We start from the raw sequence: 72,089 nt of genomic DNA on the forward strand, positions 1-72,089 counted from the left end.
AGTCATTAACAGACCGCCGACTCAAAGTCCAAAAAACTCCATAGATCATGAAGTTTTAGATGATAAAGATGAGGCTGAATTAAATCATCATCTGTCTCTTATTACTCAACAATTCAAGAAATTGTTGAGGCATGGGAAGAGAAATCTCCATGTATCAAGAAGAAATCATATTTCTATCCCAAAGACTAAAAATACATGGGATGATGATGATAATATTCCTCAATGTTACGAATGTTAAACGTATTTCCCTAAAGTCAAGGGAAACTAGATATTTTTATTAGGTATATTATTACATATTTATAAACTTAATTAACACAAACAGAATTATAATGCTTTAAAAAAATATTATTCATTTGATGTAACTCACACTTCCTGTGGATATTTATATAAAAAAAATAGAGAATATATTATATAAAAATAATAAATAAATAAAACATATATGTGATCTTCATTTGGTAGCGAAGATAAGTTGCATGCAACCTATCTTTTCTTCCCAATTTGTAGACTTGGCCAAGCTCAGGTAACATTTGAATCGTGACAGGCACAATTGTAAGAGTGAGACTTGTCAGGTGGGGGTCATAAGTCGGCCTCCATATAGATTAGTGATATGGATATATCACTACACCATTTTTCTTGAGTAGTAACTAGATTTCACAACAACTTTGTCCCTGTTGCGAATTTTCAGTTGCGAATTTCAGTTGCGAATAATTCGTAACAGTTTCGCCTCGTTACAAAACTCGCAACTGTTTGATTTTGTTACGATTCGCAACAGATTGGAGTTGTACGCGTACGACTCGTGAGAGTGGCTTCCTACACTTTAAGCTGACACGGTTTCAGCTTATTCAGATGATCAGTCAGCTTCAAAACTGACTCATATTTAGACTAAAAGTCGAAAAGAAATCTCATTTTCTTTTCTTCATTGTCTTCTCTCTCGTTCTCTTCTCTTAGGGTTAACTTTTTTTCTTTTTTTTTTGAGGTTCCATTATCATCGATCATTATACACACACAGTGATGATGATGTCGATAATGATAATCGGATCCCTTTCTCTTATTTTATCTTTCTTCTCTGATTCTATCTCTTGTTCTCTTCTCTATTTTTAGGGTTCATCTGATTTCAGAGAACTTATGAAGGCTCAAATCAGTAATTTTATTAAGGTCTAATGGTTTGTTGATTTCAGAGATCTCAAATCCCAAATCTCTGACCAACATGAATATATTAGGGTAAGTTTTTTCATTCCGAGAAAATAACTTATTAGGGATTAGACTAACAAATCTCAGATTCTCCTTTCTTTTCTAAAATTAGGGTTTTGTCATCTCATAAATTTTAGATTTGTAGAGTTGTAATGGGTTTTTGGTAAAGTTTATTATTGTTCTATTTTTTGTTTTTAAATTAGGGTTTATTGAAATTCAAATTGATTTTGATTTTATTGCAGGAAGAGCTGGGGTTACTATGGAAGTCATGGGATTGGTGCTTGGGGAGTTTGTAGTTGAATGTACTGTTCCTATGTTTGCTGTTTATGCTATGCCTCAGACCCAATTTTTTAAACGTTATAAATCACGTCTTTTAGATTATTTTTATTTGATTGTCTAAAGTTGCTAGATTCAGACATTACTTTAATCAGCATTTTTTTTCTCTCTGGAGTTTGATTTTAGTAGTTTGAATATGGGAGTATTAAAGTTTGAAACTGTACTGCCGAGTAAAAACTTCTCCGCATTGGAGTTTGATTTTGTATCGAGTAAGAATTTGAGCATGTTAGAATTTGAAAGTGTTAGTTGTATATGGTTGCATCTCTGTAAACAGAGATGGTTGTTAACCCTTGTGTTATGTTCAATGCGTTGTGATAGCTGCAATATTGAAGCATCCTGGAACGTCACCAACTGATAACCATTCTAAAGATTACCTGGCAGGTGATTCTGATCATGAGTCAAAACGAACCAGGACCTTGGATTTTTGATGAGGTATTGACATTTTTTCAGTTCCATGTCTTCAATTGAGATTATTCACATCCATCACCGTTACTTTTGTTTTAATTCATGAATTGTAATTCTTTGGTCTGTTAAAATTGATGTTGACATAAAATTATTGAGTTAGTGCAGGATAACAATGTGGGCTTTCACTGTCTTGCACCAATGAGTATTCTTGTTCTTGACCTAGTGTTTGTTTATATCTTTGAATAAGTACTTGGTTGAAGACAAAATTTGATGATAATGCATGCTCGGAAATATGATTAAGGAGGAAAAAATTCAAGCGACTGAAGAAAGCTGGGAGGGATAATGATCTGGACGATCATACCGGTTTATCTGACAATGATGAAGCAGATAGAAGTGGTCATAAGGAAAGAAGTGCCGAGGAAAAGCTCAAGAACAGTTTATTTGATTACAAGGAAGGTAATGTTATCTTATTTGTTTTGGAGAGATGTATTTTTTCCTTGCATTTTTATTTCTTTTTTTGTTTTCAGCTTGATATCGATTAATCTAAAATGTTATTCAATTTTTTTTTGAGCTCAACATCTCGAGAATGTTGTTCACGAAGAAGAAGAAGTAGTTAACTTAGAGGAGGACGAGATGGATGATTTTATTGTGAGCGAAGAGGAATATGATGAGCATGGAATCTCTTCCAAGGTATCACCATTGTTCATGGTGTAAAAGATGTTAGCGAGCTTTTAATGCTTCGGAAGAAGGGCTTGTTGAAATACCTAGATCAAAATGAAAGTACTGTTGGTGAAGATAAAGGAACACATAATCTGAAGTGGCATAAGGTATGTATTCGGTCTAGTTTTTCAATATGGTGGTATAAGTTCTATATGCATACATATTGGGTAACTCTGGACATATATTTGAGATCTCAACTGTTGATGTTAGATGAAATATGGTCTATAGTATGTTTCCACTTCCAATTGATGTTGACATAAAATTTTGTAGGGTAACTAGCCTGTCAATATGTTTCACAGATTGTAATGTAGATGCATTGTATTCAGAGCTATGGCATGCTTGTGCCGATCCGTTAGTTACTCTTCCTCGTAAAGGTGACCTAGTTTTCTATTTTCCTCAAGGTCATATTGAACAGGTTATTACATTGTACTTCAATATTTTTAGTTAAATTTTTCTTCAAAATTCATTTGATTTATAATTTGTTGATAAGAAATTAGTGGAAGATCTGATTTATTATGAAATTCAGGTTGAAGCGTCTACGAATCCAGTAGCTGATCAGCAGATGCCGGTTTATGATCTTCCAGCGAAGATCCTTTTTCACGTAATCAATGTAAAATTGAAGGTAAAATCTCAATTCATGATGTGTAATTAGGGTTTTACGGGGTTTTCTTTAATGGTGTTGATGATTTTCTATTTTTGACTTTTGTGTGTCTTTAGGCTGAGGCAGATACTGATGAGGTATTTGCACAAGTGACTTTGTTGCCAGAGGGAAATTTAAGTTTTCTCTCTTTTATTATTAGGTTTTGGTTGAAAGAATGTTCTGAATTAGGAAATTAATTTTATGTGATGTGTTTCTCTTCACTACCAGCAAGATGAAAATTTGATGGAGAAGGAAAATGTTCCGCAGTCCTCTCCTCATCCTCTTGTGCATTCATTTTGTAAGACTTTGACTGCTTCTGATACAAGCACACATGGGGTTTTTTATGTTTTGAGACGGCATGCAGATTAATGTCTACCTCCACTGGTAAGGATATTATAGTAATTGTGTTGCCGCTTCTTATGAGTATTTGTGGTTTGAGAGGCCTTTTGATTTCTTTTCTTTTTCGATTTTTTAAAGGATATGAGCCGGAAACCTCCTACTCAAGAATTGATTTCCAAGGATTTGTATTGAAATCAATGGAGGTTTCGCCACATCTTTAGGGGTAAAAAGTGCTCTACTTGTTTGTATGGCTAGAATCAGCTATATATAAATGCTGCATAATTCCATTAGCCATTAGTGGATTTATGTTTGTGCTAGGTTTCAATACAGTTGGATATATTTGATCTTAAGATTATTGATAGCTGTTATTTTGGTCCGAGTATTGATGAAAATGGTCTCTCTACTTATCAACATGGTTCCTTTTCCATAGTTAATCATCATCATGAAATGGCCAGGTCAACCTAGAAGGCATCTGCTCCAAAGTGGTTGGAGTGTCTTTGTTAGCTCCAAAAGGCTTGTTGCTGGGGATGCATTTATATTTCCAAAGTATCGTATCTTTTTGATGACCTCAATTTCCATGATGATTGATTTTCCATCGGAGTGGATAATTTGTTCCTCTTAAGTTTTTTTTTTTTCCTTGGATACGAAGTACTTGGTTGTTGATGATGGATCTGCCATTAGAGATATGTGTGGAGATAAAAATAATTTATTTATTTTTGGTTTGAGGTAACTAGTCCAATGGGTCACACAATTACAATAAATAGATGAGGATCCAACGGCTCTTTCTTGGACATTGTGTAGCCGGCATAGTGGTTTCTATGCCGGAACTGAGAATGTGACCGTTATACTGTCAGAGAAAAATCCATTTTTCAAATTTTTTTATGCCGGCATAGAATGAAAATTCAACGAAATGCCGAAAGTTTACAGCCGGCATGTTTTAGTATAAGCTTTCTATGCCGGTTTTCTGTTGTTTGTACACAGGAACATAAAGTTATGGAGAAATTTCAAAGATGTTGTGATGGAATTTTAAATGTATTCCTTGTCGACGGAAAAACGGATGCACTTAGCACGTGAGATTTACATAGAGGTATGCCCACAAAACCTAACCAAAAACTAAGAAACCTATTGATCTTGTTACGAAGAATCCGTTTTCGATTCACCCAGCTAGTGGTACTCTCCAACTTTGGTCACCATGTGGTTCACGCAGTCATCAAACATGAATTCTTCCCCCTTTTCCTGTAAGTAACGCGCTTTCACGGCTTCATGCTACAAAACCAATAAACAAACTTAGTTTGTTACATAAAAATTTAAAAGAGTTGATTGTGTCGAATTAATCATAAAAATACTTACGACTTGTTGAGGGGAAAATCTATTGTTCCTAGCGTGCGATGAGTTCCATTGGTTTTCTCTATATGATACAGAGCTAATGTGTTGTTTCCAGAGGTGAAAATGGGGAACTTAGTGTCGGCGTATACCGTGCAATGCGACAACAGGGTAACATTCCGTCTTCAGTCATATCTAGCCACAGCATGCACCTTGGTGTTCTTGCAACCGCATGGCATGCTATCTTGACAGGAACCATGTTCATTGTCTATTACAAACCTAGGTGTGTAGTTTGGATAACAAATTTATCCTAAATTATATTTGAGTTAGGGAAATAACAAATAAGTACATTCTACATTTCTTTTTGTGTTTACATACTTAATGTACATTCTACATTTCTTTTTGTGTTTACATACTTAATATAAGATATTCCTCCAATCTCTATTACAGGAAAAGCCCGAAAGAGTTTATTATTCCATATGGTCAATATATGAAGTCCGTGAAGAACATCCACTCGATTGGAATGAGGTTCAAAATGAGATTTGAAGGAGAAGAATCTCCAGAGCAAAGGTACATTTTTTTGTCTATATAATTACTTATCTCCAGCATGACAGCATACTTCTACCAATCTTCTGTATTTCTAATGCTCATCTATTTTTCATTCACAACAGGTTTACCGTTTACCTGCACTATTGTTGGAACTGGTGATGCTGATCCAAACAGGTGGAATGGATCAAATTGGAGATGCCTCAAGGTAGTATTTAATTTAAATATTCTTTTGGTATTTTGCCTTATTGTTCTGATTGTAACAAGATTTAGCACTGAAGATACTCATTTTGTTTCATATTTTAGGTTGGATGGGATGAAACTTCTTCCGTTCCTCGTCTTGAACGAGTGTCTCCATGGAAAGTTGAACCTTCCTTGTCTCCCCCTGCATTGAATCCCCTTCCAGTACCCAGGTCAAAGAGGCCGCGCACAAACATGGTGCCCTCATCTCCCGACTCCTCTGTTCTAACAAGAGAAGGTAATGATCAACACAACATCTCTTGATTGTGCATTCATTCTCTAATAGCATTTGAGGGAATAAATCACTCTGAATACATGTTCCTTAGGGTTTGTCCGAAGTCCCTAGACCTTTCACTAATAAATGGGTTGTCAAGGGTCTTGCGAGGTATGGGATATTTTCAACCTTAAGTGGCACTTTTGGTGAACTTCTGGAGTCAGATATTGATGTTAATTGCTAAGCCTCTTGTGTGTATGTGTGTGTGTGACTAAGCAAATTTTTTCAGTCTCTAAATAATCTGTTGAGCATGCGAGAATTTAACTAATAAAGTCACTAGATGGACATTTGTTGATTAGTATTCGGAAACAAAGTGACTACTGAATCTTACTTTATCAAGTAACGGTTCCCTATTTTTGCATATCTGTGTTGGTCACTTTATAGATGGGGTGCAATCATAACACTTTTTCGGAACTTGTGTGAATCATTCTCAAAAAATTGGTTTCGTTGTTGTTGACAAAAACATAGTTGATGCATCTTTTTAGATGTAATGAGGTTTGGTTATTTGGAATCGACTATCTTTTTGAATTGTTTTCCATGAATTGGAAAAGGAACATACTACGAAAGGTGTACAAGAAGCTGAAAGCTTTGTGGTCCTCGAAGGCTACAAGTAGTTGGGAGGGAATCTCATATTGATAAAGTATGGATGATTCTTTTGTATAATTGGGAGTTAGGAGGGAATCTCAGCTGGAAAATGGACTATAACACTCCCTCCCTGCTCACCCGTATGTTTCTCTAATGAGATTTCTTTATTTGGCTGTTACTTGTCATTATTTGAAAGCAAAAAAATTTAGGAGATAACTCTATGTTTGCTATTAGCTACATCCTTTCTCATTCCTTACAAACTGAAGAGAAAACCCATGTATTCCTTCTCTTTTAGAATTGAAAGATTTTCTTGTTCAACAATAAACAATTATGTGGTGCAGAAATTTATGCATGTTTGTTTTGACTCTAAAAGCTGAAGCATTTCAGTGAATTTCCACAGTAATACTTGCTGAAAAAGTTGCAGGGAAACTATGCTTTAAGCTGATTTTCTTACAGGGAACACTAAATTTGACCTGGTTTTGACCGGTCAAAACCACTATTTTTTTTTATGTTGTAAAAAATTCGCAACTACAACATGCTGTTGCGACCTCCGGATTTCGTAACTGTTTGAAACTGTTGCGACCTCCTAATTTCGCAACTGTTGCGTCAATTTTACGTTGCAACAGTTGGATATTGTTGCAACCGAAAATTCGCAACGACTTATAAGCAGTTGCGAAAATTTGCAACATCGACTTTCGTAACAGATTAGAACTGTTGCAACTAGGGGTGCACATACCCTACCCATACCCGCCAACCCTACCCTACCCGCCAGTTTTTTAATCGTATCCTATACTATCCACTATTTGGCGGGTAGGGTGGCGGGTAAAGATTTTCTTAACCGCCAGTAAACGGGTAGGGTGGCGGGTAAAGCTCGAAATTATCCTACCCTACCAGCATACCCGCCTATTTATACTATTGATCTCTGTCGTTGGTCGTTTAATCTCTGCCGTTGATCTTTATACTATTGATGTTTATACTATTGATCTTTGCCGTTGGTTTTCGTTTAATATCTGCCGTTGGTTTTCGTTTTCCTCAACCTAAAAAGTAAAAACTAAAAACTGAATTCATTTCTCAAACCAGAAGACTCTCTACGCAGAGAAACTCCCAGAACGCAGAAGCAAAATCAAATCAAAATCAAATCTGTTAACAGATCTCGTTTAGGACCCTTTAATCGGTTGATTCAAGGTAAGATCTAACTTCAAAGTTGATTTTGTTTCATTTTTTTGTGTGTTAAATTGATTGAAAAATCATAGGGTTTCATGCATGTTGCAGGATACGAGGAATCTGAGTTTGCAAAGCTAATGAAGGGTTTAGTGAGTGGTTATTCCTCCTAATTTAAAATCCAAACTAATTTTCAAAGGTATGAGTAAAACCCAGATTCCTTTTTTTACTTTCTTTCCCAGTTTACCTCTTATATCACAGATTTTTAATGTTTATTTGAATCTTTTGATGCAGAGGGGTCAAATTGGAAACCTTCCACAGATAGAGCAAGAAGATAGAGAGAATGTGTATGCTTCTAACAATCCAATCCCAGTATCAGGTTTAGGGAGTAGTACGAATTCTCAAACAACCAAAAGAACAACAACAACTACTAATAAGAAGCTTAAAAAAGAAACCCCACCTTCAGTTGGAGCACCTGTCAAGGTAAAAAATTTCATCTTTGCATGTCATCAAACTCTTTGTAATTAGTCTCATTAAGGATTTAGATTTCATAAACAGATATTTTATTAGTGATTTTGATAATGAATCGACAGGTGAAGAAAGAAAAAATCGGAGAAAGAATTGCAGCATTGCACAACTAGTCTCACCATTTGGAAAGGTATAATCAATTTTTATTTTTTTCAATTTCAGTAAAAGATAATAGGAATTTTGTTTCATTTTTTATTTTTTTCAATTTCAGTAAAAGATAATACGAGGAATCTGAGTTTGCAAAGCTAATGAAGGGTTTAGTGAGTGGTTCTTCCTCCTAATTTGAAATCCAAACTAATTTTCAGGTGAAAATTCACTAAACCCAGATTTCTATTTCTGATCCTTGCAATTATTGATTTCTTTAAAACAGTGAGTTTTGTGTAGCATTTATAAACCCTAATTCACCTTCTACTTTTCTGATCTTTTTCACAGCAGTTAAGATCTAGGATACCAACACTGCTGCTCAATTTCAGGTGATTCAATGTCCCCAGTTGTTAAAAAAGTTAGAGCACATCTTGTGGAAATTACTTTTCATTTGGAAATTACTTGTCATTTGGAAATTACTTCAAAACTCAATCTATCTGATTGTCGAATTTAATCTTTCTCAGAGTACATCTTTGATGGAAAATTACGAGTTTTTATTTCCTTTTTGTGGCTAGTCTATTGCAAAATATAGTGTTGGTGGCAAATTTACTCACCAAAAAAAGACAACAAAAATGGTTCGAAGTTTGATATACTGACTTGGTGGAAAAGCAATGCTGCAAGATTTGATATTCTATCACTTATAGCAAGAGATATACTTGTTATTCCCGTCTGTCATTATTCCTGTGTATGCTTGCACATGGTTTTGTTTGGCCATAATATGTTAAGGTTATAAGATAATGTCCTGCTTATTCAACACTTTTAGATTTAGGATAACATTATTTCTGAAATATAAAGCAACGTAAAGCACATGGTTACCAAGTCGTGTAGCATGTACCACTATGATCATGTCTGGGTTTCTGCCTTTTCTAGCTCTCCATACTGATACCAGCACATGTAACGGTGTCATTGTTACAATGTGGAATACAGTGCTCTGAGTTGCATGTTAGTTCTAAACCTATCAAAGGAGCAGTTTCTTCTTCTTCTTGTTCTGTACTTTTTTTTTGAAGTATAGTTGCTATCTCGAACTCATAGAATTTAGCAATTTCCTAGCCTCTTATTTTGTCTTTCAAACATTAATAGATACAAAAATTGTTGTGATATTATTACTTGATGTTGGTATTATGACTGAACTTTGCATCAAATCATTCACTATTATGACTGAATCTAACAAGAGATAACTTGTATGCAGATTTATTTGGTGATCTTAGTACTTATTCCATCATCATAGATGATGATTGAAGAAGAAGAAGGTCAATATGAAGAGATTTTGGTGATGATATTGTTATATGAAGAACAAGGCCACGTGAAGAACATGGAATTGGGCTAGGATTCATCGTCTATTTCAAAAAGAATAAAACTATTTTCTTGAGAATACTTTTGTTTGTACATTTTTTATGGTTATACTTTTGTTTCTTGAGAATAGAACTTGTTCAGAGTCTGAACTTCAGACTTCAGAAAGTCATGGAAAAAAAACGGTTATACCCGCCACCCTACCCTACCCGACCCGCCAGAGAATGGGTTGGGTAGGATCTTACTCGTTTAATGGCGGGTAGGGTGGCGGGTAAATTTTTTCTTAACCGCCAGTAAACGGGTAGGGTAGCGGGTATAGGCCATATCCTACCCACCCTACCCGTTGTGCAGCCCTAGTTGCAACCCCACTTTGCAACTGAAACCTGTTGTTGCTAATCACGAAAAATGGTGTAGTGTATGGTTATCATTCACCCATATCTCATGGTGCTGCACAAAATCCCTAGGTGGTTGGCTAAGATCCACAATGTCATCTAATTCTCTGAAAATATCATCTTCATGGTCAGGCATGTTATGTTAACCCTGAAACAACATACAAAAATATTACAAATGAGACCCACAAAGGGGAAAAAAGTTTAAGAAAAAAAAAAAAAAATTCAAAAATTAGAATAAGAAGATGAATGGCACATGAAACTAAGAAGTAAAACTCTAACTGAAAAAATAAAACAAGATCTAAAACTAAGAAATTTTTATATTTATAACTGAAAAAATAGAAAATCCTAAAATTGTGTGTGATTGAATCTTCTGGTGATGAAGAGGTAAGATATGACCACCTGACAGATTATCTGGAGAGAAAGCCCCACTGGGTCTACCAATTAAATAGAATATAAAATATTAAAGAACGAGGGTAACCCTGTTTAAAAGTTAAGATTGAGTTTGTTAAGGCGTACGTAATTCCAATAGGTTGTGTTATTGATAATGTAGTTAATCATATGCACAAGGGTAAGTAGATATTTATATAGGGTTTGGAATTGGGTTGTTATTTACGAAAAATAAAATAAATCAGTATGGTTTTTAGGTTTTGGGAGTTAATTGTTAGATTTAATGAGTAATATATATATATATATATATCAAAAAAATACAAATTAGTAAGATAAGAAAGTTACTTTTCAATGTTAAGTTTTTATTTTTATAACGTTAGAACCCCTCTGCTATTGAGGAATTTCTAGCTTTAATCTACGCGTAATTACTCAACAAACTGATTTCCTCATATGATTTGAAATAAGTAACATAGAGAGTCCTAGCTCTAACAAAAACATTCCAAACATATTCAACTACATGATGATACAGATCTGATATTATACAGATTCTATTTCAATTTTTCGTATTATAAATTATAAAAAGAAATTGCGTAACTATAATTGAAACAGAAGCAAATTAACATAATACTAAAAAATACTCATTTTTATTAAACTTTCATATATGTCGTTTTAGTTATATTAACACTATAATCAACAATTAAAACGGTTTTTCTTTTCGTTAACAAAATAAAACTTAAACCTGAACTTTATATCGAGTTACCCTACCTCAGAGCAAAAAAAACACTAATGAATTTTCCATTATACATGGTATTTCCCTTATTTAGAAAAGAAACCGTTACTATTTATTCGTAATCATGTATGACCCAACAAGAGTAGTTACATTTTTTCCCCAGATTTGGAACCAAGAAAATGATGAATTTTCAAATAACAATGCATTGAAATTCATGAAGTTGTTGAAAATATAAAGAGCCTCAACTTAATAATATCCTTATCATTTTCTTCCTGCTTTGAAGTTTTATTCCGCTTCTTTTCAGACTGGGGTATGTTCTCATTCAATTCAGAGTGGGGAATCATCAATTACAAGTGTTCAGGTATAAAATCATCATCAAATATAATTCCAAAAGGCTTTTGAATCTCCTTCAGGAATGAAAAGGTAGTAAAAAGTGCACGACATGAACCAACTTAATTCAAGTTATTGTTTTAAAATTGTTATCTTTTTTTCCCATTAAAAAAAACTAAATCCAAACTCTAAATCCAACAAAAACCCTAGAATAAAAATTAACCAAACCACGAACCCAAACACAGAAACTGTGATCAATAAACTCGCATAAACTCAAAAAATATGGAATAAAAGGTAATAATAATTCTCCAATTGATTCCATAACATAAAGAACTACCCCAAATGCAAAACAAATCACGAAAAACTCAAATGAAGTGTCACCTCTATGGCTCTATCCATTGCGTCAAGACGCTTTTATATTATATCAATACATTTATCTATCTGTAACGGATTAACCAAACCTTCATAAATAAATTTTATAGGTATTTGGAAACTTCATACAATTTGCAAAGCTTTTAAACAAATTCTCATACTCTACCTCGGAGTCTTCAAATTTCTTCTCAAGATCGTTTAATTTATAATTGACTCGAGACTTTGAGAAGTCTCATATGATAGGAAATTTAACCTAACCATTTTCTTACGAGAGGAAACCCTCGATTTAATATGCAAAAGACGGAAAAAAAAGAAAAGTGTTTGAAAAACCGAGGAAATGATATTGTTTATAGAGTTGGGACAAGGCTGTAGAATATGCTAGGCCAGTATAATCAGTCTAATACATTAACCAATACATATTTAGGTTAATATTGTCATATACTGGTATTCGTGCTTTCTTCCCAGGACAGCCTATCACTAAAGAAATCTCACATAAATGTTCTAAATATTTGAATGAATGTACTTCGCACGATTATGGTTTGGGTGTGCTAACTTTTAGCACCTTATAGGAACTTAGTGAGGATATTATATGTATTTTTAAGTGTCTGAAGAATTGTTTAGTTAGTCATGACGCTGGTAGTGGTTTTGATAGTTTTTTTTCACAGATTGGGTGTTGCTATTCAGAAAGGGGTTGGTTATCAGCTTGTTACTCGGCTACCAACTAAAACCTCTTTTGTAAATAAATAGAAACAATGTTTATTCTTTTTTTTTTTGATACGCGAAAGCCGGAACCAGACCCCTACCCGAACCCAGCCAGTTGGACTGGCCCCATTGCCAGACCCAGCACCGCTAATACCACTACACAACTATTCTATTATAAACCTTTACGACAGCGGGGATTGAACCCCTAACTTCCTCCTTACTGGAGTTGATGGGATATCCATTACAAACTAATCTATACAACTAATGTTTATTCGATATGTTTGACATTTTTTTCTTCTTTTCTTTATTATATTTTCGTTCAATAAAATTTAACTCATTTACTAGATTTATTACATCCTCTAAGAGAACCTTTGAAACTAGAGAATAAAATAGCTAGAGGATGTGCTAGTAACTAACTCAACAACATTATCTTCGCATTGTACTTCACATTTCCTCCAGAGATTTTTTTTCCCAAGGATTTTGAGTTTGCACCCTAAATTGTTAATACTAGTAACTCACCCCTAAACTTAATTTCTTCCATCTTTAATATCCAACACTAAGCGTGAAGACCATCCTATTTGGAGGTTTAAATAACGCTTATTCCTTGTGGGTCATTCGCATAGCAAGGGATATGATAATTTGACTCTTTTTGGATTTAAATCATCTTTAATATCCTAACTGTAGATGTACCACTTTACTTGGGGATGTAACAAACCGATGGTGGGGTTGTTTTGTCTTATATGAACTTTAGTACGTATATTTGGTACCTGTATTAGCGTGGTGCGTCCATGCTCTCCACTAATATCTAGGGATAGTTTTTTGATTATGGAGACATAAATTCTAAATATTTTCATGATAGAGAAAAATTTGCCATAGACGACACCATATTGCATATCTTCATAATTTTTTAGGTTTATGGTGTAAGCAAAGGGAGGAAATTGTGGAGATATTAAATAATCACTTCAAACATATTACCACCTCTTTTAGTCCAGGTAAAGATTATGATATATTGAGTTTAATTACTCCTTGTATATCTGATGAGGATAATGAAAATATTTTGAAAATGCCTTTTGTCGATGAGATTAGTAATGTGATAGCACAAATGCTATCTTGGAAAGCCCGGGAGTCGGATAAATTTCAATAGGTTTCTATAAGTTTAGTTAGGACATTGTGGAGGAGTATATAGTGAAATTAGTTCAATATTTTTTTTAGAACACAAACTTTTAATTGTAATCTGAATTTCACATTACATACTCTCATTCAAAAAGTAGAATGTCTTTCTTTACCTAGTGATTTTGACCAATTACTCAAATATAAAATGCTACATATAAAATAATTCCTCAATCTAGTCACTAGGATGAAATGTATCAAGACAAAAATTATATTTCCTTATCAAGCAGCGTTTGTGCCGGGAAGATGCATGTAGGATAGTATCATAATATCTCATGAGTTACTAGACACCATGAAAAATATGTAAGAGATATTGCTATAAAGTTTGATACGAAAAAGAGAGGGTACCAGTTACACCACCAAATTTTTGTTCGGCTAACTATATGGAAAAAACTTACACAATTGCAAGTAGGTCTAAGTTAAAGATCCGTGAACAATATGTATATAGATTTTTCTCTTATCTCTTCCACAATAAATATGTCTAGACAACAAAGTACATAAACCTAATTGTGTAGAAGAGTCTTAGACGATCTTACAAATTAATATCCAAGATCAATCTAGTAGTATCCAGATCAAGAGGATCTGAATTATGCCAAGCATGAAACTTGTTATTTATCTTTCAAGATACGCATTCTACAAGAACAAGTCTCATAATTGATCAGAAATAATAAGGACTTAAGATACCTAGATTGAGTATGTACAACTTGTGTTATTATTATTATAAAGATAAAACAATATAATGCGGAAATGGGAAAACACAAGAAACCATAAGTTTTGTTAACGAGAAAAACTGCATTCGCAGAAAACCCCAGAACCTCGTCTAACTTTGAACACCAAATTGTATTAAGCTATATAACTAGCCTATTATCATAATTTTTACTGGACTTAGTTAAGACCGAGTCAACCACCAAATAATTCATCAGCAATTGTGCTCCTTACATCTTTTAAACCTTGTAACATTACACACAATTGATTCCCTCAGTTGACGTCTTTTACATCCTAAGAGTTGCTTCAACCTAAGTAAATACTTTAGATACCAATATGCTTCAAACAGATAAACCTATTTGATTCCCATTTAGATCGTTTAGATCAAAGCTTGGAAATCTGTTTGCAATAAACAAATATAACAAACTTATGAATCCAGAACACTTATACTTAGTTAGCTGATAATCCTGGATTACTAACCACCCCTCAAGAATAATATTAAACTGATCAACAAACAAAGAGTTTTAAATATCTATCTTGAGGAATCAATCTATCTCGTTCTTGTTTGAGACGAAGAGAATTGTTTGATATCAATCTATCTCGTTCTTGTTCTGAGATAACAAGAACCTTGAAGATCAATAAAAATAAGATAAGGATACACGGACTATCAAGGCAAAGATAGTCGGACTTAGATTCACGAATCCTTAAGTAAATTCTTTTAGTCGTAAACCTAATTATGTTTCTCAAAGTAAACCTAGGTTAGTAGAGGACGACTCTAGCATACAACTAGGACAAATAAGTACCAGGGATTGGAATTGCTAGTTGTTTGAGTCTATTTATTCATAGGTATCCAAAAAAAACTTCTCACATAATTCATGCATAATCTATATAGAGAAGTTTCGCCTACTTGGCAGTTCTATACAAGGTAGTAGTTCATTCATTAACTTAGATTTGTTTGTAATCTACCAAGGTTGTTCATCAATATAAATAGAAGACTCCTTGCAAAATAGAAACTCAATCTGGGAACTTATGTGTCCTAGTTGCAAACTAGTGTGATCCTCTAAACCTAGGTTTCCTCTGAGAAACATAATTAGTTTACAACTTTGAAAGACTTTACTAAGGAATTTGTGAAGCCCGGTTATACAATATTTTACGTAATACTAGTTCTTGTTATCCGGATCTTGTTCTTATTGATTTTCTGAGTTCTTGAAAGTATTGATCAGGAACTTGAATGATACAAATCACAAAGTATTATTCGTCTCAGACTTGTTATTCACAAGATATATATCTCAGTCACTTCTGGTTTGATTTGTATAGATTACTCTTGTGAGGTAGAATTGATTAGGCAATCTCTATAACTTTTAAAGAGAATAAGTTCAACGTAATCTTGAGTTTGCTTGCATATCTTCTTTTCTTGAAGATCCTGCATAAGCATATAAATTTACATACGTTGATTGAATGTCTTTCTGAAGGAAATCAAGTAGACTTTCTGCTAGAGGCGGAATAATCATAAAAGTATTTATTTAGGTTGAAGCAACTCCTAGTCCGGCAAAGGACGTCATCTAGGGGAATCTTGTTGCATAGGGTCATGCGAGTTCCAAGAGACGTAAATGAACACGACTGAAGCTGAATTGCTTGTAGGTCGATTCGGTGTCAACCACATTCTAGTCCGAAGAATCTTTTGATACAGAAGACATTATTAACTGAGAGATTGAATTTTGTCTCTTCACTGTCTCCCTCTCGCGAAAATCACAAAGCTATCGATGAAAGAAGTACATGATTAACCCATTTCTCTAACCTAACTTTAACTCCATTTATTAACTCGTCCAAGGAGGTAAATTGGTAAATAATGATATATCTCATCTGGTCCAACTGATTCTATAACACACACATGATTGATAGTTTATAAAGATTCAAACTATTTTTGATACTTTACACAGAATAAGTAATATTCCAATTTCAAACTTGTTCTTTTTTTTTTTTTTTTTTTTAATCTCTAAATATTTGTCCGTGCACCACGTCCAAATGACTTCTAAGAGCATGGCTATGGGTAGTCTCCAAATGGAGACTAACTCGTTCATAAACGGAAAGAATGAAACGGCAAAATGAAATATGACACTACATAGGTAACTATCTCCCATTTGTAAACTTTTTTTCCAAATTTTATAATATTTAGAAAACTAGACTTAAACATACACAAAGGTCAGTCATCCGTGAGATAATAAAGCATAATATAGATGGGGGACCGTCCCCCGTCCAACTCAATATTTTTTGCTATACAGGGGACTGTCCCTCGTGTAGTTTTATTTTCTCAAACGAGGGACAATCCTCCGTCTAGTGTTGCACTACCAACCATTCGAACGAAATGGGGGTGGAAGTTGGGTAAAAATTAACCAGGGCCGAATTACAGCCAGACTAGGGCTGGCTTAAAAGCCCAATAAACCTTTTTTCCACTACCTAATTTAGTTGAGATGATAAAAACAAGCCCAAATAATAGGCTTAAATTTCCAGTTCCACCACTGAAATTAACCATAATAACCTCTAATCTAATTAGAATAAATTGGTAGTTTGCTCCTTGGTTTGAATGTGATCGAGTCAGATTCAGATCGACATTCATATCCGAAATATTTCCCGAGTCCATCCAAAAGATCCCACCTGTTTAACAACAATAACTAACTCAACCACTAGCACTTAAGTGCAGTGTCTAGTCGCAAGCCACAGTGACTCCCAACATTAGTTACATTAAAATAAACAAAATTATTGGATCCATGGGTCCCACCCTTTAGTAATTGGCTACTAAAACAGAAGTTACAGGACAAAAGAAAAATAAAAGTCTTCGATCCATATTCCACTTTGATCCATAGATCCAATTTTAGTTTCTCAGATCAAAAATTAAGAAGAGAGATTGAAATTTTTTGATCTGAGAAAATGCATGTCACTAATCTCTTACTCGAAGAACCAATCAGGATGGCTTCAATTCTTGAGCCACCAAAAAACGTAAGCAATTCTTTACTGCTATTACTCATCAGTTCTTTACTTGAATTTCTGGAAATTTGATTTTGTTTTTGCATTTTCATCGATTAATTGGTGAATTATTGTTTGTATGATAGAATTTATCTGCAATGACTAAGATCGTGGGGACACTCGGGCCGAAATCGAGGTCTGTTGATGTGATTTCCGGCTGTCTGAAAGCTGGAATGTCCGGTAACTTCTTGAACTAAAATGATGATTCCGATCTTTAACATGAGATTGACTAATTAAGATTTGAAGTAGAACTGATCGGTTCCAATAAAATTGGAATCTTGTGGTGCAAAATTTGGTAATCAATTTATGATTTCTACCCTTGGATTTTGTTTGTAGTTGCACGGTTTGATTTTTCATGGGGTGATGCTGAATATCATCAGGAGACTTTGGAGAATTTGAAGACGTCTGTTAAGAGTACTAAGAAGCTATGTGCTGTAAGTTTTGTTGATTTGAATTGGATTGTTTTCGGAACTGTCGTGATCGGCGTTGTTGTTGCGATTCTTATATCGCTTTTTTGGAATTGCAATTATGGATTGCAGAGTGAAGTTGATTGATAATAAATGTCATCGCATATTTGGCGGTTCACTTGTTTCAGGTTATGTTGGATACAGTAGGCCCAGAATTGCAAGTTGTTAATAAAAGCGAAAAATCGATTGCACTAAAGGCTGAATCATTGGTTGTTTTGACTCCGGATCAAGGTCAAGAAGCAACTTCAGATCTATTGCCAATCAATTATGATGGATTAGCAAAAGTGAGTTGAGAAACTTTTTTTTTGAAATTATAGTGTTGAAGTGTTGTATCTCAGTTTGGGATTAGGATTTGTTTTCACATAATTTGATTATGTTGCGTTCTGTTGATGTATATCTATATCGTAAACTCTGAAGACAATGATTAGGAAGAAGGATGACAATTTAGATGTTCCCTTGTACCCTTCAACTGTTGTCTTTGTCGTACCTATGTGGCTATGTTGTCCTAAGCTACATGATTCTGTGCAGGCAGTAAAGAAAGGAGACACCATCTTTCTGGGTCAATACCTGTTCACAGGAAGCGAAACTACCTCAGTTTGGCTTGAGGTAAGGCACTGAACTATGACATTTGGAGGAGTTCTTTCGGTATTCCCCTTTGATGTCTTATATGAATCTTGATGTTTGACTTCAGGTATCTGAGGTGAAAGAGGTAGATGTGGTTTGCACAGTGAAGAATGCCGCAGTACTATCTGGATCATTGTTCACTTTGCACGTCTCTCAAATTCATATCGATCTCCCTACCCTAACTGACAAAGATAAAGAAGTAAGTATCTGTTTATTTGCAAGTGGCTGATTTTCTCTCCTTTTCATATGCTTCATCGTGTGATAATTTCTAAATAATTGCAAAAGTAGCTGTTAGCATCTTTTTCGTTGTGAAGTGGTTGTTAAAGTTAATGTCCTGTGTCATTGTTCGCATTGAATAAATGGATTATACACTTCCCACTATTCACAAAAGACTACATGTTCTTATACGTTTTTGTGCTCTTTTGCTTGTGTACAATTTTTTCTTCTATTAGGTTATAAGCACCTGGGGTGTTCGAAACGACATTGACTTTCTTTCCCTATCATATACCCGGCATGCAGAGGATGTTCGCCAAGTAAGAACTTTAACTAATTGATTTCTCTTGTTACTGATAACGTACAACATGGTTCATCTGTCTCTAGTTGTGGTTGACACTTGAAGTTTTAACCCAATTCAAGCACAATTTGATCTACTGTGTGTATCTAACGTGTTTATCTTCTTTTACCGTAGGCTCGTGAGTTCCTGTCTACCCTGGGTCAACTTAGTCAGACTCAGATTTTCGCTAAGATTGAGAACATAGAAGTGAGTTGCTTAGGAGATTAATTTTCTTAAAAATCCATTTCTACTTGGTTTGGTAGCCATGATTTTCAGTGTCAAGGATTCATATTGGATTGATATTTACCATTGTTTGTTTATGGAAAATACTTTCAGGGTTTAACTCATTTCGACGAGATCCTAGAAGAAGCGGATGGCATTATCCTTTCTCGTGGAAATCTAGGCATAGATCTTCCTCCAGAAAAGGTGAGGGTCTTAAACTAAAGGGTATTAAATGTTATCTGAATAAGCTCTGCATGACCTAAGCTATCCTAAGCATACAGGACAATATTGTAGCTTATACGTAGGTTGAGGGACAAGATTTTCTGTTCACTTTATATAATATTTTTTTATGGCATGACCATACTATTCTTGGTTTTGCAGGTGTTTTTATTTCAAAAGGCAGCCCTTTACAAGTGTAACATGGCTGGTAAGCCTGCAGTAGTAACTCGTGTTGTCGACAGTATGACAGACAATCTCAGACCAACACGTGCTGAAGCAACTGATGTGGCTAACGCTGTATTAGATGGTATGATTTTCAAGCTCAAGATACCAGCACAGAATATTGCAATCTATTGAGGTTTTCAAAGTTTTGATGTAATTTGCAGTGCTTGACTCCAGTTGGATCTAACTTTGTTTCTCTCTTTTGAATTGGCTTAGGTACTGACGCAATTCTTCTGGGTGCTGAGACACTTAGAGGATTATACCCTATTGAGACCATCTCCACTGTTCGTAGAATTTGTGCAGAGGTAAGTCTTTTTTCAGCTTGTTTAGTTTCCTAGGAATACATTTTTGCATTAAATGAATGGCTTGCTTCAACTTGTTGGAAATCAAATTTCTGTCTGATTTTTTGAGTAAATGGTTCTGACAATACGCTGTTTACTTAATATGCTGCAGGCAGAGAAGGTTTTCAACCAGGACTTGTATTTTAAGAAAACTTCGAAATATGTCGGAGAACCAATGTCCCATTTGGAATCTATTGCTTCCTCTGCGGTACTTAGTTTTTGATTCTACTGTCCATTTCTTAAAATTGTTTTTACTTACTTTTAGTTTGAGAAACACGCATTGAGGGTCAACATTAAGCTTATAATCGCCATTCATTTTCCAGGTACGTGCGGCAATCAAGACAAAGGCCTCTGTTATTATTGTTTTTACTTCGACTGGAAAGGCTGCAAGGTATTTGCTGGTTTTTCCTACAATCTGTGATGAAATGATTTTGGTCTCCAGAAATTTTTGTTAATTCTACCATACTGTTACAGGTTGATTGCTAAGTATAGGCCAACAATGCCTGTTATATCAGTCGTCGTTCCACGCCTCATAACTAATCAACTCAAGTGGACTTTCACCGGCGCTTTTGAGGTATGTTCCCCATGCTACGAGTATACCCAATCACATAACTTGACATGCAAAACATAAACAGTGCAGACTTGTGCAATAAGTGGCACAGAAAGATGCTGTTTTCTTCTTTGGCATTTCCATTATCTTTCAGGGGCACTACGTTATCTCTATGCTAAATTATACCTCCAATTAAAATTTTCACTGATGTCATGTCTACATTTTGAGCAGGCGAGGCAATCACTGATCGTGAGAAATCTTTTCCCCATGCTTGCTGATCCTCGACATCCAGTAAGTATCTCTTATTCTGTAAAATTTTACTTGTCGCTTTATTTCAGTTACGCGTACTTAGCATTAACTTCACACACTTGTGTCTTTCATCATGACTAGAATGTTTTTCCTCACCTGCTAATTTCTGCAGGCTGACTCCACAAGCGGCTCCAACGAAACAGTTCTGAAAGTTGCAGTGGAACACGGGAAAGCAGCTGGTGTGATAAAATCTCATGACCGGGTTGTCGTCTGTCAGAAAGTTGGCGATTCTTCTGTGGTGAAGATCATTGAACTCGAAGAATAAAACCACTTGAGTTCTATCTTCCCACTTCTTGAGAGAATGTAGTGGAATTCGAAAGCAGAACTGTAAGTAGCATAAATCCAGCAGTTCCCAAAGAATTAGTACTCCTTTTGGAAAGTGAAGAAACATTGATTTTGGCATATAAATTCTTCAGTGAGTTTTACAACACTGATCTCAGCTATTTAGCTGTGTTAAAATCTTTACACACTAGACGCAATGTAATTGAACTCAACTTTGTGGTTAATCCATTTTATCATGTTTGGTCAGATGAATTTGTGAAGAAACTGTTCTTTCTTTACTTAATATCTAAAGTTTTACCGATACGCATGATATAGACAGATTGGTCGTGGCTGGCATGACGCACGCGCATGCCTTTGTTTGGCGGCACTTGTAAATATTAACAACTCAAAAATCGAAGAGACTTCTTATTCTTACTTGTAATTGTAATTGTAACACGCTCATTCCTTTTCTTTTCTTTTTTTGATCGGTCAAATAGAAATTACATTGAAAAAAGGCACTTAAGGGGTACCTTAACCCAATGTAATTGTAACACGCTCATTCCTCTGCGCACTCCAATAGTTCATTTTCACTTGAACTGCCATTACAACCTAAGACCAATGGTATTTGATCTTTGAAACAACACTGAAAAGCACCAATTAAAATAGCGACTAATGATTAATAAAAAGTTTGCCGTTTGTCAATGGAGATTACTCATTGATTAAGAAGCATAAAATCTTACCCGGAGTAAAACCCTAGGATTTCCCCAATAGTTTCTACCTCAATCTCCAATAATGATTCCAAAATCAATAACGAATAGCTATATCTCCGTTCCATTCTCAGTAGTACCTCACCAAATGGTTTTTACCGTGTAACCAATATTATCATGATTGTTATTGGAAACCCTTTGAGATTTAAGTTTTCTTGCCGTAAGACAACTTGCTAGAATAAGGATTTTGGTGGCTTTATCGGGTTTCATAAAAAAGAAAGTAATTCCAGCAGAACATGTATAGGTATAACCGCTGGCTCTCTATACAAGTCCTCGAGGGGCAACCCTACCAGCAGAACATGTGCAGCCAAGTGCCAACATGGCGCGTGAGCAGTGGGATAATAAGTTGAAGCTGCCATCTGCCAGTTAAACCTTGTGACATAAAAATGATTTTAGCACAACGCTTTTCACTGAGAAATATACTATACTCTTAACCAAAATACTCTGAAACTATAACTTTTGTACCAAAACTAAAAAGAAGTCATGAATAAGAGGGAAGCAAAATCAAGCATATCATATATTAGGTCCAAAAGTGAGACAATGAGAAAACCCCATTGCCCCAGCCGAAAAATACAAGTCTTGAAAGAGAAAACCATACTTCTGACAACACCAAAAAACCAAAAAAAAAACAACACTCGACATGACTTTATTATCATAAAGTTTCATGGTTGAACGATGTATGTTTTATTAAACTCATAAAAACCTCAAGTCAATCATGTAGCAGTCTACTTCAAAGAAAGAGAGTTCTTTTATGCTTCTCTTGGCCATTTCCTTCAAAGAAAGAGAGTTCTCTACGCGATTGGAAATATAATAACCTAAGTAATGTATATCACCTTCACTAGGATGTTCTACTTCCGTCAGTTCTTCAGAGTGCAAATTGTATAAACGGATAGTACAACTATCTCGTCTCCTATACAAGAAGATCTGGTCAGAAGAACAAATAATACGAGTACTGCTATTACCTTTCGGTTATTTTAAGAAAAGAGCGCCTTATCTATAATCTCGATGCACAACTCGAGGATTTTCAAATGCATCTTCTTCTTCTTCTCCTATTTGTTTTTTGATAACCATCATCTTTCAAATGCATCGAAACAATGCTGTTTGCATGAGGAATTACGTTTATTATACTGTAGCCCATAGCACAACCATCGACAAGTTTGTTCAAAGTCAGTTAGAGGGTCATACAAATAGAGAGTATTGTATTTATAACGCAATAGTAATTCATTGTTCCTTATAACTGCTAAGGGCTGAAAGTTTCCCAGTTCTTTCTGGTACGGCTCTTCCCATTCTATAGTGAACTCTTTGATCCAATGCCACAAATTATCGTCGTTGTAGTTTACTTTCATATCACATCCATTAGTGGTGTTCGTAGCTTTTCTCTTATATGCCCAAATCTCCGCGCAATAATGTTTATCCATGCAATAATATTTATCACAAAATGTATACTCGAAATACAGATTATTCCCTCTCACCAAATTGGGAATATGGTTGCGTATAACATTTTTAAAACGTGACAATTGGATAAACTGGAACTTCTATCTTCCAAATCAAACGCTACAATTGTACTATCTTCATGTTTCTGGTTATAATCCCAGTGCAGCCAATGAAGAGCTCCATTTGCATAGATACCTGCTGATCGGAATGAGAAAAAATAAATCGATTCTAGGTTTCTCCATTCATCACTACCGAGAGTATGAACTTGAACATGGTACTCATTCTTTGCATCTCGGCCTCGGGAGTACATTCTAACAATCTTGTACTCGTTAGTTTACTGACAATAACCAAACCCGCTTGCACTAAGAACTGCACACGGATCAAAGTTAGGAGCATAAACAACTTTTCCGTGATGGGATTGCATATTATGAAAGATTTTCTGGTATGCGAAGATGGTCTTTGGAAACAAACTAAACCATTGCATGACCCAGGCATGGTATCTAGAATTGGGTTCTGCAGAATAGATTTGAGAGGGCCAATCTTATCAAATGCATGGTAATCGTAGTTGCAATTCATCTTCCCACGATTATGATCATATTGATCGCCATAATAAAGTATGTATTTTTTTCTTTTCATCCCCATCAAGGAACGAGTTAGCAGCAGCGAAAAGCAAACCTACATTATCGGTCTTACTACGGAGGAGAATTCTCCATGTTTTACATACATGTTTGGCTTGTAAAGCTGTCTCAATTGATAATCGACAAAGTATGTTATCTTCGATATCTGTGTGAAGCTTCTCCATAATGGTTGGTGGTGTTGTCGCTCGATTACCTTACGCATTATACCTAAAAGTATAAATAAGTTTTAGGGTTTGGGTTTTTGTGTTTTCGATTGAGTAAAGGGTAATGTGGTCAAAGAATCCAATAAACCGCAGCTGAAATGAGCGGCCATATATCATATGACCTGACAGCCATATGATATATATCGTTTTCGGAGCCCTGATGCCCATGATCACTTATATATTTTGTGTTCTGCCGATGTGTCATCTAAGCAAATGCCCAAAAATCAAGATCACTTATATCTTATCTTTTGTGCAGCTGTGCTTTAATAATCTATATCTCTCAAAATCTCTAAATACAAAAATAAGTTTTACAATCTGTCAATCTCGGCCATAAATACGACCAGAAAAATGGAAGAGTCTTGAAAAAAGGTGATGATAGACATTGAGTGGGGCTGAGAAAATAAGTATTGATTGCGTAGGTGCCGGGCAATATAGCAATTGGAATGAAACCACAAAGACGTAAGACGAAAAAAAGTGAAAAAAAAAAAGAGAAAGGAAAAGATGTTGATGTATCATTCATTGTTTAAAAAAAATGTTGCTTTTAGTCCAAATCTCATGTCCAATCTTTGCCGGCTTCACTGTGCAACACAGTGCAGTACGAACTCTATTCAATTACTCACACACCACCAAACCAAATGCAAAGTGTATCTGCCCTAGGTTTAAAAGACTCTTATAAGCAGAAATTAACTTAGGATCAATTAAGTATCTCATATACTCTGGACTACATATCTTTTGTGGTTAGATTATGAACCCAAAGGTTACTTGTTTGTATCGTTGTTTGTCTTACATTTGCTTCACGCATTGCAAATTAAGGTTCTCAAAAGATAATACATTAATTCTTTATGCCTTACACACAAGTCATCTAAACCCTCTCCACATAAAAGGACATCTTCTTTTTTTAATATCACACCATGGAGAATTGGAGATGGTGAGGTTCCGATGGAAAACAGACGCTAAAAGGAAATCAAAATAATGGAAAACAAAACAAAACATGTACGCTGAACAGAAACCAAAAAATGTCACCATGAATCTACCTAGCAAACAAGTAAGGGGTAATAATAACGAAATCTCAAACTCAACTTACAAAAAACCCATAGTCCCAAGACAAAACACACAAGTTCTCGATTAATAAAAATAACAAATAACGATATCATCTGGCGTGAATCAAACATTAAATGTAGAACTCATAACTGAATATAAATCTCACCAGCTACCTATCATCTCTGCTTTAGAGAAATTGCTCTTCAAGGACAAAAAAACAATGCAGGAGTACTTGTTGGTCTTTCGCTGTAACGATCTGCTGCTTCTTTTATGCTTCTCTTGGCCATTGCCTTCAAAGAAAGGGAGTTCTCAACATGATTGGAAATGTAATAATCCAAATAACGTGTATCACCTTCACTGGGATATTTTACTTCTGTCAGTTCTTCAGAGTGCACATTGTATAAATGGATAGTACAACTATCTCGTCTCCAATACAAGAAGATCTGATTAGAAGAACATATAATACGAGTACTGCTATTACCTTTGGTGTTACCCCCAAAAGTCATATACTTGTAATTACAAGGAGGAGCAGGATCGCATTCCTCTGTTGGAATATCAAATGAAATATTTTCCTTGATCCAAACTTGCTTAACTTTTTCTTTCAGTATATATAGCTCAATGTCACCGCTCCAACTATCAAATTTCTTCATACTTGCAAAGCAAAAACATCCTTTGTACTCAAACTGATAGAAACTACCCTTATTGTATTCCTTGACAAATTCATCATCATCCGGAAGTTTAATTACTTGAAACTGCTCATCATGGAAGTCAAATGATACCAAGTCACCGTAGTTAACTTCTTCTTCTTCCTCCTCTTCCTCTAGTTCATCGTTATCGTTTTCTTCTTCTTCTTGGTCGTCTTCTTCTTTCTCTTTTCCCATCATCCAAAAGAGAGTTCCACTACAAAATATGGGTGGATTGAAGTCAGAACAACGCCACTGGTAGTAACTTGCAGGACATTTCTCTAACCATGGATGTTTGATCTCTCTCCATGCAGGTTTAGTACTACCCAGTGTATATATAAAATACTCATAATAATCTTCAAGATAAAAACTAGCGTATGAGATGACACACAACACCTTATATTCATTGCTCAAACAGTCGTATCCAAATCGAAATCCGCATATTCCTGGTGTAACCATCATATGTCGGCCTTCACATTGGAATCCACAGATTCTTGTAGTCATCTCATGCCGGCCTTTACATTGGAAAGCGGAGAGAACACTTATCTTCTCAAATCTACTAAGGTTGCAAATCTCAAACACAAACCGATACCAATGATGAAAATCAACTAGTTCTCTGTCCCAAGAAAAAACTAAACCATTACAATATCCTTCTATATGCCTAATCTTAAGTGTTGTCATCTTTCTAAGACTAATCCCATGTATCTTTTCCAAATAATACAAGTTGTTCATGTCATCCTGTTCAGAGTTTTTGGAAGTTAAGATGAGTACCGGGCATTTTTGAGATTCCAGAAAGTGTGATTTGTTGAATCCTTGATCATTGGTGATGAAATTGAGCCAAAACTTACTGATGCAACTGAACTTGACCAGAGATTTCACAGGTAGTTTGTTCAATACTCGAAGAATCACGGCATGAGGAATATCTGGAGCTATGAATTTCACCATCTTCTTGATCGATCAAAATCCTTTTTTCTTTATGAGTTTATTATGAGAAATACAAAGATACTTGATGGAGCTAGATAAAAATATAAGGTGAGCTGTGTACTTGGGTGTTACAAATACTCGTTTTTCCTTATGGAAACATTTAGTACCTGAAGCATCTCTACCTATCCGGAGTTGAAAGAATTTCTTGCGGTGGAGAAAAGTAGCTTTTTCACGGGATCCAAATCACTTAAACCATGTTTGAAAGAAACTAGAACAATAATCACCATACAGAGAAACATTTTGCTTGCAAAGAAAATGTCTTGTAAGGCTACGCATACCTAGACCTAGCCGTGATATAACAAAAAACTCGACCATGTGACTGGTACCACACATGAGTTTAAGCTGCATCCAAGATATTCAGGAACTCTGCCACTTGAACCTTGTGACATTAACATGATTCTAGCACAAAACTTTCCACTGAGCTATATGTTAGACTCTTTAACTTGATTGGCGCCTGCATTCAATCTTAACCAAAATACTCTGAAACTAGAACTTTTGTCCCAAAACTAAAAAGAAATCGTGAATAAGAGAAAACAAAAGCAATCATATTATATATTAGGTCCAAAGTGAGACAATGAGAAAACCCCATTGCCCCAGCCAAAACATACAAGTCTTAAGAGTGAAAACCATAGTTCTGACAACACCAAAAACTAAAAATATAACTCCACACGACTTTAATATTTAAACACAGTCATAACCCATAAAAGTAGTTATGGTAGACCATGTTTGTTTTAAACTCATAAAAACCTGAAGTCAGTGAAGGCATCAGACGTAAAACATGACATCTTTCACACAGTCTTTAATCTTTGGTAAAGACCGAAAGCTTGCGGTTGCTGCCCTTGTGTTCGCACCACCACCACCGTCACTGCTGGCAGAATCACTGCCATCAACACCCTCGATGTAATACCTTTCCCTGAAGTATGGATAATATGCAGCAGGAACTGAAAAAGAAACGCAATATTGTATAAATCATCAGAAATGTGATCATCAAGCTATATTTAACTAAGTGGCAACATCTATAGCACCTGAACTGAACAAATAAGATTAAAAAAAAAAAAAGACTAACCTACAGACACGGATCTGGTGCACCTCACATATCTGAAACAAAAAATGAATGATACAGGTATAAGTACCAACATACACCATATCCTTCAAATAAAATTAAGCATTACAATTCAATGAATATAGCTTACGTATAACACAGATTGTTAGTGAGCGTTTGCAATCCAGCAGCAGTGAAGTTGTTTTGGTCGTACAGCACATGGTAATGTGTTGGCCTACTTGTGCCCTAAAAAACAAAAAAACAAAATTTATGGAATTTTGTTTAAGGCGGAAACTCATCATCTTATCTTATCAAATAGTACGACAATGAGTGTCAGCAACATTAGTGTGTAATTTAACAATGAACGTCAGCAACACCGTTGTGTAAATTACCTGGATTCCTGCATGACTACATAGGTAAAAGTCAAACTCCGTGGGGTGGCATATCATAGAATCGACAACAGTGCCTGAAAAATATTGGAACAGTTTACATTACAATGTTAACTGAAAACATCGAATAGACTGTTGATCAAAAGAACGCCAGATCAAAATATTAACATACCAGGTAGAATGTTTCCACTCTTATCAGTTGTATTAGGATCACCATGCTTCGCATGGAAGAGACGTGTGTGGTGCCTCTTTTGTACAATAATAAAAGTGAGACGAGGTAGATATCCTTTCTCGAGTGATTGACAAGCCTTATGAATAGCATCTACTTCATGAAGTAAGACTTGCGCAAACTGCCCCTCGCTCACACCATCTCTGTAATAAAATCAGATAAATCTTATAAAATCTTAATCTAGAAGGAAATTAATGTAAAACCAAATCCTTTGTAGTACAACTCACCTGTAAAATTTAATTCTGTCAGGCCTCTGCCCAGTAAATCTCCTAAAAGCTCTCAAATGTTCACTGAAATGCAGAGAGGGAAAAGTTCAGTATTTTTTCGCTTTCAAAGATTAAAACAACCAATTACATTATCTACAATACTTGGCAGCACAAAATTTACCGAATCATTCCTCCAATGTTCAATCACATTGCCAACCTTCTGAACCGTGTATAGATCATTGATCAGTTCTTGACGATGTGGTTGTGCAGACACCAAACAACGATATTTTGAAACTTCGGGCCAATCCATAGAAGCAACCACCTGAGATATAATAACAAGTCAATGTCTCACATCTACAACATAAATTGATATACTATATATGTAGAAAAAACCAGATAAGTCATATAACGAACTGCTGCAATGGAAGGACTGGAATCTTCTCCCGGTTGAGGGTGGGTTACATCAGCACCGAAGATGATAGTTGGACGCTCACTAACATAAGGAGGTGTTTTCATGAGAACATTGTTCCTTCCACCAGACTAGCATACAGTTATAGCACCAAGCTGATTAGTAAACTAAAGAACTGGTGTAGAATGTTAGTACTAGAAATCACACAATGTATAAAACTTCTCAAAGGAAGAGTTTTCTTTTGTTCAAAATCTTCCCTTTCTTCCTTACAGACGTGGCCATATATAGGCCTTATGGAATATGTCAATATCTCTTATGATTAATGCTAATAAAGAGGAAATCCTACTAAATATAATATCATGCCAATACTTGCAAGATATCTCTTATTTCCTAACAAAATAACAAATAGGAAAATATTCATACATGGCTAACGGATATTCTTTCGTCGATCCCTTCCTTCCAAGTAGGATTCTGCCATATCTTGCACTACATCAAGAACACAGTTCAAAACTACAAGTCACATACATAAGGCAAACATATATACTAGGAAAGGTGAACCTTCACGTTAATCTTCATAGAGACGTTTTCCAGATATTGTGGATTAACCTTGAAAGCATGTTTTGGTTGGCAGCATGGAGAAACTATTCCAAGTTCTGTTTCACAAACCCGTTTAATGGTCCCTGAAACAAAACATATCAGAATTTGTTTGAGAATGGATGAGAACCTCAGAATTCAAATAAAGCATACATCTAAGTCAAATTTATTCTGCAACCAACCATAGGATCCAGTTTGATCAGGTAATATTATAATCAAGAGCTGCAGCTGATTTCCTTGGCCAGCCATCCTTTCAAGTTTCGAAGTTGCTTCCTTGTGAAGATCTACAAGTGTGCGCTCTATTTGGCCAGGCAGTCCGGACCACATTGGAAGAAGCGGCATTCGGTTAATTTCCTAGAAAGAGACACGACCCATTATTGAAGATGTTTTGAAATATAGTGGAGACACGGGGTTCGGAGGAGAAACAAGCTTACCACTCCTTTGGTCTTACACATCCCAACCAGTTGTTGAAAGAAATACTCTGCAGCACCAGGACTTGTTCTTTGAGATAAGTTCAGGCATGCCCAATGATCAATCCTACCACCATTTACCCTCCGCTGCCATCATTTATTAAAATGGTTATTTCGACACTCATCATGGTACAGACAACTAGATAAAAAAAAATATTTTTCTGGAAGTAAAGAATAATCAACAATAAATACAAGAATGCATCAAAACAACTTAGACTTAATAATGAAGAACGGTATAAGCTATTGCATCAAACCAGTTAACAAATTATTGCACCTGGTTGTTGGAATTAAAATGACTATCTCAAACTACATTAACATGTAGCAGTGACTTCGGTTTTGAAGGGAAAGGAATTGCCTCACAGGTTCACATAACACAGACTCTCATAAATGCATCAAAGAAACTAGCAAGTCGAGATATACAAACGAACAATTATAATTAATAGATTTAACGTTAGGGCTAAGCTTACCGCATTTATCATATTCCACTGCCCAACGCGAGGTTGAGTTCTTGCTTCCCGACCTTCTTCATGGTACTTCAGCTGAAACAACAACAATCAGATGTTGCCTCACAACTTCAGCTGAATTGTGATAAGACGGCATAATCAGAAGGGAATTACCTCCATAGGCAAGTATGCAGGCCGTGCATCACTGCCAGCTTGAAGGCATGGCCAATGAGGAAACTGCAAACTGATGCCGTACTTCTGTTGAAAGTACCCAACTACGGATTCATTTTGTGCCATCCCCAACAGGAAACCTGATGCATAGAAAGAGAAGATAAGTACAAAGATACATCAATGGAATACACCTTCTAGATTTCATTCTCATCTTCACAGCATCTCATTTTCGTCCCACACGATGCACCAATGGACACAACAGAAAAGATTTATTCACGGGTATATGATAAATCCTTCAAATTTAATGCATTCTCAATATCAAATACATTATACTCACATTAGCTGGTCCGTAGGCTGAGAAGTTATGCCTGCAATTTTTTGACGGTTGCCTTTCCTATGAGTCAGCTCAACTCGAACACCTTTCAAGGCTCTTCTAATCTAGTAAGGTAACAGAAAAGGAATAGAATAAGGACTAAGACAATACAGAATATTGGGGAAAGTATGAGCTTAAAACAAGATTCCAACAATTGAGCAACAGTACAAGTGAAGGAAATTATTCGAAAAAAACATATGTAAAGAAACACAAACCTTATTACGATCCATATCAGATAGGGGCCTTCGAGTATCTCTTAGGTTCAAAAGTTTCTTCACATAGTCAATAACATTAACCGATTGGTAGAAAGAGGTGGCAGAGACATCTGAAGGAAAGAAAATCATAATCATGATAAGAACTCCCAAGATACAAACAATTTGGATTTGAATTCCTGAAATAAATCACACTACACAAAGAGAGAAATAAAACCTATATTAAGAGATAGTCCCATCTGAGTTGGTCGAATGCTTTGATAATATCCTTACCACACCTCTAAACCGTCACCAATGTCCCCTTTTCCGAAATAAGGTGCAAAGAATGACCTTCCAACCACAACATAGCTGGATAGGAAGCATTTAATCTATTAGTCTGTAAACAACAAATGATTCATGTATGGACATTAAACACTAACATGTTAAACTTACTGTTTAGTTGGTGTTTCTCGCATCACCACATCAAGAGCTTGGATTACTTAGTGTGCTGAATCTCTTTGCTTACCAACTAGAAACTGGTGCAAGTGGTGCAAGTCAGGTCGGGATGCAAATTTGATCACAACTTTAAACTTTCTTTCTCTTCTGCAATTACATATCGGTGTTGAATAAATTATCATATAAACATGATACACACAGGATGTAAAATATTCGAAATTGGAAAACAAAAAGGAAATTAGAGATAGAAGCCAAACCTAGGAGCAGTTCCTTTTCCGTCCTTGTCTGCCAAATCGACAACAAACTCCATCACTTGAAACGGCAAAGGACCAGCAGTGTACAGACTTTTCCTACCATCATAAACAGGCTGCAAATCGCCCAAATGTGACTTGCGGTATAGGTCGACAAGCTGGCTTATAACAGCTCGATTTACACCTCTTGATGTAACTTCAGGGGTAATCGATATCTATTGCAAAAACAATAATCAAACTCAGAGATATTTCACAAAGCACCAAAGAAGAATCAAACTCATTAAAAAAAATGGAAAGAACTAAAAGAAAGAAAACGAAATTGGACTGCTATTAATTAGAACTACTAAAAATTAGAATTCAAAAAACAGCAGAACAAGACTAATATATACTTGATTAAAAAATGGAGATGATATAGAAATGAATACATACATCGTAGTGACGAACATCCTTATCAGCAACTTGGACAAGGAAATGATTGGCTCTAACAACACATTTCACACCTTCAATCCCGAATCCTGGACGAGCAGGATTGCTGGCTTCTTTCTTAACAAAAGAAACTGCTGGTTCTTCTTGTACATAAGAGTTTTCTGCACCTCCTGAGCAAGTAAATCTACGTTTGGTGATCCAGAAGATGAACCTACTTGAGAAATTGAAGGAGGAGGAGTCGAAGAAACCGGTGCTGCTGGTGTTGTAGCTCTACCCCAAACACCACCACCGCCACGACCTCCAGTTACACCACCACCAGCAAGTAAATCTACGTTTGGTGATCCAGAAGATGAACCAACTTCAGAAATTGAAGGAGGAGGAGTCGAAGATAAGGGTACTGCTGTTGGTGTTCCTCTTCCTCTTCCCCAAACACCAATACCACCACCACCACGGGCTCCAGGTACACCACCACCACGATCTCCAGTTTCACCAACATGATCACCAATTCCACCGCCACGACCACGACCTCCAGTTACACCACCACCACGACCTCCAGTTTCACCAACACGACTAACAATTCCACCGCCACGACCACGACCTCCAGTTACACCTCCACCACGACCTCCACCTTCACCAACGCGACCACCACGACCTCCACTGCCACCAACACCACCACGACCACGCCTCTCATATTATTACTACCTCCTCCTCTACCACCTCGATTAGACATTATTATTGTTTAGATAAAGAGAAAAACCAGAGGAGAGAAGATTTTTTAAGAGAAAAATGGATTTTTGGGGAGATTTCAAGGGAGTAAAAAAAGAAAGAAAATGGAGAGAAAAGGGAGTGATGAAATGACTGATGATGGGACTCTCTCTCGTTTAAATACTCTATTTTCTAAAAAGACATAACTACCCTTTTACTCGTGGGAAATAAAGAAGATTAGTTTGCGAAATCAGCGGCAAAAGAGTAAATTGGACGTAAAGTAGTGGGAGTAGAGAGGGAGTTGAACAGCTTAGTAACGTTTTTAGATGTCGGTTCTTACAATTTTTTAATCAAACCGCCTTTTCATTTTCACTTCCAGTGGTACCGGATATTACTACCCACAAATGGCATGTACTATTAATTTCTTTTTATGTTTCTATTTTCCGAAGGAAATGAGATTGTTACAGGAATGGCCAGACAGGGACGATTCAATACAGAGAAGAGAATTTTAATGATGAACAAAAATAGGAGGTAGTGAAATAAATAATAAATATATATCCTTACTGATCTGATTATTCTTTTCTGTAGTCAATGTGTTAGGATTTTGTCAAAAACAAGCAGCAATACGTATACTGTATAACAAATCTTTAAAACATGAAGTATTTTTTTCTTCATAAAAACAGAGAAATAATAAGGATTGTTATAGGATGGTGTAAAAACTTTAGATGTAAAAATTTCGTCAAACTCTTGGTGATAAAATCGTTACGCGGTTTATTCTCGCTCGATCCGATACTTGCTACTAAAAAACAGTTTTGATTTTGATGCAGTAAAAGAGAAAAAATTAATAATTGGGCGGTTAAACCACGTATTAGTGGAGGGAGAGCTTTTGTTTTGTAAGTCGTGTGTCTGTTTAGGTCTTAAATTTTCCGACTTCCCATCTCTCACCTGAAATTTAATTTACTGGTAAGTAAAAATAAAGCTGAATTAACCACGGTAATTAATCTGCCTCCATTACCCCTACCTGCCCACTTCAAATTCCAATGCATGAGCTAAAAGAACAGATGAAATTCCAGTAGTGACCCATCATAACAAAAACAAAATGATCAACAACTCGGATATTGGCAAAATTTGATGCCGGATTTAGTCGGTCAGATGACTCAGATCAGACATCATGTCCCTTCACCAAAACAAATATAGGCCCTGTTAACAAAAGAATTTTCAGCTATCCGAAGCAACCACAGAACTGGCACAACCCAATATAATTTTTGATCATCCAACTTCAAAGACAAACATCTTCAAATACGTGTGGAGCCACAATTCTACGATACCATGCCCAGTTGCATGGGGTTACTAATCAAGTACAACCAACGGTGAAGATTATTAATTATAACTAATCTTTCAATTCTATCTCTTTTTACTAGTAGAAATTTGAAATCAGCAACATTGTTGTTTCTATTGCAACTTTTCTTCTTTCTTAATACTCAAGTGCACCATTTGTAAAAATGTCTTCAGCATCTGACTATGGGATAATCATTCTTCTCATTGCAGTAAATTGGTGAAATGAGGCGATTTGGCAGTAAATTGAGTTCCCATAAACGACTATGATTGGATGCAAATGAGATTAGTCCTATGACACAGGCACACAACATTTGATTTTCTGTTCACATCCTGATGTCCCGATTTAATCCCGACTTGGATTAGCAAAGAAAAAAGAAACAAACAGTCACTTAAGATTTCTCTATAAAGAATTTTTGTACGTTCAATATATGATTTCCCTACAAGGAGTCTTTGTATAATACTTTAATATAAAAAAAAAAAAAAAACAAATGCAGAAGAAGGGGGAGTCTTTGACCAAAAAAGAGAAAATTGTATGTTGAATGTTCCTTCATGTTCTTCCCTGCATTTTATACCTTAAAGCATGAATAATGCTAGAATCCTCCTTAAGAGGATTGAGAACTGTACCGGTTCATGAGTTCTGTCAACGATGTATCCAACTCTTTCTCCAGGTCAACGTCTTCTTGCAAATGCTTACATTTCAGGTCATTGGCTTCTTGCAAATGCTTACGCTTCAGCTCTGCTTTCTTCTCTCCATGCAGTTGGAATAAGCTTTCTTTTTCTGCTTCGAATAACTCTATGCCTTTTGACTGAGACTCGATAAATTTCTCAATCTCCTTGTCCCTGGACAAAGCAACATCACCATATCACCACATAATGCACATACGATAAAACGATTTCAAAGCGCTGCTTTTTTAAAGTACATACATTATGTTATAATGGGACATACTGATAACAAAGTGACACAGTTACAATGAAGACCATAATATCCACTGGAAAATGAACACATTTCCTCGTTAAAAATTTGTTATGCTTGTCATCTATCTACCTTCTGGTTTGAGAACTCTACTGATTGGACAGGTTAAGAACTGTTACCTGATTTTAAGGTCCATGGTATTTCCGGAATCTATAACATTAATCTGCATTTTCCTGCATTCTGCCTGCTCTTCTTGAAAAACTCTGTCTTTCTCCACCAACTCTTGACGAATCATCTCTATTTGAGCCTTGAAAAATTGCTCTTGTTGATCCATCTATACAAAGATTACATCAGACTCATATAAGACGGCTATTGGAAAGAGTAAAAATAGGTAAAAGAAACAAATCATAAATCCAGACCTCACAATGCTGGTACTAATTGCTACTAATATTAATATGTATGACTAGTAAGTTCACTGAATTGTATACTACGATAAACGATCATGAGAGAAAGAAGGAAACTACTACTACAACCATGACCACAGTCAAAAAAAGAATAGCGGACAGTGAGAGTTGAATTTAAAAGGCCGACTAATACTAATTAGTAACGAGGAAAACAGACAGCAACTGGTAGCTAATGCTTTAGAATAGTTGCTAGTTTTGGATCTCACCTCTTCCTTGTTTTGTTCATATTGCAATAATGTTCTTTCTCGCACAATGCGGTTATCTTTCGCCGTCTTTCGTAATCTCTCACTCAACACCCCAATTGTTTCTTCCATGGCCTTTGCATTCCTTTGATTCTTAACGTCCTTGGTCATAAGCCATTTCAGCTGCTGATTGTCTTCATCCATTTGCTTCAATGGGATTACTACCATCTCTTCATATGACCTCATTTCAAATTTCAGCTTTGACTTATCTGTTAAGCACGTCAAATATTTTCTTTTTTTCTAATTAAGCACAACGAAGCATGAAAAAAGAAAAAAACATAGCTAAACGTATGTGGATGTATAAACTGCCTTTAGAAGCAGTAGTTTAATAAATATCTCAAAGGAAATCATTCTATGAAAAAAAAAAAAAAAGGCTGGATGTTCAAAAGCAACTGCATTCCATGCTGTTCTCACTATTTTAGGCACTTTAATGTGTCACACAAATCACTAACTACAATGAGATGTAACAGCCCAAACTTCGGATTGGTGCAGAGATATAATGAATGCACCTTTAGAATAGAAAGCATGAAAAATACTACTGAAGCTTAAGACGTGAAGTGAACCTGTAGAATGGCGGTTGAAGCTATCCATATCCTCCTTGCTTGCTATGAAACCATACAATTTGCGTTTTCCACCTTCAAAGAATAGAGTTCCTCCACGATCCCAAGCATCCCTGTCTCTTCCTTCCTTAATAAAATGATTGTGGAGTCTCACAGCTTCAACATAGCCCGTCGGTGTACGTTCAAATATGAGGAGACCCATCCCCCGGTGCCCTTTCGGACCATAGGATTGCTGAGCCTTTACTGCCTTGTATGCACTAAATAAAGCAAGTAGCTCTTGATTACCCATGCCAGTCCACTGAAAATCCATTCAACAACACAAGTTATATGAGATGCATAGCAGAAGACAGGAAGCGATGAATAATGTAAGGAACAAGTGGTAAATAATAATCAAGCAGAGTACAACAAAATCCAGAAACCCACTAGCAAAATGGTGACCAACATTTTATGATGACAAATTTATGCTAAAAACTCAATCATACCTTCTCATCTTCTTTATCTAGAAAAGTGTTCATAACCACAACCATGGGAGGCCAAACAATTGCTTTATCAGGAACCGATTGACGAAGACCATGCCATTTACCATATACCTCACCAGCTGGTACAACAGAAGTTCCTTTCCGGCTTAGCTCCTCATCTAAGAGTTCTGCAAACTGTCTATGAAGCTTCACCCTCTTTGATACCTTGGTCTTAGCATGGGCCATTAGTGGTTGCAATCCATAGAACCAATCAATTTCTCCTGGTCCATTTTGGCATGCTGGACAGTGCCACCGCCGCACAGATGAATTTGTTTCGTCAAGGCTCAGTTTATCTAAGATGTCGAAGAACTTCTTAAACACCTTTTTCTTTTTGCAGCTCTCATGGCTCTTCTGGCTTTCATCTGCACTGGAACCATCAGAAAAGATGTCATTATCGCTATATTCATTCATGTCTTCATCAACCTCAGAGTCAATATCATCTTTCGCTTTCCCAACCACATTAGGTTGGACTTGGACATCCCCTGCACCCTGCTGGCAACCATGTGGTAGAGGGGGAGGAATATTGGCTGGTGGTGCCATGTACTGGTTCTCCCTCCCTGTACTGAGAGATTGTCTTTCCATAATTCCTCTTCCACCTGGTCTTCTATCCTGCCAGGCACCTAATGTAGCCTTTCCTGGGCCCCTGGATGTAGAAGCATAATTCTGGGGACGGCACTGTTTTGGTGCACCTGCCCCGCCTCGATTCTTGTTGCGAGACACTACCTCCCACTTTGTATCTTTACCAGAATCAAGGCTTAGCTCTGCAAAATTAGAACCCAGATGAACAACTTCAGCCTTTTTATTATTACCAGAGCCTGAACCTCCAGAGACTTGTCCACCAACACCTTTCCCTTTTGCAGGTGAACTACTACTACCAGGAAAATATGGCCTGCCACCCCCTCTTTTCTGACTCATTTTGCCTCCTGCACCATTTACGTTTGCAAGGAATTCTGGCTCAAAAATGACAGTGAATTGCGAAGTATCTCATTCCAGGAATCAGATAATTTTAATAGACTTGTGGGGAAAAAACAAAGGGACTTGAGTTGCTAGCAAAGAATGTGTAATATTTCAATTCTAAAGCGCCTCGATTTTGGAAAAATAATTCAAGACAGAATACATTCTCGCAGATTGTATCTACTCCTCAATTTATGACAAAATTTTTCTAAAGACAACATCCACTTAACTACTCATGTATCATCAAAATTGACTAGTAGTAATCAAAATGCTGAAAGACCCAAGAACACAAATAATCTCACCTTACCCTAGAAACGTAAGACCCATGGAAACCTAGAATCATAAGACACCTCAACAACACCAGCATTTAACCTACTAGGATCATAATACCCCTTGACACCAAATTTTAATTAAAAGCATAAGACCCAAATCAAACAATCATAATCTCATGTAAAGTATGAACAATCATAACCAAAAATCACAGTATTGGAGATATAGAGAGAGTACCTTTACTCACTCTCTTTGGGAAATGAAGAACACTGTCAGCCCCTTGAAGAAATGAAACCCCAAAACAGAAAGAAAGTTAGAAAATGAATAATGAAACACCAAAAAGAGATAAATCCCAGAGAATAATATCTAATAAATGAGGCAGAATCTAAGTATTGATTCTAGCATTTATGAGGAAAAAAAAAAAAAACTAATCCCCTTTCTGAACAAAACCAGTGAAATACTCAACTGTACTACAACAACAAGAAAATACCTTAAAACTGGACTGGAATTTGAACAATCTAGGCGCGGGATTCGACGTTTTCCAGCGATTTACTTCACCCTTACTTAATGTGAGAGGAAGATGAAACTAACATACAGATGGTTACTGTTATTGGTACCGGTTTCTAGTTTCTACCGCCAAATGTAACCTGTGTTCATAGCCTCGATGAAATCGTTGATATTCTTACTCTTTATGGTTGGTAATAAATACTCAATCCCGTAAAGCCGATACTTTCATTTTTCTCATTTAGTAGATAATCTTCACATACCCCAACCAGGTTACAAAAACATTCAGAGAGTTTTTTTAGGCGTGAAGAACATCACCACGGTATTTTTCTACGGTTGGGTCTTTCACTGTGGCAGGAAGAGTAGTACGCTGACCGAAGACGCTGAATAGTCGTCCAGGAGGGCACTAATGTGAAGAAAAAACTTCTGACTGAACGGGAGCAGGTAGCTCCCAACTAACTGAAGCATTTGTGCCAGACATTGAAGATAATCTCCTTGTTTATTTTTGCAGTATGTCCAAAAAGCGTGCCACCCAAGTAAGTACTTCCAAAGTGATACACAAAAACCGCAACAGATTATTTACATAAACCTCACATATTGCCATTTACAGTTTTTATATACATATAAACCGTAACAGATTATTCAAAATTGACCTAATTTCTCTTTGCTTTCACAAAAAAGTGGGATAATTGAGTGCTCAGTAATTGGTCCTCTCCAAATGCTGAGCTCTTTTCTCTAATTAGAATGGTGCACCATAAACTGCTGATTTTCTTGATCCTTGGCTATGTGCAGCATGTTCTTGGTCTCTTACCCGAATACCCCCATTGATCCTTCAACCCAAAAAAGAAGTCAAACAATAAAAGCTAACAGGTAACCAAAAATTACTTATCCCTTAATACCACGTAGTTGGCCTCATCGGACTTTCGTATCTTTAAAATTCGTCTCAAAATTGCGGTAAAAGCATTTTTCTCCTGCATCAATATATTTCAACCAAGTTGTTAAGAAAATGATCATAAACTACTTATTGGGGTCAAATAATAATCCAAAGAGTAAATTTTTTGTCATAAACAATTCATAAAAGAGACTATCCAGAAATGGCTACAAAAAGTTTATTATCTCTTCTCTCCTCTCAATAAATTTTGCGAAATGGTGATACTCACATCTAGGAAAGAAAGGCCAATACCTAATGTTTGCTAGCGTAATCCTAAGCATGATTTTTCCTCACCAACTTGAGAGGTTGGTGTGCACATAAACCATCCAAGCCACTGAATGTTATAAATTCCAGAAACATGGGCTTGTTCAGAGAATCCTACCGGCTAAACGGGTTTATGGGGTTGCTGACCCTCTTTTTCAAGCGTCACACTTTAAATGCCTCCAGAGTTGGTAAAGAGCTATAAAAGGACAAAGATGTTCACTCGCTATTGTCTCAGTTATTAGGTGCTCTATTTGTAGATAAGTTCATTAGATCAAACATTGCAGAAGTATTTGATGTTATCATATTAACCGCAAACAAGAGATTTATGTGCAAACAACCAGTGAAGTCTCCATAGGGTATGGTGGTGTTAATGGTGAGTCTCTGTCGACATGGAAAAATCCAGAAAAGTGCCGCGTCCTAGTTAGACAACTAAATGTTACTTACGAACTGAAGCAGAAGCGGGCTACACGGGCATTAAAAATGTTTCCAACAGCATACCTCTTTTGATTTCAGTCTTTCCCAGAATTCTGCCACGAGAGCTTGTGTTGTTAGCGGAGCACTTTCTAGCAAGACAGCCCTGATTTCTTCCTCGGTAATAGGGCCAGTAGATGGGTATGCAGGAGCTTTGGTGGACGCTGAAACTGAATCTCTCGAAGGTATGGCGTTGTTATCCCTTAATACCACAAACTTCTGTATCTTTGAAATTCGCCTCAAAATTGCAGCAAAAGCATTTTTGTCCTGCGGCAATATATTTCAGTTAAGTTAAGAAAAATATCATAAAATTATTGGGGCAAAGCAAACCTTAGTCACCAGGAGCGGGAGCGAAATTCGGAAAATTTTCAAAAAACGAAATTCGGGCAGCGAGTAGGGAGAATAAATAAGTTTCATAGATAAATTAGTAGCACTGCTAATTTTCATAATAAATAAAATGAAAAACATTTAGAAAATGTTAATGAAGTGCCTATTTTCAAAACATTTAGAAAGTGTATGGACTATGGGTCACATATATAGATAATAGAGAGAAAGTTTTGAAGTCTCTAGAACTTTTAGAATCAGATGATATACAGAAGTCAATTATTGTTTTGTATATCAAGAAACATTATTACAATAATAGGAAGTTATAGTTTTTAAACTTGGAAATTTCTAGGGTAATAAGTGAAAAGCTACTCCCAAGTTGGGAGCGCGGATTCTCCCTAGTGAGGAGCGTGCTCCCAACACGAATTTCACTGCAAATTCACGAGTTTCAGGGAAATCCTCGAGGACTATGAGTGAATCTGGTGAAAAAGACACAAACAGTAAAATATTTGCCATAAACAATTCACAAAAGGTTTGGAAAGAAGAAACTATCCCAGAAAAGTTTGTTATCTCTTCTCTCCTCTCAATAAAATTTGCCAAATTGTAATGGTTACATCTAGGAAACAAAGGCCAGTATCCAATTTATGCTAGCTTAATTTGTAAAGATGGACACAATGACACCGAAATCCTAAGCATAATTTTTGCTCACCAACTTGAAAGGTTAGTGCGCATACAACCCATCCAAGCCACTGAATGTTATAAATTTCAGAGGATTGTGGGAACCATGGGCTTGTTCAAAGAACCCCACCGGCTAAACGGGTTTATGGGGTTGCTGACCCTCTCTTTCAAGTGTCACACTTCAAATGCCTCAGAGTTGGTAAAGAGCTACAAAAGGGCAAAGATGTACTGACATGCTATTGTCTCAGTTATTAGACCAAACATTGCAGAAATACGTGGTATTAACCACAAACAAGAGATTTATGTGCAAACAACCAGTGAAGGCTCCAGACTGCAGAGGTATGGTTGAGTTAATGGTGAGTCTCTGTCGACATGGAAAAATCCAGAAAAGTGTTGCGTCCTAGTTAGACAATTAAATGTTACTTGCCAACTAAAGCAGAAGCGGGCCACACGAGAATTAAAAAAGTTTCCAACTGCATACCTCTTTTGATTTCAGTCTTTCCCTGAATTCTGCCACGAGAGCTTGTGTTGTTAGCGGAGCACTTTCTAGCAAGACAGCCCTGATTTCTTCCTCGGTAACAGGGCCAGTAGATGGGTCTGCGGGAGCTTTGGCGGACCACGAAGCTGAACGATTCAAAGGTATGGCGTTGTTACCTTTGGAAGCCGATGCAGACCCCTCTTTTGCAGAAGACTTGGAATCCTGAAAAATAAAAATAAAAATGAAATTGTCCAATCAAAAATATGCTGGAAGCTGACAGCAGTAAGATGCAACAAATCAATCAGGTTTAGAGAGAATACCAACTAAAGAACTATCAACACAAGAACAAAATTTAAAAAAAAAAAAAAAAAAAACAAGAACTTACGGTTTCCATCTTCGCTGTTTTCAAAGGTGCACTATTGGCAACTTTAGCATCATCTCCAGATGCTTTTCTCTTAGGCTTTGTAGATGGGGTTCCAGGAGTGGATGCTGAATGTGATGCTTTTGCAGGAGTGTCAACAAGTTCTTCTTTAGGTGTATGTGTATCCTTCTTTTTTGGAGCCAACACAGGTGACATGCTCATATCATCATCCGCTTCCTGCAGATGAATAATAAAAAACATAATTAGATAAACCAGTTTGGATCAGATCAGGAATGGTGATCCGCTTTGTCTACTACAAGGCACTAATTTTCTCACGTTAAGAAGTTCAGGCAAGAAAATGTCATCGGAAGACAGAATAGAATGCATGCAGATTAAGTGAAATTCAGAAACTCTAACTGAAACAACATGAGCTTACATCATCATTGTCGTCGTCATCTTCGGCATCTGAATTGTTCCTTCCAGCTGCACGTCCTAGCAGCTTTTTAACTCCTTCCCAGATTTGCTCAGTCCACCACCCTCCTCTTCATTAGCCTCATCATCATCGTCGCCATCATCCTGGAAGTATGTAAAACCGCATGGATCCTTGGAATTAATATCCACTAAAAATAGTTCAACACAGGAATTTCAGTAATCCCCGTGGGTTGAGGAAGTAAGAGTGTTTAGCTATTCCAAACTAACATCAATTGAATCCACTAACATCAGCTTATTAACCCCAACGTTAAAAGATATCAATAGTTAACTCTTGTTTGCAAACATAGGGCCTTTATGAAAAAATAGAAAAACCAAAATCGCCAGCCTACCAACATAAGTTTAAATCACATAGGTATCTAGCAAGTAACACACTGAAGATGCAAAACTATAATGTGACAAAAGACACTTAATATGATATAGAATTCCACAATTTTAAATAGATTTTCTTGTCATCTACTAGATTTGAATATCCATATGACGACACACACATAAACTCTTCCGAACTGGGGTTTTAAAGCTGCTCATCTTACGAGCAGTACAAGAACTCCAAACCTAAGGTCAGACAAAATAGAACTGTACAAGTATCCCTTGAATATTACTAACAAAAACATATCAATTGACCTATACTTGTACAAATCCTTAAAATCCTTGAAGCTGCTACTCAACTGCCACAGGCTAGCAGATCAGAGTGCATTACACATTTCACTAACTGACCGTCGACAACACAGTGGTTACCAGTTCAGCACCCAGTTCATAATTACAGTATGGTACTTCCAAAATCACCCATAGTGGGTTTTTTATCCTGAAGCTCCCATGTCTATGAGGATCTATGTTGAACCAAGTACAACTTCTTCCTCTTAACATTTACATGCATATATCTCCAGCTAATGTCTAATCTAGCGATGACTACTTACAAACGAAAAGCACAATAGTTAAAAATTCCAGCATGTTCGTTTCAAGGAATTGGAGGCTGGGTAATCCAATTGAATGCACCCAATTCCTTGAACAGAACGGGTCAAATGAACTCTTATGTAATTAAGAATTTTAATTCCTAGGAATCCAATTCCCTCCAAAATAATAGATTTCCATTGCATTGGTCCAATAGTGCAATGGAATTGGATTCCGGGGTAAAATCAAAGGTAATTGAATTACCTCAAGTCCTCAACCGAACATGAATTTTTAGGATTACCAAATAATTGAATTTTACCCAGCACAAAATTATATGGATACACAATTGTTGTTACTAGAATTTAGTACAATAATTGTTTGAGAAAATGGAAGTAACTAACCCTTATCAAATGAGTGATTTGAGTCCCGCAATCAGAACACTTTGCACGATTCTGAGTCATCCGTTTTCCACAGTTATACTCCCTCCGTTACTTTTTAATAGGCCAGTTTCTATAAATAAAAATTTCAAAAAAATAGGCCAGTTTCTAAATTGGGAAAGTCAAATGTTACTTTAATTTTTTGGGACCACTTGCAGTTCACTTCTTTTGATGACAAGTGTCATGGGGGACCATTCCACTTCACTTCTTTTATTGACAAGTGTCATGAGGACCACTTCACTTCACTTCTTTTATTGACAAGTGTCGTGAGGACCACTTTCAATGATTACTTCACTTAATTTCCTTAATTTACTCTAAAAACCAAATCAACCTATTAAAAAGTAACGGAGGGAGTAGCAGAGTGTCATATGCTTACAATTGCTTCCGTAAAGATCAGAAGTTGATCCACAACCTCCACATGATGGCTTTAATTTCAAATCAAAAGACATGTTTTCTTGACCTTCTTCTTTTCTATTTCCCTACAAAAACAAACCCTAAAAAGAATATCAGAACGGAGATATAAAAAAAAAATTAATCCAAAATTTCAATTAGGATTCTAAAGATTTATCAACAGATTTGAACTTTACCTTTCTTCAATCGATGTTCTTGAATTACTTTTCAGTTTTTTATACACGGAGTATTTGTTTGTTCGCTCTTCTTCCTTCTGAGAGAGAGGTAGAGGTATTGGGGGGGGGGGGGAAATCAGAAGAAATTAGGAAAAGAAAAAAACGGTATGCGATGATATTTATAACATGTCCGAAACGTTTTAGATACCGCAAACTTTTGAGATGAGTCGTCGTTTGCAAATTTCCCCAATGCCCTTAAACTAGGGTAAAGATCCTCAGGTACGGTAAAGAGTTTGATGGTGGGTTTGGCCGCGGAATTTTACAGATGGAATTTATGGGTCCAAGAGATAGGGTAGAATTACGTTTTTTCCTTTGTATGTTGTGTTTTACAGTCAACCCACAAAATATTGTTTTTGGGATAATATAAATTCATAGTTTTAAGACCCTTGTAGTGGGGAAGTCTTGTAGCTAGTAAGTTTTAAAGGTGATTGTAATTATTGTGTATTTGTGTCCAAAATGAGTTTTGTTAAAAAATTTACTCACCCCATGATACATATTAAAGTCCATACGAAAAGGGACGTAGGGGGTGTTAGAACAAAGCTAAAATTCTGAGGCCTTTTTACCTTTGCTCAGGTGAAGCGGCCTTAGTTAGCCTCATAAGAGATGTCGGTAAATTGATTAGAGAAATTTGTGAACTTCTTTAATTTCTGTTCCGATTTAGTGTTTAGGACTCTAGATCAGGGATCTTTCGTATCAAAAAAAATAATTAGGGATTTCGTTGGAGCATTCTGGGATAAGGTAATTTAATTTTGCTCTCACTATGGAATGAACAAACATGAAAAATGGATGTTCAAATCAATATATTTGTTGATTTGAACATCGAGATGGACAGCCTAGCGTGCGCCTGTGATAACGACGGGCGACCTTGCTACGAACGCTGTCGTTTGAAGAAAAAACGCTAGCGTTTGGACATTGAACGCGCGACATAACATAAAACGCCAGCGTCCGTATTAGAAACGCCAGTGTCTGACCCAAGGGCGCCAACGGCTCAATCTGAACGACTGAAAAATCGTGTGATCCAACGGCTACATTTTCTGAATTCTATAAATACTCCTCATTTCAACTCCAAATTCACACATTATTCACTCTCAAATCATCTACAAAAATGCCTCACAGAGTTCGTACTGTTAGATTCACTAAAAAGAGCATTTAGCTATTTGTAGAGCCTTTGTTTTTCAGACACAAGATGTTGTCATGCGTAATGTAGCCGATTCGACGTTGACTTTCTGGGACAAAGTTTACAGAATGTTCACGGCTGAAACTGGGAACATCTATGGGCGTGATTCTCATGGATTGCAGCATCATTTTAGTGTAATTAGTATGAATATGTTGGAGTTCATTGCTTTACTAATGGAGAATCACAAAAATAAGCTCAACGGTGAAGCCGAACATGAAGTGGAACCCATAACTCTAGCGATGTGGCCAGTAACTCACTGCGGTCGTCCTTTCGACTTCCATGCTTGTTCCAACATTCTTAGGGTGCTCAATAGATACAATCCCCTACTTTAGGAATTCCACCACCCGCCGAGAATTGACGCCTATGTAGTAGTTGTTTTAATCTAATGTATTTCTTTTATTTTCATGTATGATGTGGTGGTTGTTCAATGCCGTACGTTTTTATTTATGATGGTGTAATTTTTAATCCGGGAAAAATTTAAATTACTGACATGCAAATGTGAAGATTAATCGTGATAACATAATTGCATAGTGAATCGATTTGTCATACAATTTTAATCAGCCCACTCCACCAAAAAACACCTGGGACATTCCCAGAAATGCCTTCCATATGTGTCTTCTTCGGAAGAAGTCCGCAAATGCATAAAAGTCTTGCAACCGGGCTTTGAGCATGCACTGATTCTCTATGGACAATGTTTGTATTCGTGATCTCCATATCCACAATGCTTGCAGTATAATAGCTCATTCTTCAATTTCGCTTTAAGTTTGAAGTTTTTGCCGAGTGTTGCAATCTTTTCTTCTTCTTGTTTTTTAATCTTCATAGCATCATCTAGCATATGTGGTTCCTCTAGACAATTGGGATCTTGACATTTCAAATACCTGAGCTTTTCCGGTTGTGATTCAATCACCATTCTGATGCGTGAACAACCTTCCCACAGACACTTTGAATACATCCAAGGACATTGCATAAGACTGTGGTTATCCATGAAACATAATGGACAAACCTCTTTTGCTTCGACACATAATATTTGCTTCGCTTTGCCTTTAGAAAACATGGTGGATGTTGAGAAAGAAATCGGTTGGTTTAGTTTAGAATAAAACATAGTGATGTATTTATAATACCTAGTGGTAATTCAAACGGGCGGTTTTAGTAAAGTCGCCAGCACTTTTGCTTCAAACGCCAACGGAAAAATTTCCAACGACTCCCTTTTCTTTCTCGACCTATAAATTTCATTCCTCCCATCTCCAAAATCACATCTTCTTCTTATTCTTCTTCTTTTTTATTAAATCTCTCTCCCTCTTTGACAGAAATGTCTGTTAGAAATCGTGGTCCCAAGTTTACTCAAAAGGAGGATATAACTCTATGCAAAGCATATTTATTTCATAGGGTAATCACAAGTATTGTTATTTCTTATGACGTTTTTTTTTTGGGAGAACGTTTTTCAATGTTCGTCTCACTGACGGGAAACCCAGGAAACCGAGATGCTCGTCGATTGCGTGCTCGTTTTCATTCTATTAGGATTGAAATCCAGCCATTTCTTTCTCTGGTAATGGAAATGGATCAAGAAAAGTTCGTCGGTGTTACTGAGATGAAGTGATCCAAACAGCTCTTGCTAATTGGGAGGAAGCTCACGGTAAACCTTTTCGTTACGAAGAGTGTTTCAGAATTCTAAAATATGGTCCATCTCAAGCACATCATTACTGCTCTCGAATGCCGCTGCCGGTCTTTACAATGGAAGAAGATGTTGCTCTTTTTCGATGTTGGTTACATCGTATGATGAGACCAATGAACAATGAAAATTTATGGGAATGAGTATTGGGAAATTTTGTAGCATCGCGGAACGAAGCCATAAGAAATAGTAAGATCCTAGAACTAAGAATTGCATTCATCACTAAGGAAGTCAAACATTATACAGAAGTATTGTGGATGGTTCATCGTAGCAATTCTGGAATATCCAACGAAAAACTGGTGAGTATCTTACCTTTGTCCTCGTGGGCTCAACTGCATCATAAAAATATCTGAACTTGTTATTTATCTGTTTTACAGAAAACCAACGCTCAGACCAAGTTTACCGAAAAAAGAGGAAGAGAGTTTAGGAATTTTGAATGCTATGAACTTTACAGAGAGAATGTCGCTGGATTTGATGTAGTTTGATGTTTTTGTTGTGGTTTATGAAAATGTAGTTTGATGTTATTTGCAAGTTTAAGTTGTAATAAATTTCACTTATTCTGAAGTGGAAATCTATTTTAAAATATAAACATTTTCATTCATTGATATTACTGCCAATTCTTTTACAAGATATAAACTTAGACAAAAATAAAAACTTGAATAAAAATCAAGTACAAGTTTTGGCCTCATGTTTGTCTTCATTTGACGTATTTTCCATTCAACGCGCTCTTTGACAGTTTCACCTTTGTTTTTGAATATTTTGTTGTTAACTTTCAAAACTGGTGCTCTTCTTTGCCTTTTAGCAGAACATTTTCTTGGAGCAACTTCTAAAACTTGCACTTCCCTTTTACAATTTTCAATCTTTTTAAAGCTCCCACATATCTTAGAAACAACAGCTTCAAGTTTTGCATCGCAAAAAAGTGTGATCGCCTTTTCAGCCATTTTACAAGAGAAAATTCAAGTGAATTTTGGTGTGAGTGAATTGTTTGAAGATTATGGTAATTTATAGAGGTAAAAAGTGAAATTCGAATTTTAAAAAACTACCCGTTGGCGTCTGTAGCAAAAACGCCGGCGTTTTATCTTATGACGCCGCGTTGGTTCTTCTGACGCCAGTGTTATCCCTTCCAACGCCAGCGTTGGATCTACCGACTCTAGCGTTTTTACCCGGATCGCACGCCTATTGATTTAACTCCCAATGCTTTACTATAGTGGAAAACCTAGTTTGGCCATCCACCTGGCTCAACAAACGAATGGGTTTGTTCATTCCCATAGGAATTGCTCTTGGGCTTTAAAAGAAGACCGATTTTCGGAAATGTCAGCGCATATCAATTCATAATATTTACAAGAATGAGTGTTCTTCTTCTTCTACTACTTCTTATAAATTAGATATACAGAACAAAGTCTATTCACACACTTATTCACTCTCTACCTAACCTAGTCTACCTGTTCCGATATGCCCTTCACAGTAGGTTGTCTGCTTCCACACACTGCGCATCACCATGGTAACTATCATCGTAACTGCCGCATATCTTAGATGTCTTTTTCTTGTTGTAACAAGAGCTTCTCAACATCTTCCAACGGAAACCCCATGGTTTCAGGAACATACAAGTAAATGAACAAACCAACAAGCCATGAGAACAACTGCAACAGAAGAAGCGTACCTGTGATGCCAATAAAGTAGCCCACGACGTCCAGAAAAAGGTGGTGAATTAGTAATTTGGAGCCCCAGTAAGCCATTGCGCCAATGACAGCACAAACAGTTCGATACTTCATCGGATATATCTCTGAAGTTATGATCCATGGTACAGTTCCTATGCCTAATGAGTAGAATATCATGTACATCGCTAGTGCCACCAATGCTAATAAGCCAAGAGGGGAAATTCCTTCATTGTCATACCAAATCCGATCATCTATACCAAGACTCTGGCCATTAACACGAAAAACGTATGATAGCAACCCAAGTGAAGTTATAATCCCAAACATACTAACTAAAAGAAGCCGTCTCCTCCCGCAACGATCTACTAAAGTAGTACAGAAAATTATGCCGACAACTGAGAGAGCAGATGTGATGAGAGGAATTGCCAATGCTCCCACTTTTTCCATCTCTTCATCATTTTTAGTAATATATCCAGGGCCAATGAGATTAAATACCGTGTAGCTAAGGTGCATGATCATGTTCATACCCACAAACTGTTGAGCCACTAGACAACCAATGCCCGCGAAAATTCTTTTATATGATATCCTACCTCTTATGTCGAATCTTTTGAAATAAATACTGATGGGAAATGCTTTATCACACCAATCATCATAATCCTCTATGCAACCTTCTTTGGCTATTTCTGCTTCCATTGATGACTCCATTGCCTCCACCTCTCCGGAAACTTCACGAGCAGATCTTATCATATGCAGTGTTTCCACAGCTTTTGCTTTCTGGCCCTGATGAGACAAAAATAGGTTATCTAAACAATGTATTTGAACTAAATATTATTTAAAGTTAGCTGATACTGGGAAAGCCAATTATCACTAATTGTAGAGTTATTACCTTTCTATAAAGCCATCTGGGGGACTCCGGAAGCACCATCATGGCACACACAATAAAATGAATCACAGCTGCAACTATTCCAAGCTTCCAAGGCGATGTTTCGACATCCTTTGTGGAGGATGTTAAATTGATAAGATGATATAGCATTTTCCCTCCAGCAAACTGCAGGAAAATTGTGCTAACTAGGGCACCTCTCATGGAAGGTGGAGAAATTTCGGAAACATAAGTTATTAAATTCGGGATGACCATTCCAACTGCCCACCCTATAAATACTAATCCCCAGAAGTTGACAAATGGATCCTGACCGATACACCATCCAATAGGGATGAAGGTAAAGGCAATAAAATCAACTGATGCAATCGGCACCAACCTCCCCCCGGAGTCATTAAGCTTATCAAGCGTAAGTGCTCCTAATGTGAAAGCTGCCGCATGAATACATAACATATCAGTCACGTCCTGCACGAAACAGAACTAAAGTTAACATTTTTTTTTTAATGTAGAATATATAATATGAGTAACAAAAATGTACAGTCTGTGTAAATCTTTCCCGTCGACGATTATCCTCCATCTTTAGAAACAATGCAAATTTATGGTTGAAAAGTAGATGCCTCTATATGGTGGTAAGTCATTAGATGGTAACCTGCATCCTAATTGACAAATAAAATAAAATAAAAACAACAACAAAAACCACTCTATTTTGTTTCAGTTATGACAATTCTTCTGCTCATAATAATGCAAATCTATCCCGCCCACAATTTAATTTCTTATCAGTAGCTGCATCTTCATTACCTTGTGACACATGCTATTGTCTTGACTATTAGACCTTAATCATTAAATTTTCTTTATACTACTTATTCAGTGCGGTTTTATTCGTGATACTAATTAGTAATTAGAAATAAGAATTACAGTAACTTAATCTCATGCTCAATAAAAGTGATAATGAGGTATACATCAAAAGTTGAAGGAAGCTAGCACTTACTATTTCTCGTAAATATTTCCAAGGAGGTCTTCGAGCCTCTTCTCCAGCATAGAAAGATGCGTAAATTATTGCTGCATCCACAAACATTACGAAACTGAGAGTTGTGAATTAAGAGATAAGCTGAAATTATATGGAGCACTACCGTCTTGGTAAGTTAAAGATTGGAATTTACCTGTGTAATAGCCACAAATTGAAGCCCCAATACAAGCTACTAGGGCAACAACAATGACGAGAAATCTTTTTCTCAATAGAGTAGTGTCGTGACCATGTAGATCCAAGTAGTAGCTCTGCTCTTGATTATCCTCTTGTTTTTGTGGTATAAGACTTGTCGTCAACATTGCAAAACCCTAATTACAGCTTTTTTCTTTGAAAAAATAAAACCTCAGTCAGACAGAGAAGTGGAGGATGAATTTTGTTTATAGAGGCCTCTTATTTATATGGGATACAGTGTCCGAACTCCGAAACCATGCCTGTTTGGGTTTTAGAAGTTGGTCTGGATTTAAATACCTGGATGGGGAGTATGGGACTGAATTTCCACCTGGCAGTCAGATTTTGCCGGAAATTTCGGCCGGAATCAGGATGTTTGTCTCGACCAAATTTAATTTTGATTTTATTTTTTCAGGTTTGCGTGCCCAACATTTTACAATTTGACATGGAAGGTAGAGTTAGTTTGCCCCTTTACGACATAATCAGGCCCTATCAGCTTCAGTTTCGTTGGTTAGTTTCTTATGAGGTTTGCTAGTAGGCTAGCATTAGGCTTAATTTCTTGTAATAATACTCTTTATCCAATAATAAATATTCTCAAGTTGATAAAATATTTCATTAACTAAATAAAAATAAAATTTCAAACAATAAAAAACGTGCAGAATTAGGTTTGTATCCATATTAATTGTGCATAGATAATTAAACAAAATAGGGTCATTAGGAAGTAAAACAAAAACCTCTTAACCATATAGTTTTCATAATGATAAGTCTGACCCCTGATTAATCATCAATAATCTATTCAATTAGTTAAGTTAAAATAGTGAGATCAAATTTGTTAAACATTTTAATTACTATTTTTGTTGGATCAACCTGCGAATCCAATTTTTTTGTTTTTAAGAATTTTGTAACGAAAATGAATTACTTAACTCGAACACTTATTAAACTCGAATTGAACAGGATTTTTCTGGTTTAATTCTTCAAATGACAGAAGCAAATCAGAGATTCAAAACTCAGGTCATGAAAAGTCGTCATAGTCGTCTGCAGAATAACATGCCCACCAAGTTTAGTCGTCAAGATCGTATAATAACAAAATGCCGACAGTTAATATTCACATAAATGTCGTCGTGTTGTTATTGTTCCAACCTTACCGACTTACTATTATCAGGCATCGTCATGTTATGGAATTTTACCATCATGAAGGTGGAATGTCATTCTTATTAATTACCTCCTCTACCAGGTGGAATTGATTGGTCTTCATAAGTTTTACCAGAATCACTTGGTTCAGGTGGTGGAGATGGCTGAGTATCTTTCCGTTCACGGATCTTAAGCATTCCCGGTTCTACGAATTCCCCTCTAACTGCCGCAGTTAAGAGTTTTTTCGCCTTTGCGATGAGGTTTTGAAGGAGGAGTAGCATGTCTCTTTCCTTGCTTGACTTTTTGAAGCTTAAATAATAACATAATACACAAAAAATCAATTAAAATCGCATGTACAAATTAAAAAATCAAGAAAAATGAAAATGAATTGCAATTAGTCGTCAAGGTCGAAGGTTTGAACATAATGACAACTAACTATCTCATTCAAGGTCAAATTTTTTACAAAGAGACGACCAATGCTTAGTTGTCAACTTAGTTTTACAAAACCATAACGATTAATAACCAAATCATACATATGAAAACTTAGTTTTGGCAAGTTATTGGTAGTCATGGTCGAAAATTATACAAGGTGACGACCAAAACTTAGTCGTCAACTTAGTTTTACAAAACCATAACGACTATTGTGCACAAGAAAACTTGGTTTGGTCAGTTATCAGTCGTGATGGTCATTTCAATACTTAGTCTTCAAGATATTATTCCTATAAAGTGACGGTCAATAACCAAATGGTACGTGCACATGAAAAACTACTTTTGAAGGTTATATAGTCGGCATGCTTAGGATTTTCGAAATTTGACGACTAATAATTCCGCACCAGCAGTCGTCAAGGTGATAAGATGAATATCGTGACGAGCTTTCAGAGATAAAAAGTCGTCATGATACTAGACCTAGGAAGATAACGACTAAAACTAAACATGAAAAGTCGTCAAGGTAGTCGACGAGATATCCTGATGACCACACAACTGCAATTCAATTATTTCAATTTTTCTGACCTAATTTGACATTCAAAAAACAAAATAAAGTATTGCATTGAGTTTATGTAATCACTTACTTTCTCAATTTCGTCATTTCATCGGTTTATTCACCCATCGATTTTTTTTCGTTTGTATTGTTGCATTATTTTCAATTCCAGGGCCATCATGACTAGTTTTCTATTAGTGTGTTTGGCATGACTATGCATGTTTGAAGGTCAATCGACGATCAAATTTTCGAATCGACGATTTTGACGAATTTTTCAAACGATGAAATGATTGATAAGAAGAAGAAAATGATGGAGTGGGATCAGTAGTGGTTGTTAGGTTGGGATGGAGTAGAAGGAATTGATTTGAGTTTGAGTTTAATAAAAACAAGGGTGGTTTAATTAGGATTTGATAAGGGTAGTTTCGTAATTTCATCCATTTTGGCACCCCTTTTCCCTTGCTTCCAGGTCCACTTAAGATCTTGCATACCCCTATTAGTTTGGGTATTACCCAAATTCGAGTAATCAAAAATCTCTGGCACCTACATAACATAAAAATCTATAAATATATAAATAAATGAGGAAACTATATAATTCTCGTTGTTGAAAAAATCAAGTCTTTATAAGCTAATAGATCATAAACTTTATAACACTTTCCAAGAAAGAAGATTTGGGAATCGAGAGTTCGAGATTTAGATTAGTAGAGTATGGGTAAAAAAATGTTAAGTGCGTGTCTTATTTTATTATACAAATACATAACTTAGCAAGTTTAATGTGTGAAAGATGTTTTGTTTACAAATTATAGTTATAAAAAATTGGAATCAAGAAATTCCACCGAGAATCTTTCCGAGATAAAATTGAACTAGTGTATAGGTTCCAACCGAGATCCGAGATTGACTACACAAGAGATGAATACAAATTTCATGAAAAAAAGTTAACCGAAACTCTACAGGAATTTTTTTTGCTACAAATTAAATACAAAACACAAATTTCAAAACATAAGAAATTATCAATAGTAAAAGAGTAACTCTCTGCCTCATTTACCTAGAAACATATCCTTAACAGCTTCCGCACAACTTCAAAACCCTACTTTTCTTTTCAATGGAAAAAGATGAGATTGAAGCTCTTACGAAGAAACTCCAGAAGAATTTCGTCACTGAGCTTATAACCAAACTTGACAACAAATTTGAAACCAGTGAAACAAGCATCAAAACTATCACAGATAAATTGGACACCATCGAAAAAGATTAGTTTCCCAAGGAGAATATATAAAAAAGTTATTGATACACACTGGTTTAGACGAGAAAGGCATGCCTAATTTAACTGATGATAAAGAATAAGGAGAAAAGAAAACTGAAGAAAAAGAAGATGATGAAACCCCAAAAGTTCAACCTTATTTTACTCAGAATGAATCTATTCCTGAGAATATCTCCCATAAGCTTCAACACAAAGAGATAGTAGTAGGATTTGCCAACAAAAAACTGGTTATTGTACCTCTCAGCTACGATGAAGATGACAAAGCTGAGGAAATCCTAGAACAACAATGGATTGATGAAAAACAATTAAGATCTGGTATGAATCCTTATGAAAATTTACCAGAATATAAGTTGAAAGCTGATATCCCTAGTTTTCATGGTGGTTTACATATTAAAGACTTGTTGGATTGGTTTTATGAAGTAGATTCCTTTTTCAACTTCATGGAAGTTCCTGAATCTTCTGAGGTAAAACTAGTAACTTATAAGTTAAAAGGTGGAGCCGCAGCTTAGTGGGAAATACTCGGTGAAGATCGACGCAATGCTGATAAACCTCCTTTACGTACTTGGAAAAGAATGAGAGATTTATTACGAGATAAATTTTTACCAAAAGATTATAAGCTACAACTGTTTGTCAAACTTCAAAACTGTCGTCAAGGAGCTAGATTGGTTGAAGAATATATAGCTGAATTCTATAGTTTAGCTGCTCGAAACCAATTGAATGAAACTGAAGAGCACTTAGTTTCCCATTTTATTGATGGTTTTAACAACTTAATTCAACATGGGATGACACAACCTGTGTATACTATGGTTGAAGTTATACAACAATCCATTAAAATTGAAAAGTGTGTCCTCGGTACTTCTAGACAAGCAAATCCACGAAAAGCTCGTTATAAATATTATTATAAAGCTACCAGACCATTTAATTCTTATGGTTATCAGGGTGACAAGGGATCAACAGTCGTTATTGATCCATATTCTAAAGGATCAACTGTCTTTGTTGATCCACATGACAGAAGTATAAACCAACCGTATCAGCAATAACAAACAACATATATTCCTTTAGAACCTGCTCCGATGATGCATATACCATCTGCTAAACCACCCAAGGCTACTCCACGGCGAGATACTACTCGCACCACTAGATCTAATCAATATCAACAACAATTTTCACCATTATCTAAACCCTTTAATCCTTATTCAAAGTTTCGAGGAGATAGATGTAACAAGTGCAACCAAACTGGCCATACTTCTAGTGATTGTCGCAAGTTTCATGCTTACATTAATGAAACTCAAGAAGAAATAGAAGAAGAGGAACTAGGAGACGATGAGTTGTTTTATCTTCAAGAACATGAGACTTATGATGCATATTTTCTTGGAATGATTCGACTAGTTTTAATCACTGAACCATGTCCTACTCAGAGACATAGTATTTTCATATCTCATTGTTTCATTGAAAATAAGCTTTGCAATATGATCATTTACAGTGGAAGTACAGAGAACTATGTTTCTTCAAAATTGGTTGAGAAACTTGGTTTAGATGTTACTCTTCATCCAAAACCATATTCAGTTGGTTGGATAAACAATTTATCCACTTAACAGATTACTCATCAATGTTTGGTAAAGTTTTCTTTCCATGGTTATTCAGATTATGCTTTGTGTGATGTTAACATGACTGCAACAAGTTTATTATTGGTCAGACCATGGCAGTATGATATTCGTGTTGTTCATAACTGCTATGAGAATACTTATACCTTTGTTCATGAAGGATTTACCAAATTTTTTTTTGCCTTTACAGTCTTCTTCTTCACTCAAAGAACCAGCATACAAGAAGACGACTGCATTAGTAGCCACAATTGTTCATTATTTGAACACTCATTCTTTGAGTTCTCATGAAGTTGCTAAACCTATGGTGTAGATTCCAGACAAGGTACACATTTATTGTCTTTTTTAGTGACTTATTTCCTGCCGACTTACCAAATATTTTACCCCCACTTAGAGATTTACAACATCAGATAGATTTCATTCCTGGAACTTCTATTCCTAATCAACCTCATTATAGGTTAAGTCCTAAAGAGAATGAAACACTACAAGGTCAAGTTGATGATTTGTTACAAAAAGGTCTAATAAGACTAAGCGAAAGTCCTTGTGCTAGTCCGGCCTTTTTAGTAGATAAAAAGGATGGTGGATATCGTATGTGTATAGACTATAGATATTTAAACAAAGTTACTATAACATATAGGTTTCCTATACAAGAAATGATGACATGATTGATATGCTTTCTGGTGCTAAAGTCTTTACCAAGCTTGATTTGCATAGTGGGTATCATCAAATTCGTATCCGTTAAGGTGATGAGTGGAAAACAACATTCAAGACCAAGAACGGTTTATATGAATGGTTAGTAATGCCCTTTGGTTTATCTAATGATCCCAGCACATTTATGCGTCTAATGAACCAAGTTATGCAACCTTTTCTTGGAAAATTTGTCATTGTCTATTTTGATGACATATTGATCTTTAGCAACAGTGAAGAAGAGCATCTTATGCATTTATCTCAAGTTTTTACAGCTTTACAAGAGAATGTTTTGTATGTAAACTTGAAGAAGTGCACATTCTTTACCAACAAAGTTACTTTTTTGGGCTATGTTGTATCAGATACTGGTATTTCTGTGGATGATTCTAAGATCAAAGAAATTGTTGATTGGCCTGTTCCAACTTCTATACGTGAGTACGTAGTTTTCATGGCTTATATTCATTCTATAGAAGATTTGTTAGAAATTTTAGTATCATTGCAACTAGTTTAACAAATTGTTTGAAGCGTGATACTTTTGAATGGACTGAAAAAGCAGATAAGAGTTTTAATTTACTCAAAGAGAAGTGATGTAGTGCCCCTGTTCTTGCCATGCCGAATTTCGATAAGTGATGAGTGCCAAATATTGTATATTTTTATCCCTTTTTGTTGGCATTTAACTCATCTTTTGTGCAGTAATTCTACATTTTATCCCATATTCTGTATTTTCATTGTTTTCAAGAATAAATATTTTTATTAATTAATTTTGCATTTTTAGGTAATAAATAAAGTCTGGATGACTTGCGGAGCAAAAAGAGCAGAAAAGTAGTGAAAAGCCGGGAGAAATCGCGCAAGGAAGCCGCGCAGAATGGTGCGCACAACCTCATTTTCTACACACAAAAACGCCTCCGTTCTCAGCCATCAGATCAGTTCTCAGATGCATCCGACGGTCGCTCCCTTGCTGTGCATCGAAGTTTGATATCTCCGCCTTACACTACAGCACCTAACTCCATCTTGAGCCGTCAGTTTCGTTGTATTTTTGTATCCAACGGTCGCTCATGATCTGTCTCAATTTCTCCGTTAGATCCGTTTCAGAAGTTATCATCCCACGGTTTTGCTTTGCGATACATCAAACCTTGCTGATCCCGACACACACTATAACACCTAACCCTATATCCCATCAAACCAAACGCACCCTTCCCCTTTCTCCATCGAACCCATCTTCTCCTCCACCCCGTCACAGAGAACCACCATCACCTTCACCACCAACTCCGCCAACTCCACTGCCTCAATCACCACAACGAACACCATCATCACCCTACCACCCTAAACATCACCTCCACACTTCCCCCAACATCCCATCTCCCTAAATCTAGATGTTATACCTAACCCACACTCATCTCACTGACCTAGGTGTGGGTTTGATACAACACTTCGATTTAGGGCGTCAAATGGAGCAGAATAGGGAGCAGAAGAAGCAGAGAAGGAGTGGGTCCACTTGATTACCCCATCAAATTAGGTAATTTGAAAAACCTAATTTCACTGTTTTCAAATTGGGGATTTTTTTTGGTATAAACCCTAAAATTATAAATTGGGTATAAATATGATGTGTGGGTGGGTTGTAATCATGGCTGGGCTAGCCAGTGAGCACTATTAGCAATTCATTTTCAATTTATGTTGAATTTTTGTTATGCATAAAAATTGACTGTGAATTGTATGTTGTAATGTGGAGCATGTTTATATATGTTAGCATCATGATTACAAGCATGTCCGTGTTCTAATTCACTTGCTAAGGCTTAGAGGAAGCTCTTGAATTGTATGCTAGGATAATCCATGATCATGTTAACTGTTCTTGTAGTGCTTAAATTTAATAGGACTGAGAATACCTACTTGAGTGAATGCATCTGTGATCAGTTGTGCTGTAAGAAGACAACTGATTCTAGGGGTGAAAGAATGATGGTAGCTAAGAATTCAGTCCATTTGGAGGACTGTGTTTAACTGTCTTAGGGTGATAGATAGCTTCTTGAACAACAAGCCTGTGATCAGCTGTGCTGTAAGAAGACAGCTGATGCTAGGGGCAAGTGAGTAAAGATTAGTCAAGAAAATCATCCATTATGATCTTCCCTGAAATGAAACAAGAACAATGATTTGATTAGGTATTGCCTTAGCCTAGGGTCAAGTAGTGGAATCAAAAGCCTTAGTATATTCCTTTGAACTCAGATAACCTTAGAAATTCCCCAAAGAAAACTTTAGCAAATCCTCCAAGTCCCTGTGGACAATCCCTTATTTACTCTTTCTTGCTTCAACTTCCCTGTGCACTTGCAGGCTAGTTTAGGTAGTTCTTTTCCTGAAACACCAAGTTTTTGGCGCCGCTGCCGGGGACTCGGTAGCGGTTTGCTTGTTTTCTGTTTTCTTTTTTTAATCTTACTTGTCCTGACCTGCAACTTGTTCCTGCTTTCTGTATGCTCCTGCTCTTGCATTGATCTTGTTTTTTGCTTCACTAAGTGCTTTGCCTTGCACTACCTTGCACTGACTGTGCTGCTGCAGTTGCTGCTGCTGCTGCTGTTGCTGCTTTCTCTGAGCTGCTGTTGTTGCTGCTGCTGGTGCTGCTGCCAAAGCCAAAGCCAAAGCCTGCTGTTGCTGTTGCTGCTGCTGGTGCTTTCTCTGTTGCTGCTGCTGCTGGTGCTGCCAAGCCAAAGCCTGCTGTTGCTGCTGCTGCTGCTGCTGCCAAGCCAGCTGGGCTGCCAACTGGGCTCGCCTATTTCTGTTGCTGCCGGGCTTGTGCAACCTTTGCTACTGGGCTTGAACCAACTGAGCTGGGCTTAGTAACCTCATTCTCTGCTGGGCTTCGCTGCTGAGTCACTTCAATTGCTGCTGGGCTTGAACGTGAGCTGCTTAGGACGATCATAAAGCCCAACTGGGCTGTGCAACTAAAAAGGGATGAAAGCCTAAATTTGGGCTCCCTCCAAAAATCAAGTAAGCCTAACCCATGAGCTAACCCAACTGAGCCTCATTAAATTTATCTGGGCTTGTATTTAAGTGTTTATATTTGGGTCTGTAATAATTTTCATTTTTCTTTTTCTTTATTTTCTATTTGGGCTTGTAATTATTTTTATTTTTCTTTTTCTTTTTCTTTTATGGGCTTGTAACTTTTTGTTTGTTATTTTTCTTTTCTTTTGTGGGCTTGCACTTTGTTTTGGACTATAGGTTTATATCCCAACCATTGGGCTCCTAACCTTACAAAAAAAAAAAAAAAAACTGTGGGCTTGTTAGATGTTATTTCATCGATCAATGATCTTGTTAGGATATGGTTGTGACCTTTAGAGACCAATCAAACCGACTAATTAGAGTCAATCCAATAGACCCAATTGACATACCCACATCCTCCGAGGAAAACACACCGGACCAACCTGAGATAATGGAAGAACCTCGTAGCCTCAAGGATTACATGTACCCCACAAGGACAAGCCAACCCTCGTGCATTGTTTTACCAGAAGCTACTGGTCATTATGAGCTAAAATCGAGCACAATACAAATGCTTCCCGTGTTTAGAGGAATTGAAAATGAAAACCCTTACCATCACGTGAGAGAATTCGAGGAGATTTGTGGAACTATACGTTTCACTCAGATGTCTGACGAAACCCTAAAATTGAGACTATTCCCTTTTTCTTTGAAGGAAAAGGCCAAGTCATGGCTGTATGCCTTACATCCACAGTCAATTAGGACATGGGACAACCTCACAAAAGAGTTTTTCAAAAAGTTCTTCCCTAATCACAAGACTGCGACAATTCGTCAAAATCTGAACAGCTTTGTACAATTAGAAGGTGAAACCTTAGCTAGATATCTTGAGAGATTCAATGAATTGTTGCTTAAGTGTCCCCATCATGGTTTTGAGAAATGGAGACTTGTGCAAATTTTGTATGAAGGTTTAGATGTCTCCACCCGAACAATTGTAGAGTCTATGTGCAATGGACTCTTCACAGATAAAAGTGCTGATGACTCTTGGGCTTTCCTAATTGAAGTTGCTGAAAAAACTCAACAATGGGAGTCCATTCGTGAACCTAGAAAGACTACACCTGTAGATAAGGTCCATAGAATTGAGTCTAATTTTGAGGAAAATGCAAAAATGGCAGCACTAGCAAGAAGAATAGAAGCATTAGAACTTCAGAAAAACGTAAAACCTTCTACCACTGCTGCTTTCTGTGAACATGTCGAAATGGCTATCTGTGATATATGTAACGGTTCTGACCATCAGGTCAGTGATTGTCCGGAAATGCATGCATTCCAAGAATCTAGGCTAGAACAGGCACATGCTATGTTTCAAAAACAAGAGCATAACCCTTATTCACAGACCTACAACCCAGGATGAGGAACCACCCCAATTTTTCATGGTCTAAAGGACCCATTCAAGGAGGACCATCTCAACCCACTCAAAGCTATCAAAACAATCAAGGCTATCAATACCCTAAAAATCCTCAACAGCAGTCGTACCCTCAATACACTGCTGACAAGAAATTGTCTAGCATTGAAGAGAGTATCAATCAGTTGACCCAACATCTGATGAAGAATGAGAAAGCAACTGATCAACGAGTCTCCGCTCTAGAACTACAGATGGGTCAAATTTGCGATGCACTGAATACAAGAGAAAAGGGTAAACTTCCTAGCCAGCCCCAACAAAATCCAAAGAGGATATTTCAAGCAGGAACATCATCTTGCAATGAAACCTCACCCGATCAAGCCCATTCCATCACCACTCTCCGAAGTGGTAAGATTGTTGAGAACAATGTAGGCATACCACAATCAAATGAATCTGAGCCAAGCATATCATTGCCTACACCACCAAAGAACACCTCCAACTTAGAAAAGGAACCTGAGCACATTAGCGAAGCCGACAATCCCACTGTTGTGAATACCCCTAACTCCTAATGCTCATGTTGCTCCATATCCTCAGAGGTTAGTTCGCCAACAGATAAGCACCCACTACAATGAGATGTTAGAACTGTTCAAAAGAGTCAACATCAACATTCCTTTTCTTGAGGCAATTAAGCAAATCCCTGCATATGCCAAATTCCTCAAAGACTTGTGCACTCAAAAGCGCAAGATTAATGTGCACAAACGTGCTTTCTTAGCTGAACAGGTGAGTTCCATCATTCTGAACAAAACTCCACCTAAGTTTAGGGACCCAGGTTGTCCAACAATTTCTTGCACTATAGGAAACCACATGGTCAGTAAAGCTTTATTAGATCTAGGTGCAAGTGTGAACCTCCTGCCATATTCTGTTTATGCGCAGTTAGGTCTTGGAGAATTGAAGCCAACACCCATAACTCTCCAATTGGCGGACCGATCCGTCAAAGTCCCTCGAGGTGTATTGAGGATGTAATTAAGGTTGATAAGTTCTACTTTCCTGTAGACTTTATTGTCTTAGACACTCAACCTGTACAAAACCCGGATAGTCACATTCCTGTCATTTTAGGACGTCCTTTCTTGGCGACATCTAATGCGATCATCAATTGTCGTAATGGAGTGTTGAAGCTGTCTTTTGGGAACATGACTGTCGAGCTGAATGTGTTTAATGTTAGTCAACAGCATGTGAATCTTGATGATGAGGATGTACATGAGGTCAATATGATTGAGAGTTTGATACAAGATTCATTGACTGGCATTATGTCAAAAGATCCCTGCAAGCATGTTTGGAAGATGTTAACTTGGAGTTGTATGATGATGAATACATTGGTGAAGTCCAATCTTTGCTCGAATCTGTACCTCAAATGGACATCACTAAATGGCAGACTACAGTGGAACAACTCCCACTTTCTGAGAAGTCTGTTATATCTTCGGATGAGTCTCCTAAGGCCAAACAGGAATTGAAACCATTACCTGATACTTTGAAGTATGCATTTCTAGGTCCTTCTGATACTTTACCTGTTATCATTTCTTCACGATTAAACATAGAACAGGAAAACAAGCTTTTAGGAGTACTTGAGGAGCAGAAAGAAGCCTTAGGATGGACCATCTCAGATCTCAAAGGGATAAGCCCCACCATTTGCATGCATCACATTAATCTTGAAGAGAATGCCAAACCATCTAGGGAAATGCAAAGGAGACTTAATCCTAACATGAGAGACGTTGTTAAGAGTGAGATCTTGAAGCTACTTGATGCGGGTATCATATATCCGATTTCAGATAGTAAATGGGTTAGTCCCATTCAAGTTGTGCCTAAGAAGTCAGGCATTACTGTAGTTCGGAACGAAAAGAATGAGTTAGTCCCTTCACGTACAACCACAGGATGGCGAGTATGTATCGACTACAGGAAGTTGAACACAGTAACAAGTAACAAGAAAGATCACTTCCCCCTTCCCTTCATAGACCAAATGCTAGAACGTGTGTCTGGACACAGTCACTACTGTTTTCTAGATGGCTTTTCCGGTTATAACCAAATTCACATTGCACCGGAAGATCAGGAAAAAACTACATTCACGTGTCCATTTGGGACATTTGCTTTTAGACGTATGCCCTTCGGGCTGTGTAATGCACCTGCTACTTTCCAGCGTTGCATGATGAGCATTTTTTCAGACATGATAGATAGTTTTCTCGAGATCTTTATGGATGATTTCTCTGTGTTTGGCTCTTCTTTTGACGAATGTTTGGACCATCTAGTCCTTGTGCTATCAAGATGTAAGCAAAAGAATCTGATTTTAAACTGGGAAAAATGCCACTTCATGGTGAAATCCGGCATAGTTCTAGGACACATCGTATCGGAAAAAGGAATTGAAGTAGATAAAGCTAAAGTCGACCTCATTCAACATTTACCCCAACCCCACTCTGTGAAGGGGATTCGATCATTTTTAGGTCACGCCGGATTCTACCGGAGATTCATCAAAAACTTTAGCCAAATCTCTCGCCCTTTGTGTAACCTACTTGCCAAAGATGTTGTCTTTAACTTTGATGCGTGTGTGAAGGCGTGGGAAGAACTCAAGACTCTCCTCACCTCAGCTCCTATTGTCCAACCACCCGACTGGGAACTACCGTTCGAACTCATGTGTGATGCCTCTGATTACGCCGTTGGCGCTGTTTTAGGACAGCGTGTTGATAGACTACCATATGTGATATACTATGCTAGTAAAACTCTTAATGATGCTCAACTCAACTATTCGACTACCGAGAAGGAGTTACTTGCCGTGGTATTTGCATTAGACAAGTTTAGATCTTATTTGATAGGATCTAAGATCATCATATACACTGACCATGCGGCTTTGAAGTATCTTCTTTCTAAGAAGGATGCTAAAGCTCGCCTTATTCGATGGATACTCTTATTACAGGAATTCGACATCGAAATCCGTGATAAGAAAGGTTGTGAGAATGTGGTTGCTGATCACTTGTCCCGATTAACTAGTGAGTCTATTGATGAATCTGAGCTGATTAGAGAATCATTCCCTGATGAACAATTGATGTCTGTGACAAACCTTCCTTGGTTTGCCGACATTGTTAACTACCTTGCTACAGGTAGAATGCCCTCACATTGGTCGAGACAAGACCGCTCCAAGTTCTTGGCTGAAGTTAAACATTTCCTTTGGGACGACCCATATTTGTTTAAGTACTGCCGAGACCAAATCATTAGGAGATGTGTACCCGACATGGAACAGAAAGATGTGATATCTTTCTGTCATGACCAAGCATGTGGAGGCCATTTCAGTGCCAAGAAAACCGCTGCAAAGATCTTGCAGTGTGGATTCTATTGGCCATCATTGTTCAAGGATTGCCATGATTATTGTGTTGCTTGTGAACGCTGTCAAAAGCTAGGAAGCATTTCGAGGAGAAACATGATGCCATTGAACCCCATTTTGATTGTGGAGATTTTTGATGTTTGGGGGATAGACTTCATGGGTCCATTTCCCATGTCTGACAGCAAGTTGTACATCCTAGTGCAGTTGATTACGTTTCTAAGTGGGTAGAAGCCATAGCAACCAGAACAAATGACCACAAGGTGGTACTTTCATTTCTAAAGGAGAACATATTTTCACGTTTTGGTACCCCTAGAGCTATCATCAGTGACGGCGGTTCACATTTTCGTAACAAGTACTTTGAGTCTTTAGTACGCAAGTATGGCATAACTCACAAGGTTGCTACTCCGTACCACCCTCAGACTAGTGGACAAGTGGAAGTGTCTAATAGGGAATTAAGCACATTCTGGAAAGACGGTCAACCCGTCCAGGAAAGATTGGTCATTGAGATTGAATGATGCTTTGTGGGCCTATAGAACAGCTTATAAGACACCAATTGGCATGTCCCCCTATCGTCTAGTGTATGGAAAGCCGTGCCATCTACCTGTGGAATTAGAACATCGTGCCTACTGGGCAATCAAAGAGCTGAACTTCTCTCTGGACGAAGCTGGAATTCAACGGAAACTTCAACTCAACGAGTTGGAAGAATTGAGAAATGAGGCTTATGACAGTGCCAAGCGTACAAGCAAAAGATGAAGATATTTCATGACAAGCGTATTCTACGCAAATCCTTCACTCCTGGTCAGAAAGTCTTGCTGTATGACTCCCGATTACATCTTTTTCCAGGAAAACTGCGTTCCAGATGGAAGGGTCCGTACCTAGTACGCACAGTTTTTCCTCATGGAGCTGTAGAGCTGGAGGATGTCTCCAACAAGAACGTTTTCAAAGTCAACGGGCAGAGATTAAAGCCATTCCTTGAGCCATTTCCACCCGACATTGAAACAACCAACCTGGAGGACCCAGTCTATGTGGACTAAACTGGTCCACTCTTTCCCTAAATAACCAAAAAGTTTTCCAAATCTTTCCCTAAAAACCAAAATTTTTCGTTTTCCCATCAAAACCAAATGTCTTTTCCCAACAAAACCAAATTTTTCCAAAAAGTCCAATCCCATTAAAAACCAAATTTTCTTGTAGATAATGTGTTAGTTAAATTTCCTTTTGTATATTTTGTGCTCATCCATTGTGACTCCTAATATGATGGATTTTTGCCTTGAATAACGGAGTTTTAATCGAGCTACCACCGTACAATCGGGTATTCTCTCTCCTTTTACTCTACTCAGCATGTTCCTCTTCATATATTGTTTTATAATTCTTTCCATATTTTGAAACATTGAGGACAATGTTTAGTTTAGGTTTGGGGGTATAGAGTAGATACCATGATAATTTGCCATAATTGAAAACGAACTCTTCTTTTTGAAAAAATTGAAAAATTCCAAAAAAAAAAAAAAAATAAAAATTAAAAAAAATTAAAAAAATGAAAAATCATAAAAATGGAGCTCATTTACCTTGAAATGTTGACTCTTGTGCAAATATGTATTTTTATTAGGAGTCTTAGTCTAGATATTTAGGCACCCTGATTCTAGCACAATTCACATAGTGATAAGAAATTTGCACGCGCACGATCTACCAATACATGTATGGCCTCGATCTTCAAGGTGTTTGATAGGAAGTTACGATTGCCAATCACTTTAGAATACTGAACGAAACTTGACTAGCTTGTTCTTTGGTTGGTTGGGATAGAAGGTGGAGGTTACATTAAGAAAGACAACCATCGAATTTAACTGGGTGCATCAAAAAGGGCTACCTCTTGCAAAGTGTCATGTAATCTTTTGTTTCTTTTTGTTATGTATCAAAAGTGTTTCCTTGTGAAAAAAAAAAAAAAAAAATCGATGTATATATTCAGAATAAAATATCAGAAAAATACAAAAAATCAAGTATTGTTCAATTCCATCCTCTCTTGTTCCAAAAATAAAAGAGAGTAGTCAATGTAAATAAGAGTCATGTAAAGAGTCATTTTGTTGTTTCATTGTAATAAGCAAGGAGGGTGTATGCCATTGATGTACAACGCGAGTAATTGTGAAATACCTCCAACTCATTCACAATTCTCGTAAAGTCCGGAGCTAGCTAGATTTCGACCTCAGTTCTTAGCCTGAGAAACTATCTCTTGGTGATTAGTAGTCATAACTTCAGATCTTTCTTTACACATGTGTAGATACACTTTACACTCTTATCACATGTCTTTTTTTTGTTATCAGTGCTAGGATTGTGCCTTCGATAGCTAGATTGACATCTCCATTTTGCTGTGAGCTTAAACTGTTTTGCACATGTCACATTTGATGGAATCTGAGCTTATATTTTGACCTAGAACTTTGTAGGTACGTTCTAAGCAAACCTTCACGAGACTTCAACTCGTCCACTAGGGACACTTAGTGGTTTAAAAGGCTTTGTGCATACGCTAAATGCATTCGAGAGACCAGCGACAGTGGTATAGTTAGGATTTCCTTAGTTTTGTTTTACTTGAGGACAAGTAAAATTCAGGTTTGGGGGTATTTGATGAGTGCCAAATATTGTATATTTTTATCCCTTTTTGTTGGCATTTAACTCATCTTTTGTGCAGTAATTCTATATTTTATCCCATATTCTGTATTTTCATTGTTTTCAAGAATAAATATTTTTATTAATTAATTTTGCATTTTTAGGTAATAAATAAAGTCTGGATGACTTGCGGAGCAAAAAGAGCAAAAAAGTAGTGAAAAGCCGGGAGAAATCACGCAAGGAAGCCGCGCAGAATGGTGCGCACAACCTCATTTTCTACACACAAAAACGCCTCCGTTCTCAGCCATCAGATCAGTTCTCAGAAGCATCCGACGGTCGCTCCCTTGATGTGCATCGAAGTTTGATATCTCCGCCTTACACTACAGCACCTAACTCCATCTTGAGCCGTCAGTTTCGTTGTATTTTTGTATCCAACGGTCGCTCATGATCTGTCTCAATTTCTCCGTTAGATCCGTTTCAGAAGTTATCATCCCACGGTTTTGCTTTGCGATACATCAAACCTTGCTGATCCCGACACACACTATAACACCTAACCCTATATCCCATCAAACCAAACGCACCCTTCCCCTTTCTCCATCGAACCCATCTTCTCCTCCACCCCGTCACAGAGAACCACCATCACCTTCACCACCAACTCCGCCAACTCCACTGCCTCAATCACCACAACGAACACCATCATCACCCTACCACCCTAAACATCACCTCCACACTTCCCCCAACATCCCATCTCCCTAAATCTAGTTGTTATACCTAACACACACTCATCTCACTGACCTAGGTGTGGGTTTGATACAACACTTCGATTTAGGGCGTCAAATGGAGCAGAATAGGGAGCAGAAGAAGCAGAGAAGGAGTGGGTCCACTTGATTACCCCATCAAATTAGGTAATTTGAAAAACCTAATTTCACTGTTTTCAAATTGGGGATTTTTTTTGGTATAAACCCTAAAATTATAAATTGGGTATAAATATGATGTGTGGGTGGGTTGTAATCATGGCTGGGCTAGCCAGTGAGCACTATTAGCAATTCATTTTCAATTTATGTTGAATTTTTGTTATGCATAAAAATTGATTGTGAATTGTATGTTGTAATGTGGAGCATGTTTATATCTGTTAGCATCATGATTACAAGCATGTCCATGTTCTAATTCACTTGCTAAGGCTTAGAGGAAGCTCTTGAATTGTATGCTAGGATAATCCATGATCATGTTAACTGTTCTTGTAGTGCTTAAATTTAATAGGACTGAGAATATCTACTTGAGTGAATGCATCTGTGATCAGTTGTGCTGTAAGAAGACAACTGATTCTAGGGGTGAAAGAATGATGGTAGCTAAGAATTCAGTCCATTTGGAGGACTGTGTTTAACTGTCTTAGGGTGATAGATAGCTTCTTGAACAACAAGCCTGTGATCAGCTGTGCTGTAAGAAGACAGCTGATGCTAGGGGCAAGTGAGTAAAGATTAGTCAAGAAAATCATCCATTATGATCTTCCCTGAAATGAAACAAGAACAATGATTTGATTAGGTATTGCCTTAGCCTAGGGTCAAGTAGTGGAATCAAAAGCCTTAGTATCTTCCTTTGAACTTAGATAACCTTAGAAATTCCCCAAAGAAAACTTTAGCAAATCCTCCAAGTCCCTGTGGACAAACCCTTATTTACTCTTTCTTGCTTCAACTTCCCTGTGCACTTGCAGGCTAGTTTAGGTAGTTCTTTTCCTGAAACACCAATAAGCCTTTTGAGATTTATTGTGATGCTTTTGTTGTTGGCATTGGTGCAACATTATCTCAAGAAGGACATCCAGTTGCATATTATAGTGAAAAGAATTCAGATACAAGGAAGAAGTGGTCTACTTATGAGTTGGAATTAATTGCCCTTGTTCAAGCTCTTAAGAATTGGCATCCTTATCTTATTCATAGTGAGTTTGTTGTCAATACTGATAATCAGGCTCTTAAGTTTTTGAAAACTTATGCAAAGGTCAATAGAATGCATGATAGATGGTTATCTACAATCAATCAGTACACATTTTCTATTAAACATCAGAGTGGAAAACTGAATCAGGTGGATGATGCTTTGAGTAGAAGAGCTCATCTTCTTGTCACTCTCAAAAATGAGATTTTAGCTTTTGATTACTTTAAAGATATATATGTTGAAGATAAAGATTTCAAAGATCTATGGGAAAAGTGTGGTTCTTCAACAGGAAGTGTTGCTGATTATCTCATTCAAGATGGTTTTCTTTTTAAAGGAAATTGTTTATGTACATCACAGTGTTCTTTACATCTCCATTTGATCCAAGAATTACATGGAAGTGGCCTCGGAGGACATTTTGGACGTGATAAAACCATTTCTTTGGTTTAGGAACGTTATTTTTGGTCTTCCATTAAACGAGACATTCAGAAGTACGTACAAAAATGCATGATTTGTCAACAATCTAAAGGGAGTGTTCAAAACACGGGATTTTATACTCCATTTCCAATTCCTGATGCACCTTGAGTGAATATTAGCATGGACTTTGTGCTTGGTTTACCACTTACTTCCAGGAGGAATGATTCTATTATGGTGGTTGTTGATCGATACTCAAAAATGGCTCACTTCATAGCATGGAAGAAAACTACGGATGCCTCAAATGTTGCTTATGTATTTTTCAAAGAAATAGTAGGTCTTAATGGAATTCCAAGACAATTACTTCTGATCGAGACACTAAGTTTTTGAGCTATTTTTGGAAGTCATTATGGATGCACTTGGGAACTGAACTTCAATATAGTACAACTGTTCACGCTCAAACAGATGGACAAACTGAAGTAGTCAATCGATCTTTAGGAAATATGATTAGAGCCAAGGTTATTGGAGGAAAAGAGAAGCAATGGGATAAGCTCCTTCCAAACATGGAATTTTCTTATAATACTTCAGTCAATCGATCCACAGGTAAGACACCTTTTGAGATTGTTTATTCTAAAGTTCCTAATCATATTTTGGATTTGGTGGTGCTTCCTAAGATGCGTAAATCAAATACTAAGGCAGACAATTTTTTTGAGAAGGCTTCGCTCATACATCAAGAAGTAAAGTCAAAGCTTGCAGATTCTAATAACAAGTACAAGGAAGATGCAAATCAGCATAGAAGACTTAAGACTTTTGATGAAGGAGAATTGGTTATGATTCATCTCAGAAAAGAACAATTTCCTACTGGACTTACAACAAGACTAAGATGAAGAAATATGGACCATTCAAGATTCTGAAGAAAATCAGTGATTATGCATATGTTATTGATCTTCCATCAAATTGGAACATCTCTAATATATTCAATGTGCAAGTTTCATGGAGAGAATGAGGTTCTTTCTACACACTAACTCGAGGACGAGTTTTTTTTCAAGAAGGGGGACTGATGTAGTACATATTTTACGTATCAACCATGACAGTTGACTCCTGAAGCTTGTATCAACTGTGACAGTTGATCCCTCGTACTTGTATCAACTATAACAGTTGATCCCTTTTTCCATCTGTCTCAGTTTACTTGCCTTGCAAGTATTTTCTTTCCTAGTTTGTTTAACTTTCCTTTTCTTTTCAGTTTAATCGGTTCTTTGAACCTATTTAAAGGATATGCCTTCTTGTTAGAGACATATCTTATTATAAATATTATTATTATCAATTTGATTATCAACTTTTATCTCTTAAATCTTGATCCTTGAATCAGATTTAATTAAGTTTCCGACGAAACTTAAACATATCCCCGTTACCCTTATCTGTGTTACACTAGATATGGTCAGAGGTTGGTATATATTGGTGTTTTACACCATATATGTTTTGATAGGTTATGGTTCAAAAGCTGAATCAAATCTTTTCAAAGAAAGTGGTGTTGAGATATACTCACATCACTAGGATTTTCGGTATTAGTTTAAGATCTCAAAGTTTACTTTGGATATAACAATCCTGTTAAAGATGTTTATACTTACGGAATGAGAATGAATTCTAGTTTCCTCCTATCTTGTTATTAACAAGATTGAAATTATAAATTTGTTGAATTTGATCATGCACTACTACAAATGATAGGTTATGCATGAAATGTTTGAATATAATATTACAATTTTATTATAACATGAATTGAATTTTGAATATTTGAAATATGAGTTTTTGTCATGCTTTTTAAGAAATCAATGAGTTAGTGATGAATATGAGCATGTTATATTTTCTTATAAACTTGGTGAATTTTTTGAGTAACATGTATGTAAACTTACCTAACTCATAAAAGCATGTACATTTTCAAATCTTACGCATCTTGCAATGATATTGGATGAAATAAAGTATCTGAGAATTTTATTAAGATGCTTCGAGTAACTTGTCTTGATATCAAATATGATTTTTGAGTAGTGAATTAGGCGATGTTGCTTTCAAGAAAATTGTTTGAATTTTTTCTCTAT

The 72,089-nt window shown here is 36.7% G+C and overlaps 4 protein-coding genes and 2 pseudogenes across 5 annotated transcripts; 2 read left to right on the top strand and 4 right to left on the bottom strand.

Moving 5' to 3' along the window:
* The first annotated feature begins 1,663 nt into the window (after positions 1–1,663).
* On the top strand, positions 1,664–6,198 carry LOC113324075 (annotated as a pseudogene).
* An 11,125-nt stretch (positions 6,199–17,323) lies between these two features.
* On the top strand, positions 17,324–21,624 carry LOC113322419 (pyruvate kinase 1, cytosolic-like). Its single transcript, XM_026570500.1, has 16 exons — positions 17,324–17,507; positions 17,621–17,714; positions 17,871–17,968; positions 18,130–18,285; positions 18,530–18,607; positions 18,693–18,824; positions 19,078–19,158; positions 19,314–19,385; positions 19,515–19,604; positions 19,782–19,926; positions 20,058–20,146; positions 20,295–20,390; positions 20,506–20,573; positions 20,657–20,756; positions 20,964–21,023; positions 21,154–21,624. The coding sequence occupies exons 1-16, from the start codon at positions 17,439–17,441 to the stop codon at positions 21,304–21,306; spliced, it is 1,581 nt and encodes a 526-aa protein (XP_026426285.1). The 5' UTR covers positions 17,324–17,438; the 3' UTR covers positions 21,307–21,624.
* Positions 21,625–27,817: 6,193 nt separating this feature from the next.
* On the bottom strand, positions 27,818–34,453 carry LOC113324076 (annotated as a pseudogene).
* Positions 34,454–35,157: 704 nt separating this feature from the next.
* On the bottom strand, positions 35,158–42,336 carry LOC113321180 (protein SUPPRESSOR OF GENE SILENCING 3 homolog). 2 transcript variants are annotated; one of them, XM_026569060.1, is made up of 8 exons: positions 42,320–42,336; positions 39,157–40,141; positions 38,904–38,945; positions 37,407–38,365; positions 36,928–37,222; positions 36,329–36,573; positions 35,838–35,992; positions 35,158–35,585 (listed from the first exon to the last, which is right to left on the bottom strand). In XM_026569060.1, the coding sequence occupies exons 4-8, from the start codon at positions 38,355–38,357 to the stop codon at positions 35,348–35,350; spliced, it is 1,884 nt and encodes a 627-aa protein (XP_026424845.1). In that variant the 5' UTR covers positions 38,358–38,365; positions 38,904–38,945; positions 39,157–40,141; positions 42,320–42,336; the 3' UTR covers positions 35,158–35,347. The 2 variants fall into 2 exon arrangements, with proteins under 2 accessions (XP_026424845.1, XP_026424844.1); XM_026569059.1 differs by lacking the exon at positions 42,320–42,336 and having other exon boundaries at positions 39,157–39,713; positions 39,824–40,054.
* Positions 39,910–44,943, bottom strand: LOC113324077 (transcription initiation factor IIF subunit alpha-like). Its single transcript, XM_026572419.1, has 8 exons — positions 44,871–44,943; positions 43,214–43,297; positions 43,014–43,093; positions 42,702–42,914; positions 42,320–42,538; positions 40,864–41,103; positions 40,056–40,141; positions 39,910–40,000 (listed from the first exon to the last, which is right to left on the bottom strand). Exons 1-8 carry the CDS (start codon positions 44,941–44,943, stop codon positions 39,910–39,912), a joined length of 1,086 nt encoding a protein of 361 aa, XP_026428204.1.
* Positions 44,944–49,342: 4,399 nt separating this feature from the next.
* On the bottom strand, positions 49,343–51,864 carry LOC113321151 (probable inositol transporter 2). The gene is made up of 4 exons (XM_026569038.1): positions 51,659–51,864; positions 51,487–51,557; positions 50,508–50,963; positions 49,343–50,401 (listed from the first exon to the last, which is right to left on the bottom strand). The coding sequence occupies exons 1-4, from the start codon at positions 51,822–51,824 to the stop codon at positions 49,496–49,498; spliced, it is 1,599 nt and encodes a 532-aa protein (XP_026424823.1). The 5' UTR covers positions 51,825–51,864; the 3' UTR covers positions 49,343–49,495.
* Positions 51,865–72,089: the final 20,225 nt, after the last annotated feature.

Source organism: Papaver somniferum, chromosome 11 (genome assembly GCF_003573695.1).
Source record: "Papaver somniferum cultivar HN1 chromosome 11, ASM357369v1, whole genome shotgun sequence".
NCBI classification, from domain to species: Eukaryota; Viridiplantae; Streptophyta; class Magnoliopsida; order Ranunculales; family Papaveraceae; genus Papaver; species Papaver somniferum.

Coding starts and splice junctions, on each gene's coding strand:
- LOC113322419 (XM_026570500.1), top strand. CDS start 17,439: ATGCATGTCACTAATCTCTTACTCGAAGAACCAATCAGGATGGCTTCA. Junction 17,715..17,870: donor TCTGAAAGCTGGAATGTCCG/GTAACTTCTTGA, acceptor TTTTGTTTGTAG/TTGCACGGTTTGATTTTTCA. Junction 19,605..19,781: donor TAGATCTTCCTCCAGAAAAG/GTGAGGGTCTTA, acceptor TTGGTTTTGCAG/GTGTTTTTATTTCAAAAGGC.
- LOC113321180 (XM_026569060.1), bottom strand. CDS start 38,357: ATGAGTCAGAAAAGAGGGGGTGGCAGGCCATATTTTCCTGGTAGTAGT. Junction 36,574..36,927: donor CTTCAACCGCCATTCTACAG/GTTCACTTCACG, acceptor CGTGCTTAACAG/ATAAGTCAAAGCTGAAATTT. Junction 35,993..36,328: donor ATGAACAAAACAAGGAAGAG/GTGAGATCCAAA, acceptor ATCTTTGTATAG/ATGGATCAACAAGAGCAATT.
- LOC113324077 (XM_026572419.1), bottom strand. CDS start 44,943: ATGTCTTTTGATTTGAAATTAAAGCCATCATGTGGAGGTTGTGGATCA. Junction 43,298..44,870: donor TGATCTTTACGGAAGCAATT/GTAAGCATATGA, acceptor AACTATTTTTAG/TGGATATTAATTCCAAGGAT. Junction 41,104..42,319: donor AAAGACTGAAATCAAAAGAG/GTATGCAGTTGG, acceptor ATATTGCCGCAG/GACAAAAATGCTTTTGCTGC.
- LOC113321151 (XM_026569038.1), bottom strand. CDS start 51,824: ATGTTGACGACAAGTCTTATACCACAAAAACAAGAGGATAATCAAGAG. Junction 51,558..51,658: donor AATTTGTGGCTATTACACAG/GTAAATTCCAAT, acceptor TTGTGGATGCAG/CAATAATTTACGCATCTTTC. Junction 50,402..50,507: donor CCAGATGGCTTTATAGAAAG/GTAATAACTCTA, acceptor TTGTCTCATCAG/GGCCAGAAAGCAAAAGCTGT.